The sequence below is a fragment of the Pseudorasbora parva genome, chromosome 5, assembly GCF_024679245.1.
Source record: "Pseudorasbora parva isolate DD20220531a chromosome 5, ASM2467924v1, whole genome shotgun sequence".
NCBI classification, from domain to species: domain Eukaryota; kingdom Metazoa; phylum Chordata; class Actinopteri; order Cypriniformes; family Gobionidae; genus Pseudorasbora; species Pseudorasbora parva.
Genome location: NC_090176.1, coordinates 16,810,690 through 16,864,679, shown reverse-complemented (window position 1 = coordinate 16,864,679; position 53,990 = coordinate 16,810,690). Strand labels below are relative to the sequence as shown.

Genomic DNA, 53,990 nt, shown 5'->3' with positions numbered 1-53,990 from the left:
TAGATTAAAGCGCTCTTCTGTGTGAAGACTGCATGAGCCGCGAGAGAAATCTGCAGCACTGATAACAGCGGCAACGAGCGCCAGATCGCCTCTTATTTAACAAATGAACAAAATGATACTCTTCTAGTTAACCAGAGATTTTTTGTTTGTATTAGTTAGGTTCATCCGTGAAGCAAGATTTTTTAAAAAGTGGTGGGGACATGTCCCACCTGTCCCACCCGTAAATTACGCCTATGCTTGAATGCAATGTAAGTCGCTTTGGATAAAAGCGTTTGCCAAATGTAAATGTAGTCTGCTCATCGTGTTTAATTGCGTTCGTGCAAACTATTCTAACTCAAATTTCTATGAAAAATGCAACCATGTTATAGTTCGTCTACATAACGTTTGTTGATTTTTGAGTAATCCTTCCTCTATTCCTGATTCAGCTATGAACCCCTACTTTCTATCAGTCTATCAAAAAAGGAGTCAACAGTTCCGCACAGTTTCTGTGGCTCAAACAGTAGAGCGTTGCACTTGTTGTAATGCCAAGAAAATGGGTTTGACTCCCAGGGTAAGGGAATGCATTAACATACACATTCAAATGCAAAGTAAATCACTTTGGATAACAGTGTCAGTGTGGAAATTAATACATTCTCTTGCTGCAGTATGTTTCCCAACAGCACTGTGAGCCTAAGATCATAGAAACCACTGGCACCAGTGGTCTCTACAATCTACTTATCTCACAATGATTTTGGGAAACGCAGCCCTGGTGTAGTCACCCTTGTCCGTCACGTCGTTCATGTGAATAACTGACTCACTTCATAACCCATGCTGCCACCTGCACCCATGAACACAATCAGGAGGGCCAGGGGAGGGAAGACATGACAGGAAGGAGGCATCTCACATATGTCAAATGTCTTCGTGAAGCCAGGCCCCTTAAACAAGTGTCAATCAGTTGCTCTAGGAGCCCAGAGGAAGTCGAGTTGTGGAGGTGGGTGTGTGTAGAGCTGGGCCGGGGCTCCTGTCGCTCACTCTAAGACAAGCCCGGCAGGGAATCTGATCCAGACCCTACCCCAACCCAGCAGGCTGGGCAAGCTAGGAACAGGCTCTCGGTGGGTAGGCCAAGCACTAAACAAGCAAACCTCCCAGGACCCTAAGAGAGCAACCCTGTTGCTGTCGAGGACTGAAGCTGGATGGCAAGACAATGCCTGGGTGAATACAGGACAATGGAATTAGCTCCCAATTTGTATCACTTCCCCGAAGGATTGAGATGTCTTATCCTGTTAGGAGCTCCTCTCTGCTGAGCGACACATCCTTGCTTTGAAGCATGAGAGGGATAAGCAGGCTAAAGCCCTTGTTATCCCACTTTTTCCTCAAAGAGATTACAATCTTAGCTGCGGTGCGGCTTTTGGGTGGCGTGCGCGCGTTGACTGGTGCTTCCCACGCTTGACTGACACCGTGCCCCGGGAGGCGTCATCCCTTCAGGACACATCAGCTGTCATGGCGCTTTGAGAGAGCGCAACCCTCTTCAGGTGCCGAGCGCTCTTTGCGACACCCAGGAGCCGGCTCTTTCCGGCAGCTTCCATCCCATTTCTTGCACGACAGCTGGAGACAGGTGTAATAAAGAAGGGCCGAGAGAGATCGGCCCCACTCAAGGAGAGGGTGAATGGAGGGGAATGCACTCTCTTGTGCATCAGGGGGCAGTATGAGTGGAATGTGTGAGTGATAAAGACTCTTGGCGGGTTGGTTCTGTTCGGCTCATGCCACAATGGCGTCTTTGACAGCTGAGAGAACGGCGCTTTTGTGGGGCCCTTCCAGTGACACTACACATTGTTGTGAATGCTCCGCATAGCCGGCATTCTCCATCATGCCTTCCTCTGTGCTCAAGGCTTATCAAGAATTCCTTCTTCTTTCTCTCTCGCACTTCTTTTTGTGAGTCTGTACATTGTGTTGCCAGCTACTGTGGAGGCTGAAGGACTAGCACAGAATGCCAGCTCCTGCTGATGACCTCATTCACACATGAACACTACAGTAAGACTGCAGAATATGCTGATACTATGTCCAACAAAATAATGACACATTTAACAAGTAAAATTTGATCTTAATCAGCTCTAAAGCTCCTCAAGTACTTGACAACAGAAGTGTTTCTTTTAACTGAAATTACTCTTTATATCACTTAGCATTTTCACTGATGTTATTAAAATGGTCATTACAGTGATCCAGTTTTTTTAAGCTAGCTAAATACATACATACAGTACATACATCCGGTACATACATACATACATACATAGATACATACATACACACATAAGCCCTAGACCACAAAATCAGTCATAGGTTGCACGGGTATATTTGTGGCAATAGCCAACAATACATTTGTATGGGTCAAAATTATAGATGTTTCTTTTATGCCAAAAATTATTATGATATTAAGTAAAGATCTTAATGTTCCATTAAGATATTTTGTAAATTTCCTTCTTAAATATATCAAATTTTAATTATTAGTAGTCATTTGCATTGCCAACTTTAAAGGCGATTTAGATCAGCAGCATCTTATCTTATTTATTTATTTAACCCATATTAATCTCTTGACCACCCAAATATTTGAATTACATTTAAATATAAAATGAATGAGCGCATTAAAGCAAAAACAGCAATCTTTCAAAGAGCCCATGTACCCTTGGTTGATAATCACTGCTCGGAAACATCTCCGGATTAAATGTGTTTTTTTTTTAATTCAGATAAACTTAGCTCAGCTACAGATGGAGTGTCCATGCTGCATGCATCTGTGATCCACAGCTGCTGAATGGGAAAAACAGGATGAGTAATAAAAAAGAAGATAGGTTTATACCAGTCTACCAATATAAGCATATAAGCACAACACTGGGAAGTAGCTGAAAACACTTAAGTGTTCTTCTTTTATGATATCTCTGGATGTTTCTGATTAGAAATAGATGCTCAGCGCAGCCGCAAGGGGCAAAGCTAATTGAGTTTCCATCTTATGTCTTTTGAGTGGATTTGATCGATCTCACACACACACACACACACACACACACACAGAGAGAGAGAGAGAGAGAGAGAGAGAGAGAGAGAGAGAGAGAGAGAGAGAGAGAGAGAGAGAGAGAGAGAGAGAGAGAGAGAGAGAGAGAGAGAGAGAGAGAGAGAGAGAGAGAGAGAGAGAGAATATGTATAGTAATGGATTTCCCTGTTTATGGGGTACTGTACAAACTAGCCTCTAACCCTAAACCTACCCATCACACAAAACATTCTGCATTTTTACATTTTCAATAAAGTATGATTTATTTTTACATTTTCAATAAAGTATGATTTATAAGCTGCTCCTGTAAGGTGCAAAAAGTGTCTGATAATAGCATATTTTGGTCCGTATAAGGATACCCACACACAAAGGGGATGTTTTAACATTGGTTCCTAATAATGATAGGAGTAATTATGTCTGTAATGCTTTGTGTACGTAAGTATTTTGTCCATGAGTGTGGTGTTTCTTAAATTTTAAAATATTATTTTTGGAAAGAACATGTTACTAAAAGTATAAATGAATTAAGCCAATACAAAGTAATAGGAATTAAAAGACACACTTTCTCTTATACAGTGATATATTTTAAAGTCTTTATGTTGATTAAAACAAGTCTACTGAAAAATTATACTTTTCCCAATTGATTTATCACAGTAAATTAAGACATTTGTTTTATATTGCAAGTTTTCTGAAATGCTACTTAAATATGCAAATAGTCTATGTACTACTAATTTGCACACACACAAAAAAAAAAAAAAAATTGGATTTTGAAAAGAGGATTTTGGATATTTCATTTTATTTCTCAATGAATTATAAAATACCATTAACAGCCAGAAAAAACAAAAGCGTCCACATATTTTTATAAAATGGTGAATAAGGAAACCTGTAAAAACCTTCATAACATATAAGAATAAACTCTAAAGTTTGGTGTGTGTGTAAGTGCTGAAGCAGATATTTGACTCGGCGCATGAGGAAAAAAACTCATCTTAACAAAACAAGATTTTATTGTATTGAAATGTAAATCTACATATGCAAATAGATGAAGTGTAATAAAATAAACACTTAAATGTTTTTGATGCTTCTTTTTCAACTTGTCTGAAAGAAGACAAAAAGCAAAATTGCCCAAAATCTCAAAACTGACTATAGCGCCTGAAAAAAACAATGGTTGTCCCTGCATAGTGTTTTGCCTTAAAAGAGATTCAAACAAATGTAATCCCACAATAGTCACAGCTTCTCTGATTCTCCTCCTCAGCCTCTGAATACAGTCTAAATGCAAGTTGGTAGTGAACAGACGTGGCCCTGCTCTTTTGAGGAGTCGTGCTGTGCAAATTGAAGCTTTGCCAACAGAGCTGACATTATAGTAGTCTGAACCTTATCCAAAAGGGCATGGTAATGTGGCTGGAATTGGGCCGGCTTCATGTCCTTTCACCATGCGACAAAAAACTAGGGATTTTATGAAGAGAAAACATCGTTCTTTGCCATGTTCTAGGACTCCGCCCTTTCTCATGATGCATAGCTCACAGACTAGAGCCTGTGTATGACACCCACTTGTGTGCTTTCTCTCACTCTGGTGTAGCTACGAGGAAGAGTCATGTTCACAGCAATTCTCTTAATGCGCTTGGAGCAAACGCACCATATTCTCTAAATTAGAAACTAATGAGATTCTGCACATTAGAGAATAAAATACATAAAATGGTGACGGATAATTGACATGATGCTCAGTACACACATAAAGCGCTAACAAGTGTTTTCAAACACATGCACTCACGCTCAAGCCTGGCAAACATACACCTCCAGCTGCTGGAGTTTGACCCCTTTGCCAGCTTGCTGATAGGCGCATTGTTTGATCTTTTCGATTGTGCAGCTGTAAACTGAATCTGCTCTTATTTTGTGTGTTTATGTCTCGTTCACACGCGTTCCCTGGTATATGGCACATATGTGACAGATAAAGAACATCAAAGACTTTGTGCAATGCCTGAAAGAGACACCCGGAATGCCATGTTCTTCCTTTTAAACCTTTCCAAACCAGATCACTTCTGGGGGAATCTAATTAAAAGGTTTAAAAAAAAGTATTCTTTCGAAACAAGATTTTGCATTAAACATGTTGTTACCCTTTGTTCTAAAGATGTGATGTTATAATTGTTAATGGAAATTTATTAATAAATCCATTAGCTATGCAAGGCTGTAGTAGTAGTATTCATAGCATTCTCAATGTTACAGGCTCAGCGGGCACAAATTCAGTATACACCTTATTAATAAAATATACTATGTACAGGCAAGAAAATTAACCCGGAATATGAATGCAATGTACAAAATGTGCCATAAATAATAGTCCAACAGCTTTGGCTGATGGTCTGGGTGAAACCTCAGGACTGACTGACAAAGATGGAGCCGCCCAGGTTGACCCGAAGGCCCAGGGTGAAGGCGCTGGTCTGGAAAGCCTAGGTGAAGCCGTTGGCTCATAGGACTGAGGTGGAGTCAGGGGCTTGAAATACCAGTTCAGCACCAAAGGGAGCGAGGACCAAGGTGGAGCAGGAGGGAAGAGGGAGCAGCGGAGCCAAAGGTATGGAGGAATGAGGCACTCCTGGAGGGACAACGGTGACTGACAGAGACAGAGCCAGAGAGTCGGGAAATCATGAATCCAAGGCAGAATCATGGGCCGAGCTGGTGGTTTAGAAGCCCAAGGCAGAGCAGGAGAGCTGGCAGGGATCAACAGCAAGGGCGGAGCCAAAGAGCCAGCTGAGAGGATGGAAACAGAGGAGGACAAGGAGAGCGTTTGAGGGTGGGGACAAAGGTAGGACCTGGGACTGCGGACCACAAATAAATAAGGATTTTCCTCATGAATGGACCTGGCGGTAGGCTCTGGCCTCAGGATGGTAATGGTGGCAGGCTCTAGCGCAGGGTCCAATTGTTTTTCTATTTTTTAGGTTTACCTCAGAAGCAGTTGGTTGCTTGATAACAGACCTGACAGGTGATTACCGAACTCGATAAAGCGGTTTAAGATTTCCTAACTACAGATACGACAGGATTTTGTAAGATAGACTAAGAATCCTAAATCAAGTTAAAGGGGTACTTCAGCGCTGGGAAGAACTGGGTCATCAATGTAATAGAAATGTGAAATTATTTTTTAATTTGGTGCCTTCTAGACTGAGAAAAGACAGAAAATGTATTTTTGTCTCATGGGGATGAAAGACTACAATTCCCAGAATGCTTCGCTGCCCTTTGAGGCCATTAACAAAGCCACCAACTTGATTACTGTGACTGAGTTGTTGACCACACTACAATTAAAAACTGAACGTGTCTGTTCAATATAATGAGTGAGTCACCGAGCGAGTATCACAGCACTGAGCACTAACTGCAGGAGTCAGATAAATGAGCTGATGAGCTCTCGTGATGAGAGCTGAGGTAATCGCGACTACACTCGCGGCATACATTCACAACGCAAGTTCTGTCTGGCACGTTTCAGTTGATGCCTTTGCAAGCTTAACTTTCATAGAAATTAATTTGAGAAGTTAAAAGACTTACATTGCTCGCCATAGCTCCATTTAAATGAGTGCCTGTAGCTGCGAGCTGAGCTCTGAGTGTGATCTCCATCCCCATGCGCGAGTTCAAAACATGCGGAAATGGCTCCCTCTGCTGGCTGTAGTCTTTAGCCTTTGGCCAAATATTCCTCCAATGATGCAAATATCGTCAATTAGGAGGAATTTTTCCAGAAATAAAATGCATAAATCTCTTGTCTCAGGGGGATATGAGGGGGGAAAGCACAATCATTTGAATATACTCCAGGGTTTCTACTGATACAAAGCCATATGCTAATCGCTGAAGTAACAATTTAAGATTTGCTTTTGTAATATGAAATTTATAAAAAAATCTTAAAGTACCTTATCATATCAAAAGTTAAGACCTCAGATAGAAAGTTTTTGTAACATGCACCCAGAACTCCACTATGATATATGTACAGTCTTAAGTCCTTCATTAGAAACAATCCTGAGCTTTGACGTCAAAGAAGCAGACAGGGAAAATAAGTTTTTTTTTGTGTGTGATTTTAAAAGCCCTCTGAAAAAATTGGGCACTGGTAAACATCTAATATGACATAATGGCTTGAAAAAAGAAATGTGCTTCTTCTACTTTTGAATGACTGATGTAGAAGGCTGCTTTTAGCGGGGGATAACTGGACCACTAATAATTCATATTTTACCCTACTGTAGGTAAGTGGTTTCTTGATGCACATTATTTTTGATGCACAAGCAACAACATGATAAAAAAACATACATTTTCAATAAATAATCACATTCTGGTTAAGTTTATGCGAATTTAAACATGCAGTTTATAGGAGACGTTTAGTAGCCGTGGTTTTTAATTAACATTACCATTAATTAACATTAACATTAACATTAATTAATTTGTGTGCAGCCTACATTATAATAACTGTCCTGGTTGAAGTGCAGCATTAATCATGTCAACCTTTATTTATATAGAGCTTTTTACAATGCCAATTGCCGCTCTGGAGAAAACGGTGATGTTATCCAGCTTATTTCAATAGTGTCAATGCGGGCAGATCAGTAATATAGTTGAAATTTAAGTGTCCCCAACTGAGCAAGCCAAAGACAACGATGGCAACAAAACAAAACTCCTTCAGGGCTAGAATGGAGAAGAAGAAAAAAAACCTGGGAGAAACCAGGCTCAGTCAGGGTGCCAGTTCTCCTCTGGCCGACGAACAAACCATGTATGATTATGATTCTGGCAGCATTACAGAAGTCATATCAGATCAATAGATATTCGTAAGATTATTCGAAAGATTGGAGTCGTCATGCTGGAGACGGGTTTAATGAGGATGTCATGTCGATGTGACATTTACACAGGGGAGTTTAATTGACACAGTCTCTGCAGACACTTCAGGGATGTGTTGGTCATGTCCAGACACAGGTCCACCATCTGGTCTGGATATGGCCCAGATCCGGCTGACTGCAGTAAACCTCGGGATAAACAGAGAGACTAAGATGCCATTTTTCTTATGATGTAATGAGTACATCAGATGTTATGGGAAGTGTTCCTGGTTCGGGGCTTCCGGCTGACCTAATTAATGCAGCCTAACAATCTTCAATGATTTGAATAATATAAATTGATAATGTTCTATGTTTATGCCATAGTAAAGAGATGTGTTTTTAGTCTAGATTTAAACTGACAGAGTGTGTCTGCTTCCTGAATGCTAGGAAGACTAAATAGGTCTAAATAGGAAAAGGATCGACCACCTGCAGTTGATTTAGATATTCTAGGTATTATCAACTGGCCAGAATTTTGAGATCGCAATAGACGTGATGGAGTATAATGTGTTAAGAGCTCGCTTAAGTACTGGGGAGCTAAACCATTTAGTGCTTTGTAAGTAATTAGCACATTTTTATAAATATATCCAATGTTTAATAGGGAGCCAGTGCAGTGTTGATAGAACTGGACTAATATGATCGTACTTCCTGGTTCTAGTAAGAACTCGAGCTGCTGCGTATTGGACCAGTTGGAGTTTGTTTATTAAGCGAGCAGGGCAACCACCTAGTAGAGCATTACAATAATCTAGCCTTGACTGTTCAGAATTGAGCATTGAAAGCATGTGCCGTAATTTACATATACACTCCTGAACAAAATCTTAAGACCAGGGGATTCATTGCAAGTTTTACACATTTCGCACTAATGGATCATAACCGGGATGTAAGTGCTGCTTCAAAATGCCAAAAGAAGAAACAGGAGCAAGAGACAAAAATATAGAGAGTAGGCAATTTATTGAAAACTGCATTTAAACTGAAAAAGGCCATTCATCAGCTGATCAAAAGTTTAAGACCATAGCCCAAAAATAAACGCACAACACTACTAAACGTGTCAAAAAAGGACTCAGTAGTGAGTAGCCCCACCGTTCTTGTTGATCACTTCCAAAACTCGTTTCGGCATGCTTGATGCGACTGTTTCCAGGAGGCTGGTGGGAACGTTGCTCCATGTGGTGAAGATGGCTTCACGAAGGGCATCCACGGCCTAGAACTGACGTCCAGTTTTGTAAACTTCCCTTGCCATCCATCCCTAAATGTTCTCAATGGGATCTAGATTAGGGGAACACGCAGGATGGTCCAAAAGAGCAACGTTATTCTCCTGGAAGAAGTCCTTCGCCAGGCGGGCTTTGTGAATTGCAGCGTTGTCCTGTTGAAAGACCCAGTCATTACCGCACAGACGGGGGCCCTCGGTCAAGAGGGATGCCCGCTGCAACAGATCCACATAGCCAGTCGCCGCTTGACGCCCCTGCACAACCTGAAGCTCCATTTTCCCATTGAAGGAAAAAGCACCCCAGATCATGATGGAGCCTCCTCCACTGTGCTGCGTAGAAAACATCTCAGGTGGGATCTCCTTGTCATGCCAGTAACGTTAGAAGCCATCGGGACCGTCCAGGTTAAAAAATTTCTCGTCAGAGAATAAAACTTTTTTCAACTTTTCAATGTCACATGTTTGGTGCTCCCTTGCAAATTCTAAATGGGCAAGTTTGTGTTGTGGGAGGAGATGTGGCCTTTGAAGACGTTTTTTGTTCTTGAAGCCCTTCTCTAGCAGATGACGTCTTATGGTTATCGGGCTGCAGTCAGCATCAGTAAGGGCCTTAACTTGGGTTGAGGATCGACCTGTGTCTTCACGGACAACCTGTCGGATCCTGCGGCTCAGTGCAGGTGAAATTTTTTTGGGTCTACCACTTTACTTTTTTGTCCCATAACTCTCAGGATTTTTTAAGAAATGTAAAATGACTGTCTTACTGCGTCTAACCTAAGCAGCGATGGCGCGTTGTGAAAGGCCTTGCTTGTGCAGCTCAACAATCCTACCACGTTCAAAGAGAGAAAGCCTTTTTGCCTTTGCTATCAGGAGATCTTGACAGTATGACTCCTTGAAGGAGAATGACATGAAAGCCATATTTTTGTGCAGATTTGACCTTTTTATGGCTATGGTCTTAAACTTTTGATCAGCTGATGAACGGCCTGTTTCAGTTTAAATGCAGTTTTCAATAAATTGCCTACTCTCTATTTTTTTTGTCTCTTGCTCCTGTTTCTTCTTTTGGCATTTTGAAGCAGCACTTACATCCCGGTTATGATCCACAAGTGCGAAATGTGTAAAACTTGCAATGAATCCCCTGGTCTTAAGATTTTGTTCAGGAGTGTATTTTTAAGATGGTCGAATGCAGTTTTACAGATGCTAGAAATGTGGCTTTCAAATGAAAGATTGGTAAAAGAGCACACCCAGGTTCCTCACTGACGACAAGGGCTTGACAGAGCAGTTATCAAGTGTTAGACAGTATTCTAGCTTACTACTTGTGGAGTTTTTTGTCCAATAATTAAAAATGCACTTTTTTTCTGAATTAAAGGGTTAGTTCACCCAACAATGAAAATTATTTCATGAATTACTCACCCTCATCTAATATGATTTCTGACCTGTTAATATGATTTCTGACCTGTAAGGTTGCCAGAATAATAATCATACACTGTGTGTTAATAGGCCAGCGGAGAACTGGCACCCCGACTGAGTCTGGTTTCTCCCAAGGTTTATTTTTCTCCATCATGCCCTGATGGAGTTTTGGTTCCTCACCACTGTCGCCTTTGGCTTGGCTTGCTCAGTTGGGGACATTAAAATTTCGATTAAAGCTATTCAACTAATTATACAAATAAAATTTATGAATTAGGTTTTATTTAATTCTATAAACTAATATGTTTATAAACTAATAATAATACTGATATGCCAACATTGTAGCTATATGATAAATGAAAATAAGCTGATAACATCACTGTTTACTCCAGTACGACTGTACAGCCAAATCTAATTTTGTTGCAATATTATCCTGTTTGACACTGTGAAGCTGCTTTGACACAATCGTGATTGTAAAAGCGCTGTATAAATAAAGTTGATTGATTGATTGATTGATTGATTGATGTTGTTGGACACCTGTAAGACCTTTGTTCATCTTCAGAACACAAATGAAGATATTTTTGTTGAAAGCTGATGACTGAGAAAGGCTTCAGAAAGGCCTCCATTGGCATTCAGTACATTTCAACTGACCCACTCCCATAAAGGCACTAAAGACTTCGTTACAAAGTCCATCTCAATACAGTGGCTGTACAATAATTTTACAATGCGACGAAAATAGTTATTGTGCGCACAAAAATCAAAATAACGATATAATCCACCAAATTATTGACATGAACTCGACGCATGCGCGAGAATGTAACGCAGCTCTGCCGTTCGAATCAAGGGGGTAATCTAGCACTCTAAAAACGTTCCAACCATAGGGGGGGCCATTGCTAACCAAGCCATCATCTGCTGTTAGCATCCCATTGACTCCCATTCATTTTTGAGTCACTTTGACAGTGAATAACTTTACATCTGAGGCGTTTAAAGACTCCATTTGTCCATTATTTATTTATAAAGAAACACGACAATGCATAAAAGGCTCCATTACCTGGTATCTTACACTATCGCCCCGCAGAAGCTGTTTTTGTAAAAATAGGCTAACGATTGCGTCATAACCAACGCGACTCAGTCGCACAGTTGAGAAATTACCCTATAGACAGGAGGAGACGCTCATAAACAATCTTTTACTGTCTATGAGGCAGTCGGGGGGACGTGGAAACATAAAGTCCGATAAAGTCAAGGAAGAAGAATGAGGAGAAGCCCATAGTGAGACAAAAGCAACGGGAGAAAATATTTAAACAACATGATTCAGATTTCACTTTCCACAACTACTAGAAGACTTACAACTGTCAGACAGGAGGCTCACGTCACATCTACGTCGTCAAGCTCAGTCTGAGCCTGCGCAGTTCGCTCAGCCATCAGGAAGTGAGTGCCTCTGATTGGCTTCATTTTTTGCCATTGAAGTCAATGGGATAGCTCTGTCCATTTCTTTTACTGTATATGGTTCAAATCATAGCGAATACATGACCCGGAAGAGGAGGAGCGCCGTTATCGCGTGAGTTCACGTCCGAGACCTACACGGAAGACAATATCTTGGCAGATAAAGTCATTATTTTGATTTTTTTTTGCGCACAAAAACTGTTCTGGCCGCTTGGTAAAATTATTGTACAGCCACTGTAGTGAGATGGACTTTGTAACGAAGTCTTTAGTGCCTTTTATGGGTCTTGTGAGTGGGTCAGTTGAAATGTACTGAATGCCAATGGAGGCCTTTCTGAAGCCTTTCTCAGCCATCAGCTTTCAACAAAAATATCTTCATTTGTGTTCTGAAGATGAACGAAGGTCTTACAGGTGTCCAACAACATGAGGGTGAGTAATTAATGAAATAATTTTCATTTTTGGGTGAACTAACCCTTTAAGTTGCAGGAAATTACTTTATATAAATTAATATATATATATACCCTGTACACTATATTTATGTACACATGTATTATGTATTATATACTATGTATACTATGTATTATGTACACATTTATGTATATATATATATATATATATATATATATATATATATATATATATATATATACACACACACACACACACACATATATATATATATATATATATATATATATATACATATACATATACATATATATATATATATATATATATATATATCCGCTATACATTCCTTTAATCTTGTGAACTGGTAAGTTTTGTCAGGGTGTGAAGAAATATAGAGCCGAGAATCATCAGCATAACAGTGAAAACTAGTATCATGCTTCCTAATGATATCTCCCAGTGGTAGCATATACAGGGTGAAAAGCAACGGTCCTAACACTGAGCCCTGGGGTACTAAATACTGAACTTGTGATTGATCTGATATCTTTTAATTTACTGCTAAAAACTGATAGCAGTCAGATAAGTATGATTTAAACCATGCCAATGCAATACCACTAATGCCAACGTAGTTCTTGAGTCTATTCAAAAGAATGCTGTGGTTGATAGTATTGAATGCAGCGCTAAGATCGAGTAACACTAATAGATAGATACAACCACAATCGGATGATAAGAGTAAATCATTTGAAACTCTGATGAGAGCAGTCTCAGTACTATGATACAGTCTAAATCCTGACTGTAAATCCTCACAGATACCATTTCCTTCTAAAGAGGAGCATAAAAGATACTGTCTTTTCTAGTATTTTTGACAGAAAGGGAATATTTGAGATTGGCCTGTAATTGACCGATTTTCCAGGATCAAGTTACGTTTTAGGTGGTTTAATAATAGCCAACTTAAAAGTTTTCGGTACATATCCTAATGACAAAGATGAATTCATTATATTAAGAAGAGGATCTATGACCTTTGGAAGCATCTCTTTTAATAGCCTAGTCGGTATAGGGCCAAGCATACCTTATTGATTTTAATGAGTTTAGCCTATACTTCTTCTCCTATAACAGTGAATGCGTGTAACTGTTCCTCATGACACTACAATGCATTGTCTGATGCAATATTGTAACAGTGCATTAATGTGATTTGGTCAAATCGATGTTGTTTTGAGCAAATTAATTGTATTCCAGCTGAAAAACAAGCGTTTTTAATTCAAAAATGTTGTCTATAAACAGCATCATGTGCCTTCTTATCAAACCCTTCACACCGATCAACCTCTTCTCCATTTAGCTTGGGAACTTATTTGGTCAGAACCAAAGTTTTCAGGACTATGTTCTCTGGAATCAAGCTGCTTAAATGTCCTAATTGAACTAAGACCAAATCTTGGCTTAGTCTACGCCCTGTCTGTGAAACCAGGCCTTTAAGTTTAATTTTAAATCATTATGTTTGAATAATCTTTTGTTGTGCTTCAAAGAAGTATACTTAATTTTATGTGTTTGACTAACATACTAAAGCAAATGTAACTGTAGCCTACCATTAGACATCCAGAAGTTTATTTCTCTCTTATATCAGTTTAGTGCAGGAATTTATTTTGTTGATTGCAATGCAGTTTTTTTAATGCCCACTACAAACACCCAGCAGCATGTGATCCCTTTAACATCACATCCCCTCAGATTCACTGTGGTGGTGATAATGTGTTAATGTTCCACTCCTTTCTAATCCTCCAATAACTGAATGGTACTTCCCAAAGATAAGATCATGCATGCTCCATTAAACCTTAGGGCTGCCCTGGGAGATTCTGGAATAGTTTCAAGACGACTTTGTTAAATTTATAACCCTGTGCAATGGGAATAAAATAATGAAAGGAATTAACTGTTATTGTCCCCCTGGGATTTGGCTTGTAAGGCAGAGTGTCTGTTTCTGCATGGGTGACTTTTTATTTGCTGTAAGACATGTTAGGCAGTTTACAGAGCAAGGGGAAATGGTCTTCAAATACATGTTTTAAAGAAGGAGATAAAGGAACGAGCTTTACAGCTACCTACAGGGATAGTTCAATTCAGTATTATCATAATATTAATTTCCTTCTTCTGTGGAGCACAAAAGGAGATCTAGAAAAATGTCCAAGCTGCTGATTTCCACAATAATGAATGGGAGCCATGGTTGTCAAACAAGATCAGGAGTGAACAGTATCTTAAATTTTGTTTTCTTTCTTGTATTTGCAGAAGACTTGGAATATGTGGACTACTTTTATTGTACTTTAATGGTGCATAGTGTCTTTTTATGGTCCCCATTGACTTTTATTGTCTGGAAAAAAAAGCAGCTTGGACATTTGGATAAATATCTTTTTAAATATTTGTTTAGAAGTTTACAATATTTTTGTTTGTTTACAGGCTAAATAAAATAAATAAAATGAATTATATAAGTTCATATATCTTTATATGCGTGTGTGTCTGTAGAGGACATTTGTTTTTAATGACCCTTAAACCATCAAAATCTAACATATTTCATATATTTTTTAAAGATGTTAAATAAGAGGGAAGAAAAACACACTAAATCTAGTTAAGGAATTTATCTGACAAAATGATTTGGCAAAAAAAAATAATAATACAAAACAAATGCTTTGTAAAAAAAAAATGGTCAAAGGAAATAGAATACACTATAGGTAGGCCATGTGAAATCACAGAGCGGGGTCAGCACATGCTTAGGCACACACTGTGCAGAAGCTGCCAACTTTCTGCAGTCAATAGCTACAGACCTCCAAACTTTGTGTGGCCTACAGATTAGCTCAAGAACAGTGCGTAGAGAGCTTCATAGAATGGGTTTCCATGGCCGAGCAGCTGCATGCAAGCCTCACATCACCAAGTGCAATGCAAAGCATCAGATGCAGTGGTGTAAAGCACGCCACTACTGGACTCTATAGTGTTCTCTGGAGTGAAGAATCATGCTTTTCTGTCTGGCAATACGATGGATGAGTCATTATGTCACATGTAAAGTTTGTTGGAGGGGGGATTATTTTGGTGTATGGTTGTTTTTTAGGAATTTGGTCATCTCCCCTTAGTTCCAGTATAAAAAACTCTTAATGCTTCAGCATAACAAAACATTTTGGACAATGTCATGCTTCCAACTTTGTGGGAACAGTTTGGGGAGTGACCCTCTTCCAACATGACTGACTGTGCACCAGTGCACAAAGCAAGGCCCATAAAGACCAAGGCCCATGTTTAAGCAAGTTTGGTGTCTTGACTCGCCTGCACAGAGTCCTGACCTCAACCCAAAAGAACACCTTTGGGAGGAATAGAGAGAGAGAGAGAGAGAGAGAGAGAGAGAGAGAGAGAGAGAGAGAGAGAGAGAGAGAGAGAGAGAGAGAGAGAGAGAGAGAGAGAGAGAGAGAGAGAGAGAGAGAAAGAGAGAGATCACGTCATTTCTTCTTTGTCAAATATATTTTGTGTTTCAGAGAAAAAAGAAAATCATCATACAGGTTTTGAGCAACTTGAGGGGAGTAAATGATGACAGAAATATAATTTATGAGTGAATTATTCCTTTCAGATTCCAGTGGGAGTGACTGAAGACTGTATCTCCATTAATGTCAACACTTTGCCAAAGGGCATCACGAAGCACTGGTCCTGCAACATAAACATCAGCAACACTGTCCTCCCTTTAGCAAAGAAAGGAGCTGTCATCAAAATGATGGACTTAAGTGTTTAGATTCACAGTATTGCTCAACTGTGAGAAAGGCTATTCTTAGGTTTTTTGTGGGTTTTTTTCATATTGCATACTCCTCATGACTGTGTAGATGTGGTGGGAGGAGAAGGATGAAAATCAGCTGTACCTGCCTCCTGTCTGTCCGGGTGTCCCTGAGAACCCTGCTATCCGGCCCGGTTGACTCCAAACACAGCACTGGCCCTGAGCCTGCTACACATTCCACAACTTCCAGACAGCTCCAACTTTATTTTCAGGCAAAACGGCATCAGCGCTCTCACATGACATTCCCAAAAAAGGCACTGCGGCCCCAGACTACCCTGATTCTCTATATGACTTAACTATTGAGGAATTAAAACAACATGAGTTATGTCAAAACCAGTAGAGGAGAATGGCCAAAGTCTCCAGATGATACGTTGATGACGTTAATAAACACATTGGGGTCCAAAAGTCTGGGGACACTATTTTGCGCATATATATAGGCCCTATATACTTATTAACCCGCAATTAACGCAGCACGCATTTTCTTTTTGATCTGTGGTGTAGCATAGATAGAGAACTCGAGATGAGCCATAGACGTAACGGATGCACCAGCAAACATTAATAAGGAAAGAAAATGGTTAAGTAACATTTATATTCTTAACCAAAAGTGCAGTTATTGCCTATAAGCTACCATAATTTCTGTTTAACCATATTAGACACCAGGTCGAAAGAAAAGTCTGTTTAAATTGAGCACATTCTCTGCAGTCCGAGCGTGATGCACTGCAAGCTCTCTCTGAGGTAAATCATTAACACCATCACCACTTACAGTACATGTTATATTGAACTAAATACATTACAATCGTCTAAAACGAATGCACAGGTTACTTTTCTGAACAAGAGCGCTCCGCAAGTGTTTCTCACACTGTCCGCGTGAATCGCGACACAGTTCGGCGCGCACTACGCAAAATACCGGCAGTTTAATAGCGCGCATCTGTTAAAGGGGCCACAATATATTCCAAGTCTTAAAGGGGCCACACTATATTCCTACTCCTTGACCTTCTCCAGGTATGGTGTGGTACTGGTGCGCTCAAAGGTCCCCATGACAGCTTTCACATTACTAATTTTTCATAGGAACTGTGCCCTGATCTGAAATAAACTGCCAGTAAAACTCCTTTTATTATTCTTAAAATGAGAGAAATCACTGCCTATTCTGAATTTTTAAGCTTAGGCTTAAGAGACATGAACAAGTTCTTTGATAAACATCTATGACCTTTGATACATATCTAGTCTTCATGCTGTTTTATTGATTATTAGCCTATTGAATAAGTATGGTTTCACTAATAATAAACATATATTTGCATAAAGCATGCATATTAGTCCCCCATGTTGATTAGAGTATTGAAAACTTAATTCAAACTTAATTTAAGATACATTTACAACACATAGAAATGAGCGATTCAATTGCGATTAATATTAATATATAGTAGAATAGTATAATAATAGACCTATTTTTATAGTAATAGGTCATCATTCATTTATTTTTTTAAATAATGAAATTCAATTGTCAGACATATACATTCTGGGAAACTTTAAGCAAAAAAGTAATTAACACTTAAAAAAAAGGTTTCATTAGTTAACATTAGGTAACTATATTAGTTAACATGAACTGTTCCAGGCAGATTTATACTTTTTCAAAAGTTCATATTTGTCTACTATGCAAAAATTAACCTAAAAAAATCCCATTATTTTAAAGTCAAACACTTTTTGCCTCTCTAATGGCACTTAATAATTCTATGATTAAAATCACATTTTCTGACAGACCCTTAGAGCTTAAGGGTATAAACTACACATTAAAATATTCATATTCCAATTAAATACAGTAAAATTACTGCCATAAATTTAACCTGACAGCATACACGAACAGCCAATAAATGGTCAAAGTAAATCTTTGAAACCTTTAATATTTAAAAACTTTAATTTCCCCAAATCTGCATGAGTGTGGCCATTGCTTTCCCCAAAGAGTCAAAAAATTTTGCCGTCTACAGATGAACCGTTGCGTTTTAAGCAGGATATTGACTGGTTATGGGTTTATATGAAGGAGCAAAGGTCTCACGCATTGACTTTTCTCATATGCCCCAGATAAAACTGGAAAGAGGCTCATTTTGATAAATCACTCGGAGTCTGATCCCCAGTTTGAAGACTTTAATTGCACTGGGCATTTATGACCCAATGCATCTCTTTAAGCAGCTCATCTGCATACGCAGCATATCTCTGAGGACACACAACACTGATTGAGGGACAGTCATTTCCAGAACAGAGTGTAAGCATTTTATTGTAATTGAGTCACTGACTGTTGTATAAAAGGGCGACAGATAATTGGTCAGTCAACTGAACATTGGAAGTTGTTGGTAATTTGGGAATTTGATTGCTTTTTCTTGTTATCTCTCAAATGGATGTACAGGTGCCATGAAACAACTGGTACATTGTTAGCTGTTGTATTATGACCAATCACTGCTGCAGGACATTGCAAATCAATTATGTTAAAGTAACCCATCGGATTAAAATGCAGGAGCCGAAACATTATGCTACTTTAAATTAGTCTTCCTTCGCGAAGATCTCATTTAAAGGAAGGTTTTTCTCCAAATATATGTTAAAGATGTTTGTCAGTTTTAAATGGATTAGTTCCAGAGGTAAAATCCTTCATAAAGTGTAAAATGTACCTGTGCTTAGACTCTCTGTAAGTTCAGACAGTAACGTACTACTGCCCTCATCTGGATATCAGTGCATAACTGCACAAGTTCTGCTAGAGCTTTGTCTGTTGCGAACAACATTTACATGGCAATACCTAGTATATAAAACAGAAAAGCGAGTGTTTCATACAAAATAAGTTCCGTTTACTTTATCTATATCCCCAGGGAAAATGAAATCGGTTGCAAATGGCTTCATTTTGCCCAGGCACTAATTAGACAAAAGAGGCAACATTAATCATCTGTCTGTGCTCAAAAGCCCCCTAAGCACAGTTTTCAGCATAAGATTAGATTGTGTTTACCCTAGTTCATAAATTGTTTCAGTGTTACAGGGGTGGTTGATGATCAACATTAATTAGTTGGAGGCTGAGGGTGTATGGGACAGACTCTCCATTAAGTATAGGCTAACCTTACAGCGGCGCCATCTTTGTTTTTTTTATTTTTTTTAACGGGAATTGAAGTGAGGCTTTTTACTATGATTATTTAAATAATGTGTTCTGTTGACGAAACACTGCAAAAATAAATTTCCATTTCAGTATACAAAAAAACTCCAGGCAACATGAGCTGTGGAAAATTAAGAGTGATGGCTTTTTCTTTTTACAGCGGATGACAAAATAAACACGGTAAGATAGTAGGCTATCCCTCAAAGCCTCGCTTTCATCCCTGTCACAGCGTCTATTGTCATAATGTTGAATGAACGTTTGGCTTGTTGAATAGCGCCGCCTAGTGAGAGAGCACAGACCAGACTTCTAAACCTAAAAACATTCTCAGCATTGCTTTAATCTATTGAGAATGTGATATTTACTGCTTTAAGATTTACAAAGCAACACAGTGGCTAGTCTTTCTGCATGGTTTTTGATCAAATGTATAGGCTAGTTTAAAAAATATGTAAAACTGGCAATGGCCTGTGTCTGAGATTGATACATAGATTAGACAGCTAATAGATAACTTGGTTTTATGTATTTTCTGAGTATTCCTCAGTAGGAAATGTCTGTTGTGTCTGACAACTGAATATGCTGAAAGATTTTTTTTTTTTTTTAAAGCCTCCCAACATGTGCATGGTGATGTATGGGGTTGTTTGAAATGTTTTTTTTTTTGTTTTTTTTTAAGGCTTTCTGACCCCAAGACTCAACTGATCTCTGCAATGTTCCATCTGTGATCCTTGGAGAGTCTTTGTCCACTCAGACTCTCCCTTCTCAGTGAGCATTAGGACAATACACACATCCTTTTCCAGGCAGTTCCCTCACGTCTTTAGTTGATTGGAACTTCTTCATCATTGTCCTGATGCTGGAAATGGGAATTTTCAATGCTTTAGCAATTTCTTACAGCCACTTTCTATTTTGTGAAGCTCAACAATTTTTGTCGCACATCAGAACTGTATTCTTTGGTTTTATTCATTCCGAATGATTAATGGAATTTGGCTTTTGTGTTTCTTCATATTTACTCCTGAACAGGAAGTCTAGACAATTTCATGTTCCTAGTTATCCTGTAGTGCTAAAACGTAAAAATGAATGGGAAAATACTTCAGAGATATACTCATAAAAAATTATCGGGGTGCTTATAATTGTGGCCAACGTGTTTTGGAGAAAAGCATGTTTTATAATGTGAGATTTCCCCCTACAATTGTTTTACTTCAATGAAAGGCTGTTGTTTTTCGTTTTTCTTTGCAATTTTTTTTAAAATAATAGATCAAGGATAAACAATGCAGATTTCTTTTAACAGCCATATTTGATCATATTCACCAGGGGTGCTAATAAGTCTGACCACACCTGTACTACTATTTTTTTTAATCAATATTTTGAATTTGTTTTTATTTTTATTTTATGTTTTAATTTTAGTAGTTTGTGTATATATATATATATATATATATATATATATATATATATATATATATATATATATATATATATATATATATATATCATTTATTAATCTTAGTTAATGTTAATTGCAACATTTACAAATGCATTTTTAAAATCAAAAGTTATAGTTTGTTAATATTAATGCTGTAAACTAACATAATTATAAATATTTTTATTAACTAATGTTAACAAACGTTAATAAATGCTGTAAAATATATATTTCTTAGTTAGTTTATGTTCACTAATGTATTAACTAATTAACTTATAATGAGACCTTATTGTAAAGTGTTAGCGCATATCTTTACTGTTTTTATTCATTAGCTTTAGTTTTATTTTAATACATCTGTATCAACTCTGTAGCAAAAAATGTAATTACGTATTACATTAATATTATTATTGTAATAAAATGTTCATAATGTAACAATTTTCTCAAAATGTAATAAAATGTAGTTCATAATGTAATCATTTTTTACATTAAAAACTCACAAAAAACATGTCATATTTGTATTATTGTAACATAAAAAATGTGTATTATTAAAACATTAAAAAAATATTATTATTCCCTTACAGTACTTTTTTTATTATTATTCTGAAACCAGTCTACCTGCGAAATGCTACCTTTGAATGTTTGTATCCATAGTATCTAGTGGATTTTGTAGGTAGTTTAAGACTGGATTTTAAGATTTAGATTTCTTTTTTATTTACTGTAAAAAAAAATGATAATGTTTTGTTTAATAACAAAATAATAATAGCATGAATATGCATTTTTCAGGTAGTTTATGATTTATATTTTCAAAATTACAATAATAAAAATGACATGTTTTGGTGAATATAATGTATTGTTTAACAAAATTTATTACAGTTTTAAAAAGATTTTATTACAATTTGAGAAAATGATTATGTTATGAACATTTTATTACAATAATAATGTAATACTTCCATTATATGTGCAGTTATTAGGCTACATTATGAGGTGCTACATATTAAACTAAATGAGAAATGTTGGCAATTCTGAATTAATTTTATTTCAAGTGACAGTTTTCTTCATGGCTTATAATTTAGTATAGTGTAAGTTTATAATGTCCTGTAGAGGGCGTACACGTCCAGGCGATGGGCGGAGAGTTGCGAGTGATGCACTTCCTGCCGCTTTTAAACCCCGGCGCAGTGAGCCTTCACCCCCTTTCCGAAGAAGTACCAGAAGAAGCAGAGGCGGCTGAAGCGGCGCAGTCTCGAGTCGTATAATATCAGTAACCGACATTACAGTCCGCTACAATGACTCACCAAGACGTCACAGGTAATGTAAACTTGAACAACAATCTTAAATGCACATCGCTTTTGGAGGTGGTCTAGACACTATTGGTGATTCATATTGTTCAGGCTCAGTGTTGGCCTACGAAACACGTGCTCACCACGCCTCGCCCAACATCAACAACTTGGTTCTTTTTATGATAAACGTTATTCTACTCTTCAGACACATGTTATGCATTATTTACATTTAAATGTATAAGCTGAAATCTGATTTCTGAAAAATATTAGGTTAAATTGAATCAGCCTTATTAGTTTTAATGAAATTCATGCAGTTCAGTTTACCCTTTTTAAATATCCACTGTGTTTAATATCTCCGTGCTCATAGTTTTGGTCTACATAAGATTGTATCGCGTTGACCCAGGGTGCACGTGACAAGTTTTTAGAAATGTAATCGATTTAATTGGATTCATTGTTGCAAAATGTATAAAACATTTTCTGTACATAACCGTTGAAATGCACTAAAACACATTCCTTGCACGTGCGTACAGTATTATCAAATTTTTAGTTTTTTTTTGTCACCTGATAGTAGCCTCGTAGAGCAGATTCATCACGTTTTGTTTATTTATTTATATATATATATATATATATATATATATATATATATATATATATATATATATATAATAATTTAAAACTCTAATATTGACAAGTTTCACTTCCCTTAAGCATGTCTTTGAGTGATTTATTCATTTGAGAGTAGATTATGGGGAATAACTGATTGAATGACTGGAGTTATGAAATGATTAATTGACCCTCCACCTCTTTTCCTCGCTAGATGGGCTGCAGGACATGGGATATGGAGCGCTCTCTCTCAGGCTCTGGGCATCAGTCGAGAGCAGAGGGAAGGTGCCCATTAAATGAAAATGCATTTAACATGCAGGAGGCCATCAGGTAGTGCATTAGCATACGAGTGCTCACTATGTCAAGAGCCCTTCTGCTTTATGAATATGCATTAAAAACTGATATTATACCTGTGTGGCTTGAAGGATGGTGAATGAGCTTAATGCTGTTTTTTTCCCTCTTCCGTTTACAGCCTTAAAGCCAAGATGAAGTCAAACTGAATGGCACACAAACAAAGATAAAAATATTAAATGCTGCAAAGGATTGTAAGGTATGATGTTTCAAACTATCTTAGTTTAGCAACATGGACTAAAATGAATGGCATTAACATAGTGAAGATGTGCAATGATGACTAGAAATTGCTGAGGTCATGACCAGTGAAACTACATAATAGCATGTATTAGCTGAGCACATGTTTTGCTGGTTTGTGTTTAAAGGTCTGAGGGCTCTATTTTTGACTTCTCCTCTTTTGCCAGTTTTTCCACAGACAAAACTATTAATCCAGATGGCATGGTGGATTCGCCCAAGCTGAAGAAAAATAACAGTGGAGGGCCGAAAGGCTGAGAAAACAAAAATGTATGAAGGTGGTGACAGAATAAGATTTTCACACCTACAGTACCTACCACACTTGACACTCACACATCAGATAGGGCTTGAAGAGAATGCACAGATGAACACAAATGGAAATGTAGTATTAAAGATATTAGGTAATGTTCTTGTCTAATGCGTTCCACTATATTCCTGTTTCATAATAAACATACAATGGGCATTCAAACACAGCATGCTGCAGTTGTTTGGTGCTCATTGTAATGATAAAAGTGTCTCTGCCTTTCATTTTAAGTGTAGCTCACTGTTGAATGTTTAAAAAGTGCATTATATATTTTGTTGTCTTGTGTAATTTTTCAAATGTCAATTTAAAATGAACTGTCATTTAGCAACAGAAGTCATCCAGCATCTTTTAATATATTGTGATGTTGATCTAGCTTAAATGCAGTGTCTACAAAGTCTTTAGTGATGTTTAAAAAAAAAAGTGGACATGGAAAGTATAGTGTGCATACACTTAGATACGCTGTCAGACTAAACATAAAAATGCTAAACTGTGTTCCGAAGATGAACTGAGGTCTTGTGTGTGTGGACCGACGATTAGGGTCAAGTCATTTTTGGGTGAATTAACCCTTTTATACATGAGCTCGCGAACGTGAAAGTCTCCGCCTTATTGCTCTTCATTGGCTGTGGAGGTGAAGATGACAACTCCCATGATTCCATGGTCATTGACTGCGTCAAGCTCCGCCTTTGAATAAACGCCCTCTAGTGGCAAAACTTGCGTCTTGTGCCTTTAAAGAGTTTTTTTTTTTTTTTTAAGAATCAATACTTGCAAGACATTTAATATGATCAAAACATTACAGTAAAATGATCTGTTTAAAAATAACTTTTTCAAATTACTTGTTCTGTGTAAAAAAAATCCTGAATAAAATGTATGACTGTCGCACTGTACCCCAAAAATATGAAGCACCACAAATGTCTTTAATGTTGAGTATCAAATCATAAAAATGATTTCTGAAGGATCATGGGACACTGAAGCCTGCTGAAAATTCAGCTTTGCCATAGGAAGAAATATTACTATTGAAATTGTAATATTACTGTATTTGTAATCAAATAAATGCAGTGTTTATGAGCATAAGTGATTTAAAAAAGTAATTATACAGCAAGAGGAAACTTGTACATTCAGTGGGTGAAATTTTTATATTTTGCTTTTGGAAAATTAAATGTTTATTTTCACAACATATCTCCAACCCCAAATAAAAAGTATGTGTAATGACCGTATTGGTTGTTGCCTTCATGGAAAGAGATTGATTTAATACTATTTTGAGAATATTGGTAATTACAGAAGCTCTAAAAGGCATTACAATAATGAAGTTTGGGAGCTTTGTGCTTAGTTATAAAAGATGGCAATCAGAGCAAAGTAATGAAGTATACGGAATGATTTTAAACTGCTAGGTGCACGATCATTTCTCTTTAAACTTAATTTAAACTTGTCCTGAGAAAATATTTCCCACGAGATCAATGATGCACACTTTCGTTCAGTGGTAGAACGATGTTTGAAAAGGTCAGAAGACAATACTGTCCAATCACTGCTGCACGGAGGTGTGATGTTGATGTCATGTTCAGGCAGACAGTATCCTAATGATAACTCGGGATCTTCCCAAACACGGAGAAAAATACAATTACATTTGAAGGATAGAATTTAAAGGAAACTAAGATTTTTTTTTTTTACTTTGTCAGTGGCATTCTAAGATGATTATATGTTCACTGCAAAAAATAAATAAATGCCTATCACTTTTCATGCAAATATATTATATAAACATCCTAAAACACATGTTTACATGAAAATTACATACATTTGATTTGTTTAAAACAATAATATTTGGTTTAGGGTCTAATTCTCACTATTAACTAATTGCTTATTACCATGCGTATTACTACATTGGCTGTTTAATAGTGTTTATAAAGTAGTAAAGCACATATTAATGCCTTATTCTGCATGACCATATTCTACATCTCTTAATACCTAAACTTTACAACTACCTAACTAACTATTAATAAGCAGGTTTTCTATTAAGAAGCTAGTTTATTGAGGCAAAAGTCATAGTTAATCGTTAGTTAATGGAGAAATTTGGCCCCAAATCGAAAGAGTGACCAAAAGAATGACAATAATTTTTTCTCTGAAAAGTACGCAATTATTGCTTTTAAGGATATTTTGATAGCCTATATTTATTCTACAACAAGACAAGAATACTAAATGATATTTAGCAATGTAATGTAACTGCACAAATGGCATTTAGAGTTATTTTTCTCATTCCTCGTCTTGTACAAGGTATCTTGGGGATGGGAATATGCATATGGAAATGATATGCATAGTAAACAGTGTTGGGGAAGCTACTCTGAAACTATCTTGCCAAGCTACTCCATGATTTACTCAGCCTCAAGTCATCCTAGCTGTATATGACTTTCTTCTTTCAGACAAAAGCCCCTTTCACACTGCGATTCCGGCAAATACACGGATAATGCGACCCGGCATTTGTTCCCGGATCGCTAGATTTGGTCCATTCACACTGCCAGCGATATACCGTAATATGTGCGCTTTCACACACAACGCTTAACGGTCCCGGGTCGAGTTGACACGTGACATCCTGATGTGACGTATAATGGCGAGCGATCTCTACTATCCGCTTCAGCGCGGATAGTAAGGAGCTCTGTGGTCTCGACTTGTGTCCAGTTTGCGCTCATTTCTGCTTGTTTAATTTTAGTTTCTTTTGTATATGAATACTCTCTGCGTTTAAAACACCGACTACCTCTTCTGGCACTGCAGGGTTGTATTATTGAAAAAACAAGCTCTAGGAGTCGCACGATAACTACGCACACGTTGCGGCATTAGTTTCGGCTTTTGTTCACACAGCGCTCGTCCAGGGTCCAATACCGCAATATTACTAGGTCCCCGACCCGGGTCGAATTCGGTAATCAATCCCGGGACGTGGTTGCTTTCACACAGAAGGCGACCCGGCAATGTTCCGGGAATATTGCGGGTCCGACGTGCAGTGTGAAAGGGGCTAAATACAATCTGTTATATTAATAAATGTCCTGGCTCTTCCAAGCTTTAAGTAGAAAAATATCCGTATTTAACATATTTAAAAGAAAAAAATATATACCTTCCGGTGGACAGTCTTCCGTATTCAGTTTACAAAGAAAATGCTATTCAACCTACCATTCAAAACGCTTACGCTACGTCCGACAGAAGGCAGTCTGGCGCGAAAGCTAGATATTATAAAGCTTGGAAGAGCCTGTACATTTTTAATATAACTCCAATTGTATTCATCTAAAAGAAGAATGTCATGTACAACTAGGATGGCTTGAGGGTGAGTAAATCATGAGATTTTCATTTTTGGGTGAACTATCCCTTTAAGAGACAGTCAAGCTAGCTCCATTGTAAGTCCGCTGGGCTTGGTCTTGTGCAATTTAGTTGCATGTGTTTACTCCTGCCCAGTAGGACACATCTATTTATTTGCTCAGCTTCTAAAGTGTCACTGATGAGAGTTATGTAAATGATTCAACTAATGGGGAAAGAGTGTCTGCGTTTTCATTAACGTTATTAATATGCTCCTGAAACCATAAAACACAAGTGCTCTTAACTTGTAAGAGTCATATGCAAATTGAAGCATTCATTTCATAATGCTCTTAGAGAAACACTTTATGTAACCCAAGAAAAAATAAGTATATATTCGTTTCTTTTCTACTGACATCCATATTCCACCTGAGAGTGAATGAGGTCTACAAACAAGAGACCAAAACAAATCTGGCACAGAATGAAACAACAAGTTACATGAAACAAAACAGACCCCCAAGCTTATGTAAACCAGATTACTCCATTTTTTCCTCCTCCTCCTCCTCCTGTCCTTCCTCATAGTGGCGATACTCTGGTTTCAGCTCCCAGGTGCTTTTATGAGGCCCTTTGGAATTGTACACGCCGATCTCCCTGAGAATCTCCTTCAGGTAAATCTAGAGGAAAAGTAGATCAACAGGTTTAGCACATGCTGCCAAAAAAAATCCAATCATACTTGCAAAAAGAGGCCTAAAAATAACACTCACCGAGCACCAGATGAGAGTAAAATTCAGTGTTGGTGAGTATGTGAAATGGTGTCAATCACCAGTTGGCTGATAATATTTTTATGAATTTTAGCAATGCAATGTTGTGAGAATGTGAACAACACTTAGGACAGTTGACAGGCCAATGCTGCATCATCATGGACGTTTTAAATCTTGCCAATTGAATAAAGCGCAAGAAGAAACAAAAAGGAACTTTCTTGAAAGTTCTGTATGCAATAATCCGAAGTACACGCCCTGAAATCCCTTTGTGGTTTGAAGTTTGTTTCTTAAGCATATAATTAACTATGCTCTGAAGCAAGGGGGTCATGAAGCCATGAGTAGCCATGCCGGTATATTCTTTTGATTGATAATTGATACTTAATTTTGGTGATCAAGGATGAGTTTTAAGGGATAAAATGATTGACTACAAGGGGGACTTTTTTCACTGATATCAAACATTTTTGTCATAACTGTCAGTTTTCATGGTTGGTAAAAAGATAGGTTTAGACACTGCATGCCACTCTCAATCAAGTCTCTCAGACAACTTTGTGAAAAGTACTCAATTCTTTATTTAGCCTCACTAGTGTAATCTATTCACTAAATGGCAATGTGGGAAGTCATTTTCTTACTCAGTTTAGTTTCTTTTTAGTTATGACTCATCTAACTTCAATCACATTTATATTTCTCCAATCCTTCAGGGAGACAGAGGCAGTAGTCAAGTGGCATTTATTCAGAGGGGCTCACTTATCTATGATAATATAATCAAGACAAAGTCCATGTTAAATATTTGTGATTTCTTGTTACTTGGTTCAATTTCACTCATGTATGATGTTTGATAAAACAGCTAAACAAATGAGATTTACCATTATCATCATTAATATTATCAGAAAAAAAGCCTTGAAAAAGTAGTGTGGTTAATTAAATTGAATGTACACCTGTAGTGTAATTACCTCAAAGCATATTTTAAAAAAATACTTGTAGACTTAAAGGGATAGTTTACCCCAAAGAAATTAATCACCCCATGATACACTCACCGCCAAACCATCTTGGGTGTATGACATTTTTCATTCAGACGAATAGAATCAGAGTTATAATAAAAAATATCTTGGCTCTTCCAAGCTTTATAATGGCAGTGAATAGACCCTTTTACTGTTTGTATACAATGATGACGTAGTAACGTATGTGCGCGCATTTTGGCAACAAACTGTGGCGAGAATCAGCAGCATGTCAAGCTACGTGAGCGGATTCAGCAACACAAACCGAGAAAGTTATTTTAAAAAGTTGACTTTATCAAATGGTATTTAGCTACCAGATCCGTGTACTATAGTGGAGTGTATAGAAGATGTTAGCAGATGGCCAGATATAACTTAGTGGTCGGATATACGTATTTAGTTGAGAAACAGAGCGTGTACACCGGAGACAAGCATATAAATCACTGGATGCTTATGAATATGTTGTCTGTGGGCATGTACAGAATGCCCAATACAATTTTCTACATTTATTCTTATTCTTCACACAGACATACATATCCTTTTCCTTACATTTTATGTTGTTATTGATTCGTATGTGTCGACACACTTCTGTTTAAAGTTTAATTTTGTAATGCTATAGTACTTTAATAGCAACTATGTTGCTTGCATACATTTCTCAGATGGTTATTTTGCAATTAAACTATTAATAAAATCATTACAAATGAAATTGATAAGTACTGTGATTATTGATATGATAATCTGGGGGTGGGGGTACATTATACACACCAGTGGCAGCCAATGTTGGGAGGTTTATTATAAATAATTAAGTTTCAAGGGCAGTAAATGTTTTACAAATGAATTTCTTTTATGCGAGCATTTTTATGTCCTCGTTCCAATCAATGCATTTAATCGCCTGCAGCTACAGGTACCACCGGTTCTTCTGAAACGGCCGTGATCCTGTCGGAATCCTATAAAACTTAAGCCCATTGGTGGAATAGCGATTAGTGCAACCAAAAACGCAACAGCCAGACATTTTGATGCTGGGAAACCGTTTTGATAAACTTTCGGAGTTGCTAAAACGTTAGAACCACTAGGGAACAACACCACTTCCGTTGCCAAAATGCGCGCGCAACTCTTTGATCACGTGGGCTGTAAAAGGGTCTATAGCAGCCCAAAAAAGTGCATTCATCCATTATAAAAGTGGTCCACATGGCTCTGGGGGGTTAATCAAGCTCTTCTGAAGCTAATTGATGGGTTTGTGTAAGAAAAATATCCATATTTAACACATTATAAAGTCAAATATCTAGCTTCTGGTGGACCGTCTTCCGTATTTAACTTACGAAAAAGCATAACTAGTGCGATGATGACGTTAGACGTAGCGTTTTTAAATATGAAAAGAAAGAAAAAAATTCACAAACCCATCGCTTCACTTCAGAAGGCCTTTATTTATCCCGCAGAGCTGTGTGGATTACTTTTATAATGCATGGATGCACTTTTTGGGGTTCAAATTTTGGGCTGCCATTCACTGCCATTTTTCGTCTGAAAGAATAATGCCATATACACCTTGGATGGGGTGAGTAAATCATGGGGTAATTTTCTTTTTTTTGGTGAACCCTTTAACAAGAGCTTGACAGTTTCTTAACACACTTATGCACACTTTTAAAAGGTACACTTTGTTTGCAACAACAAAAAAAAGTACGAATATTATACTATAATTTTTCTATTTTTACTATTAAATACCATTGGGTAAATTGGCAGATCACGTAGGCCAATACAAAATCAGACTGACTGGCACAGAACGCATTAGCATTTGAAAACATACACGGCTCTGTGAAATATTTGATTCTGATTGGTCAATTGCACATTCCAACAGTATGTTTTTCCCAGATAACACACCGCTCATCCAGGCACTACGAGCTATCTTGACCGGTACTCCTGATCACTCTGTCTGGGTTTATTCTGCGATAACAACCGACTGGGTGTACATTATCCCTTACTTTGCATTTTAGTATAGTCTTTTAAAGCATATCATTTTATTAAAGGTGTACTTCCTTTTCAAAAGAAGAGGCACAAGCTCCTGTTCCTCTTGCACAGTGTTTGCATGTTCAATCTTCTTGAGCTACACAACTCACCACCGGTTGCTTTGTGATGTCCACCAGGTCTCTGATGTTGTAGTACTGGTGCTTCTCAAAGGCAGAGAAGAGCATTTCCAGAACCTTCTGTTTGTCAGCTCTGGCACGCTTGCCTTCCTCTTTCTTTTTCTTCTCATATTCCACCTGAACAGAAGCATAAGCAAAACAGAGCATTTGTGAATTTGCTCAAGTTATGATATATTTCTCTCTCACACAAACACATTCTTATACATGTATCTTAGTGAGGAAACAATGAAATCTCTAGCTCCTTACCTTAAATTTACCCATCATGAGTAAGTGCCTTACTAGAATCCTTACCCCAAACCAACCCTTAACTTAACTATAACCTCATCCTTAAAACCAAGTATTGACCTTCAAACAGGCTTTAAAATGGTTCTCAGAAAGTGAGCACCATCTAAAATGTCCTCACTTCCCTCTTTTTGTCCTTCAGTGGTTCCAATGGTCTGAAACTCAAACTGATCCAAACTAAAATAGTTGTACAAGTACACACACACACACACACACACACACACACACACACACACACACACACACACACACACACACACACACACACACACACGTTGTTGTTGTTGTTCCTCATAGGGAGATAACTCCTCCACAAGGTAAGAAAATTACTGGTATTACTATACTAATGGGGAATTTTTCTCTCCATAATGTCGGAATTACCAGAACCACACTTAGTATGATTTATAAGCAGTTACCAAAAAATGTCCCTTACAAGGTCAAAGATTTTTGGTATTGCCATCCTTGTAGGGAATACCTGAGCCACACACACACACTTACATTATGGCTGTGGTTGGACACAGGTTTGTAATTTGTTGTGATGGCTTTCTCTAGCTTCTGAGAAAAACGAAGAGGTTTGGTGGATTCTTCAATCTGCAGCCTGTGAATACAACGCATCTCCCGATGATCAGCTCAAATGCATTAGACAGGGTTAAAGTATTCTGAACAGCTTTGACTTACTTCTTTAATTTCATGTAGCTCTCACTGACTGCAGGTCTGCATTCAGCTCGCTGCACAACCATGCCTTCAAGAGCCAGCTTGTCTTAAAAACAAGAACAGTCGACTTGGTATTAAAGAATAGTTCACCATTCACCATTTGTGAGGATTTTTTCCCCTTTTTTAACAAGGAAAATGGTCAGGAAATCACTGTGGCATCAAACTAGTCCAAGTAAGGTGCATAGACAAAGTTCAAATGCGAGATAATAATCCTCTACTGAAAAAAGGGCAAATATTTTGGTCAAATGTGACCTTTGTCAGTGCCAAGCTTAACATTGACAAAGGTCACATGCGACCGAAACGGTCAGCCCTTTTTTTTAGTGTGCAGACTCTTGAAATATTGAAATGTTTTCCTTTTTTAACATCATGCATTACACTCTCATACAATGGGCAAAGGTATAGTCCCCCCCCCCCCCCAAACATTTTTTTTGCAGACCCAGTGAACAAATGATACTCGTTTTTTGACAAATAATTCCTTTTTTAATGTTCATACAACATGTGTCACACATTACACACTTGTACAAAGGATAAGCAAATGCTTGACAACTAATGCTTGTACTTTGTACTAAAACATTAACACACTTCAATAGCAAGCGTGCTTTAATAAAGCGTTGGCACAAAACCCCTCTTTTAAGGTGACAATTGAAATACTGTGATTCAACCAGGTGGTTTTTACGGCACTATTCTGAAGTGTTTGACTCTTGTATGAAAAACAATGTGGTCAACCAGCCATGAGTGATGATTTTAATCAGACCCCGATGAGCCTCCCTCCTGCGGAACATCAATGTGTTGCACCGCTCTCATTCGCTGGCGCACCATGAAGCCAGTCTAATGGTTCAGCTTGCTTCTATTGATTGTATTAATTGTACAGCTGTGCCTGTAATACCTTGTGGTTATTGTCCCACAGGCCTTTTTAAAGGGCAGAAATATTTCACTCAGAAAATCCATCAGAGCACCACTAATGCGCACAATTATTGGCAATTATTGCCAGATGAGTGTTCGAGCACTTGTTGGAGTAACTCCATAAAAACGCCCACTTGTGTTTCACAACTTCAACAAAGCATCCATTTTCCTCGCAATTACCCGGAGGCTATGAAGAGGGGTCAGGGCAAACCAAGACCTCAAGGTTCGCATCTCCTCTGCGCAGTCCCTCCCCAAACATCACGTGACTCGCGCATCTTACGAGGCCAGTAATGTTACATAAGGATTTCCACACAGGAATCAAATTTAAATCAGCCAAAGATGCATTAACGCTGGCTCTGAATGGAGTAGGACTGTGTTTGGGGGTGGCGTGAGTTGCTCAACCCGATGGTGGGCTGTAGATCCGATGCCGAGATGATAGCGAGGTCGGCCTTCCACCTCCTCGCAAGATCCCACCAGTTTGACTTCCTCAGAGACACCGAACAAGAGCAATAACATCCCGAGCCCTCAGCAGGACACAGCCTCTCTACCTCCACTCACACACCCACCTCCAGGCATATCTTCAATCCCCGCATGTCTCTTCATCAGCATTCAGCAGCAGAGAAAGAAGCCTTTCAAACGCCTCAAGGTCTCTTAAACTCATCACTCACTCAGTGCCTGTTGATTTTAAAATGCGTCTAGCATTGTGCACGTCCAAGCACTCAATTTTATGACACTGTAGCATTTAATATATGCGTTTTAATTCTGATTTTTCATATGGTATCACTTGCTGACGGACTCTCAGCCTTGTTCTTTTCAGCACTGAAATTTGGGAAGTGCCATAACACTGAGAAGATTTGCCAAAGCACACTAACATCTTTTTAAAGGACTCTGAGGGAGTGGATGGAGATATTTTGGAACAAGATATGACAGTAAAATAATAATAAGGCTCTTAATCATATGCCTCAGAGGCTTTTTTAAATAATTTTTCTACAGCTCCATCTCTGCTGGCTCTATTTTCACCTCTGTTTTGAAATACTGTGCACTTAATAATTTAGTGTCCGCAAGCAAAATGCAGACATGGGAAACATCAATCAAGTGTGTACTTTCTGTACAATAGCATGTATGGTAGCCTCAAATGTACTTAGACACTTAAGTCACAATTAAAAATGCATGAATTTCATTGCATTCTTTATAAAAGCTTCCGTTTTCACAACTGGTCCCAAGGTGATGATTCTAATATTACTTAATATAACATGATTCTAATATTCGTAGGGCAGCTCATTAGAAGCGAGTGCAGGGCATTAATTAGTCTCCTATGTGGCCATTTGGAACAGCCATACGTCACTGCTTCTTTATTTTGAATCGGAACGTTTCCATGACAACAACATAAAAGCAAAATTCAGCTGTTGAGACTCTAGTTAGAAAACACAAACATAGAAAATTAATAAATAAGTAAGGAATATATTTTACATTGCTTCAATTTACAAGGTAACTTGACAAATAAATGACCTCAGTGTTCAAAATGAATTGTAAGGATGTGCCATAAATCCTAAACAATAAAATTGCTTCCTTGAAACACCTTATAGAGGTACCCTTCCTGAAGGGATTTGCTTGCTCCCTTTCTTTTTGGAATGACTAAGTCCCGTCCTTTACCTGCAGTTCCCTGCATGGGTGAGAAAGAGCAATGTGCTTTTAGTTTACGTACTGTATGGAGTTCAGTGGTTAATATTCACACAGGCCCTGTTTACACCTGGTATTAAAGGATTAGTTCATTTTAAAATGAAAATTACTCCATGAGTTACACACCCCAGCCATCATAGGTGTTTATAAGACATTCTTCTTTCTTATTAACACAATCGGAGTGCATCCATCCATCATAAACGTACTCCACATGGCTCTAGGGTTTAAAAAATGTCCACATAAAATAAAATATCTAGCTTAAACCAAACTGCCTTCTATTTTAAATTGTAATTTTAAGTTTCATTTTAAAGTGAACTAATCCTTTAATATGCGTTTTGGTCGATTGGATCAAGTAGATGAGGAGGACAAATACCCATTTACACCTGGTGTTTTAATCTGTCTCTTTTGTCCACTTTTAACCACTTCTGTCCTCATTTCTTTGAGAAGAGGGTATAAAGGTGGGTAAATGTATTAGTTTTTTTCAGATCTTTCGATCTAATGGATGAAATGAGCTCGCACAATTTACAGATGAACACGACAGGAGAAAGCATTAGCTTTCGTTTTTGCTCTGACAGCCGCAAGACCACGGCAAACGTGGTGAGTGCATGTTAGAATTTAGGAATGGTTAAAGAACATTGTGCTTGTTATATTTTGTCTTCAAACCAAACTTGGGTCTCTAGCCAACAAAGTCTAAATCCCGTCTGGCCATCGTGCTTCCCACACTTCCCTTTTTTTTGCGTGTTAGGTCAGCAGGCAGAGAGTAGGATCTTTTGTGGCCGTTTAAACATTCGATCACATAAGCATTTACACTACAAAAGCAATCCGGTCTAATGTGTTTTCAAATACCTCTGGAAGTGGTCGAATGACAAGCTGAAAACATTTTAGAACCCACTTACACCTGAATTTAGCGTTGTCCACTTTTGGTGATACGATTGTCCAAAACGCACCTTAATACCAGGTGTAAAAAGGGCCAAAGAACAACCACAGGTTAGTTCAGCACATTAACTATTAACATGCAAATATCTGACAACCACATACGTGATATTTTTATCTTAATTTTTAACCGTATTACAGCGTTCCACATATGAAATATGGGCACAAAAAAAAAAGAGTGTTGCCACAAATTTACAATTACTTCCCATGACTTATTACTTTGTTCCCTTGTTGTAGGTAAATCGCTGTACTCATTTGGTCAAACCAGTGTCATCGTTTAGGTAAACCGGAAATAATTCATATAACATGGTCATGATTTAACTAAAATGAGAGAACAAATGAATACAACATGGCCCTAAATACATTTTTTGGAACGAATGTTTCATTTCTTTTGCATGTCATGCGCTCCATACAGTTTATACTGTCATTTTTTGTAAAATATTTGCTTTCAAACATGTGCTTGAGCTATCTTTTTTTAAATACATTGCCATTTAATTTTGTAATGCATGAGTTGGATATTCAAATAGTTTTGGCTACAGTACTTTCATGAATACGCATAACTAATTATGAATCTGGCCAAAAAGCACAGCATTTTCTTTGCTGTCCTTCATCGTTTCTGTGTTTGACAAGACTACATATTCCTCTGCACGGTTTAAATAGAATATGTCCTATTCAAGTGCTCTGATCTACATTTTCCTGCTTCTACCAAACTGATAGACGAAAATCAATTTAGTTGAATAAACAAGTGCACTAATTAAAACAAAAAGATGGAAGAGAAAAAGCAGGTCAGCCACCCACTATTTTCTCTGGCATAGTTAAGCCCTGTTTGCAATTCAAATGCAGATGAATAAATCTAGTAAAATCACATGATGATTAAACCATGACCCAGCCATTGTCTATAACAACTATAATCAGTCATATAAGACCATAAAGACCACTGAAGCTGTAATCAGATGGCTATGTGCATGGGCGGCACGGTTTAAAAAAGTAATGAAGACTGTGCCGGCCGTGCCGGGGGTTGCACAAACGTCCCACACGTGTGACATCACAACACAGTGAAGGCTCAGCTGCTGAATATTAATTGGGTGATGCAAAGAATTTAATATAATCTTATACAGTCTTAACAAATGTGACTTTTGACATGAATCTAGAGATCTAGTTAGCTATAACAATTTGACACGACCCTTTAACTATGCCATTCTTTAAATCTCATCCAGGAATCACTGTCATAGCAGTGATTCACGGTCTTAAGTGATTTAATAAACCACAATACCAGCTGTCAATGGAGGCATTTCTGAAGCAAGGACAAATTTGTCTGTGAAATGTAAATTAGATTTTAAAATATTCCTGCAGTGGACAAAATGAAGAGTATGTGTGAAAACATCCAATATAAATGAATATGTAAAAAGCCAAATATGACCCCAGCACCCGGGCAGTGAATTAGCCTCCACCCCGCCTCAGCTGCTAATGACGTACATGGCACAAAATGCGTCTCAGAAGGGTCCATCTCCCCTGTCCTGGGGCTACAGCAGAGGTGCCACCATTCAAAAATGATTGACAGGCTGTCGTCGTTTAGGGACATCACTGAGAAAGATGTCAGTGATCCTGCTGCTGTTTAAGGGCATGTCTTCTTTGAGACAAACGAAGGTTTGAGCTCTTTTTTAGCGACAGCCCACGTTTAGAAAGAATTATACTAGGAATATTGATTTCCGGTTCTCTTCTCTGAGTGGTTTATATGGTGACACAGCACGATACATCTTTGTTGCATGTACAACACCCTTAAAGACGGCTTGGGGCCAATTACGGGCTCAGACCCCATGACTTCAAGAGAAGACATAGGCTTCCTTATCAAAGGCTTTTTCTTGGCTTCGCTAATAACTGGGTCATGGCAAGTGCCTCAAAGCGAACCCATCCTCTCAGAAAGAGTGACAAGGCTTCAATGCATTCATCCCTTTTGAAGGCTAACAAATAATTTACATAACTACACCTACACTGTACTCGATATGGCTCGTTTGGCGATAAAGCTGCCAGTTGTCGGCACATCACACAGACGGATTTTTCAAAGCAACGACTTAACACGACAGACGTGAAAGCATTAACATCTCGCTCTTCACGCATTTATTTTGGAGGGAGTTCATTATGTGGGATCCCTGTGATTTGGCCCTCTCGGTGAGTTCACGTGCCGCCACCCAACCGAGGACTCCTTTCATCAGAGGGCAGCGACGCTAATTGCCGAGCCAGAGAAGCGCTGAAGTGGAAAGGTGATTAAATTCAGCCTTTATAGCAGAGAGCAGCGAGCAAAGCACTCGCTCTTTCCGAGCCCACACCACTGACGCAGTAGAGCCCACCCTTAACACCCCTCCTCCCACAGCGAGTGTATGCGTGCACACATATATGTGTTTGCGTGGCTGTGAAAGGCTCAGACACTGCTGGCAGCGCGCACTGCTCCCGCGCTTCATGCCAGCGCCGCTCAGCTGCGCTCCTATTTGTCCGCCCGCCCGCTTACGCGCACGCTCCCCACACACGCCGCCAGACTGGGTGTGAGGAACGGAATGGAATGGAATCTCAGAAGGATGGAGAGCGAACTGAGACAGATCAATCCTGACTTGCTGCAGCCCAGCAAGAGCTTTAAGAAACCTTCCTCCGGCACCATCACCATCAACGTGGGGGGCTACCTGTACGCCGCACAGCGCCATACCCTGGCCAAGCACCCTGGCTCCCTGCTGGAGGAGATGGTGACTGGGAAGAAGCCTGTGGTGCACGTGGACTCCATGGGCAACACCTTCATCGACCGCGACGGGCCCATCTTCAGGCACGTGTTGAACTTCTTGCGCATGGGCGAGCTGGTGCTGCCCGGTGACTTCAAGGAAGCCGAGCTGCTCCGCCGCGAGGCCGACTTCTATCGTTTGAGCGAGCTGGCTAAAGCCCTGCAGGACTGGGAGCAGCGGCAGGCCACGCATCACGAGCCCGCCTTCCTGGAGGTGACGGACAGCCACGAGCGCTCGCAGGGTCTGAAGGTCTACTGCAGCGACAACAGCTTCATCGAGAAGGTGAAAAGCCGCCTAGTGCAGATCTCAAAAAGCCGCTTGGACGGCTTCCCGGAGGAATTCGAGGTGTCGTCCAACGTCATCCAGTTCCGGCATTTCATTAAGTCGGAGCAGGGCTCTCGGCTTGTGCTGAAGCAGGACAGCACATTTTTGTGTACACTGGAGTGTCTGAAGCTGGAGACGGTGATGCTGGCACTCAAAGGAGGTTTTCGGCTGCTCACCAGCCTAGACAGCAGTCGCGGATCAGTAGTTCAATGCGAGGCTCTGCATTTTGTCAAGTGACCCGAGCAGAACTGTCACCACTAACCACATGACCTGCTGAAAACCATCTTGCATTAACAAACACCAGCGCCCTCAACCGAAAACCTGTTCTGGAATACTCTGCTAGTCTGCTTCTATGTGACACACTCAACGGACAGCCTGGAGAATCAACAGATGATATGTACTGTATTGTGGGGTTTTGTTTGGCTTGTGTATGTAGTTGTCTTCTGTTTACAGTAGTTTTTACAGGAAGAGCAAGGTTTTGTGCTGTAGATGATGATAATGATAAAGAATCTGAATTGCAGAGTGGTGTGGAATCAAAAGGCTGAGTGTGATGATCATTACATTTGTGAGCAAGTTTTGTGATTTCTGGTAATGTGAAGACATGTAGTAAACAACAGGTTGTAATTTTGACTCTGTGAATGTTTTGCACAATAAAGCCGCACTATAATTTATTCAAAGTATTGTTGAAATGTTTATGAATGAGACTGTGGTTCATCTTCTAGGAGAAAATATCCACTGGCAAACGCTGCGTATGGTTTTGTCTGTGAACTGTGGAACGTACGCTGACAAATTACAGTGGGCTGTATAAATAGAGCTTTATTTTTTTCTTATTTGCAGTTGAGTATGCTTGTAAGAAAGATACTCTGCCCTAAATTGAAAGTTTGTGATATTATGCAGCAAAATGTGACCTAAAATTAAATTTCCTCCAGCATTGATCCAAATTCAAATGGGTGTGATCATTTTTAGACCACATGGCATACATACACAGATATTCAGTATGTGCGCACTGATTCATAAACAACATCTGATGCAATTCCCAGAAAACCAAGCAAACTCATTTAGCACAGCAGAAAAAAAAACTTGGTATTCAAATGTTGCAGTAGCATTAGTCAGAGCCAAGAACATTACCGTGGGAAATTAATAAGATCAAAATAGATCAATCACCCTGTGAATCTTGAAACAAAATCCATTAAGAGAACGCTGAGTAATTCTCAAAAACAGCTCTGCTCGACACAGCTAAATTCAGTTACAGTCTAAGTCGGCTTTTTCGAAGAAAGGCAAAGGCAGACATATGGTTACACTCACTTTGGATTAGCCGACAACTCCACACACTAGTATCCATCTGTTTTCCATCAAATCTGTCATGTGCAATCTTTAAAATGAGTCAGGAGCACATTTCTGACACGGGGGGAAAAGAAGCAACTTCAATCTCCACAATCTGTCATATGGACATCAAAAAAGGGTTCTTTTTAATTGCAGATATCAGTCATTCATATTTGATGAGACACGGCAGGGCTTATTAGCCATCGTCACCGGCTGATGTGTTTCTAAACCGCTGCCAGCAGGGGACTGGAAACCTGCGGGAGGGTGCTGGTAAGCGGGAGCATTTATTTCAAATGGAAACCCATTAACGGCTGAAATATTCATGGATTAGTCTCACATCCAATTGTTGCCAGGCAAATAAGACTCCTACATAACAAAAAAAGAAGCCAAAGATTCTCATCGTGTGCTCCCAAGGAGGCATGACTAATGGCTCCCTCTCAATTTGATCAAAAGTAATGGTCAGGCGAACATGTGACTTCAAGGACTCATATATGCCCTTAAGAGACCAATTTCTCAACCGCACAGAGAGAGAATAGCGCGAGAGCAAATAATAAAATTCCTGCTAATGTCCTTTTCAAAGTGTGAGCTTGAATCCCTTGCCATATTAGAACGACGTGAAATGGGCAATAGTCAAGGCCATCTGTAAAAGAAAATCATGATTGGAACAAATCAAAGTTGGAATAAGAAAAATGAAAGTTTCAAAAGCTGAGAGAAACAAAGCCTGCATATCTTCACTTTTGATATTCAACAAGTATTTTTCAAACCATCTATTATTACTAATGCTCAGATTGAGAAACTGCAGGGTTTAAAATAAAACATCAGTAACCAAGAATGTGCCAGCTAAATGCAATAAAAATTACACTAATCATATCTAGAAAAAGCTACTTTCTCAACCCCCAACATTTAGCCTTGATTAACAGTCACATGACTCCTTTGTGCAAGCTGAAAAGCTCTTTGTAGTCTTTGTTGTGCACGTGTGCGCAAGTGTCCAACTCTTTACTCTGAGTCTAACTTTAACATGGCAACAGGCTTTAAGTGCCCGTGTCAATCAGTTCAAACTGCCTATTCAACCTATCGTTGTGAAGGACTTAAGGAAAAAAAAAGTTAGACCCTGACAGCTTATCAAAGTCTCAGCATCTCCTCCACACACCGCTGCACCTGGTCCTTACTGTACGCTGTTGCTTTCTGACAGATTGACTGCTCACAAAAGAGCACGCTCTGAAAAGCTTTTTCAGAAGTCTTTCTCTCAAAATGAGAGGGTATATACCATTTCATATTTACCAATGATAACCCAAACTCTGCCGATACATTTCTGTGCATACTATGTGCATCTTAAAGGCATCTTAAATCATGGGAGGATGGATCCATGGAAAGGAATCCGATGGGCAGAAATCATGTTCATTAACACGAATGTATTAAAGTTTTATTAATGTTACGGTAGTATGAAGCTGGATGTGCCGAGAGCCCATGGAAGCAAATGCTAATGAGAGAGACCTGTGCAAAATTAGTTTATGCTTATGCAACAGCTGCTGCTTCCGCACTTTTCATTGTGTATGTGTGTAACACAGTGCTGTTTAACATGGTTACCAGAATAACAAATATTCTAAATACATTTAAGTGTGTTGCAAGGTAAAATCTTGGGTTATTTTTCTACCAAAATCCTGGATTGAGCCTTTTGGGTTATTTATACCTGGATCAGACGTAACAACCCAGTGTTAGGGTAGTTTTTGTGTTACCCAGATCCTGGATCAGACGTAACAACCCAGAGTTGGGTAGTTTTTGTGTAACACAGATCCTGGATCAGACGTAACAACCCAGAGTTGGGTAGTTTTTGTGTAACACAGATCCTGGATTGTGGGGTATTCCATAAAGCAGGTTATGTGACATACCCAGGTATGTTTAAGAGCAAGTTAGCGGATATCCTCATCTGTCGGTTCCAGAAATGGAGGTCATTTTCAGGGTATGTAAGTAACCATAGCAACTCACTCTCTGAACAGAGCTGGTTATGTTCCAGGGTTAGTTTGCTTAAAGGGGGAGTGAAATGCTGTTTCATGCTTACTGAGCTTTTTACACTGTTAAAGACTTGGATTCCCATCCTAAACATAGACAAAGTTTCAAAAACTAATGTTGGATGTTTGATGGAGTAAAAATACTGTGTTAAAAATACTCCTTCCGGTTTCTCACAAGCTTCGGAGAGTTTTTTTCGAGTATGGGTCTACTTGACGTTAATAGATCGGAAGGTCCTTGTATGGGCCGTACAGGCTCTTCTCCCGGTAGGGTGCGCACGCGTGACTAGAGCGAGTCGTGAGAGAGGAAATGCACGGCCATAAACACTGCTCAGGTGCAGATCCAGTCGATCCAGGCGCCGCGTTCAACTTTATTCCTATGGGTGACTTCAACGCTTCAGCACAGCATTCCAGGAAGGCAGCGCTGCATTTGACCCGATTTGAACGCAGAAATGACGGGAAGCTTCACAACATCGCTTCAGTCTGGACGCAAAAGTGGATCTCCACCGTTCACTGCTGTCAGGACTTCACCAAATCATACCAAAGAAGTGTTTTTTTGAAGGAGCGGTCGCAGCGATAAAGGTTCGGTCCTGCTTTGGAAGCAGCCGGTGAGTAAAACTACTTCAAATGTCTATGCTGTTGTCGCGTGAGTAAACATCAGCAAACGACACGATCACCTGCTTCGTCATTCAAATGCGCTAACGGACTCTACTGTTGTTCTATGTACACTAGTCTGACGTGCAAAACCGTTTTGCTTGCTACTGCTAAGGTTTAGTTGCATACAATAGTCCATAAACCGAATCATGTCCTCATAAACTGCGCGTAAACACACACAAATATTGACAGGCCACTAAATACAGTACATACCATAGAGACAGATGTCCTGCTGTTGCTGTTTCTCCTGTTCAATTTATTTTAGCCTCCGAATGATTCTGGAGCATTATCTATTAGCTGAGATAGCCATGAGTTTCTCCACGCTTGAGGACGTCACCGCTTTGCGCGCTTGTCATTCTTTAGCTCCGCCCACACGATACGCCTCCAGGCGCTCGTTTTTTTCCGGAAAGACTCGGTACAGCCTATACTTCTTTTATAAATATAATAAAACTAAAGACTTTTCGGAGATATGAAGGATGCAATACTACTCTATAGGTACTCAAGATTGACATGAGATTGACTGAAACTGAGTGTTTCACCCCCCCCCCCCCCCTTTAAGAGGTATTCCGATTTGTTTTATATAATTAAGAGCTATTAATGTAATCAAATTTGTTTCAGTTATATAATACACAATATTATATATTAATTCTAAAGAATTAGAATAAAAAAACAAATTAAAAACAAGTTTAAAATGTTAATGCAATTCAAAATATATGTACTATTTATTTTAGTCATCTCACACATGGATCTGCATTCAATTAATTTGCATCAAACAAACAATATAATCCTTATTCTCAGTGAATAAATATTACTTATTACATTAAAAAATTATTGCATAACCACCAAATAGGTGGCGATGTGCACTAAGTAGGTTATGTAAATCGCCATTAAACAAAAGAAGAAGAGGAAGTAGAATGGCGCGCTTCTTCTAGCGTCTGTTTCTATGGTGAATCATTGATTCGTCGCTCTGTTGAGAATGTCTTGTAAGTTAACCAGGAACATGCGTCTGGGTTGTATGAACTTACTCCCCGACTCATTTTTGGAACCAGCACACCTCAAGTAAGCAAAGTTTGGGTTAATCAACCGAGAGTTCAAGGTATATGTGACGGTAAATTAACCTTGCTTTCTGGAATACAACCCAGACATAACAACTCAGTGTTTGGGTAGTTTTTGTGTTACCCAGATCCTGAGGGGTTTTCCAGAAAGCAGAAAGTATGATACCTATCGCCATATATACCTTGAACTCTTGGTTGATTAATTACCACCCCAAAAATGCGCGTCTTAAACCAGACACTAACAGGTAGATTGTGTTGGTCATTATGGAATTGATCCGGCCGCGTCTGTTAATTAATTTGTGCTTCACCTGTAGATCACACGCAGAACTTTCCACTCCCATCAGCACATTTATGGAATTGTGCTCTCAGGCATATTTGTAATAGTAAATCTGGACCTAAGTCATGTATGAAGTAACAAAAAAGAGAAAAGAAATAATTACAAAAAAGAAAAAAAGAAAAGCTAGTATTATAGTACAGCATTTCAACATTTTATGCTGGGTTAAATGAAATGAACAACAAAACGTGTGTTCGCTCGTGGCTTGTATGAAAGATTGATATTGGAATATCGTTAATAAAAACAGGATGAATGTATAAACATTACTTGTGGTGAATCAAGAAAACAAGCTTGTGCTGTACAACAATGAGTTGTTTTCTGTTGATGAATGTATACAAACAATTGTATCTAACTGTCTAAAAATAAAATACTATATTAAAGTGTCTTTGACATTTCCATGGTTTCTGTGGAAATCAAGAGTAAAAATCGTACATATTGCGCCTTTTAAAGGGTTAATTCGCCAACATTTTTGAATTCTGTCATCACTTACTCTTCTGTCATTTCAAACCTATAAGACTTGGTAAATTGGACTGCATTTATATAGCGCTTTTATCCAAAGCGCTTTACATTTTTGCCTCACATTCACCCATTCATACACCGACGGCGATGTCAGCCATGTAAGGCGCCATCCAGCTCGTTGGGAGCAGCTGGGGTTAGGTGTCTTGCTCATGGACACTTCGACACTTGGTCAGGTGGAACCGGGGATTGAACCACCAACCTTCTGGTTTGTAGACAACCTACATGAACCACTGAGCCACTGCCGCCCCTAGACTTTTCTGAGCGAAATCACTAAAAACAGATCACTCGGACTAAAAATCTCAACTGTACAACTGTGCCTGATGTGAGAGAGAACATTGTTTGAGCTTGCATTTATTGAATTTGCGTTATGTACATTCACAAGCCTAAATTAAATCTATTCATCACATAAAGCGACCGTGTGTCTCTTCAGAAGACTTGTAGTAAACAGCCCCATTCATATGGATTTTACAATCTTTTTATGAATGTTTTGAACCAGTTTTGGGTGAAATGATTTTCAATGGAGGGACAAAAGGGCTTTCAGATTTCATTAAAAAGATCTTCATTTACGTTTTGAAGATGAACAAAAGTCTTACATGTTTGGAAAGACATGAAGGTGAGTAAACTATCATTTTTGGACGAACTATCTATTTATATGAGTGCGCTTAAAGTCAAGGACACGTGTCCGAATAGCATGCATTAAACCTAGGGTCACTACTTTTACACAAAACGCATAGATGTGCAGTTCAAATCAGTTTCAATTTTGTCCCTAATGACAGAGAATTAACAAATGTATCTTTCTGCTACCTGATTGCACAATCATGTATGACCTCCATCCTTCAAATAGCCCTCTATGTCCTCTTCAACACCAAAAAAGAAACTAATACCAAAGAAGAGTGTTTATGCTTTGCATTAGCCAATAGAGAGCTTTTCATACCCTGAACCATTTCAATTCATAACTTACTGAGAAAAAGACACTGTTACCCTTCCACCCCCAGAAAAGCTTTTAACTGTACAAATAGAGCCTCTATTCATTGCCAACTTCTGTGGCCAACCTGTTGCTTAGCAACCACTTAATCAATACCTGGGGCTTGAGAGCGCCAAGCAGACAACTGAAAAAAAAAATCATAAGTGAACAAAAGCGCACAACACAATGATTGCAATTCTGCACTTAGCCTTGTGTGATTTTCAGTAAGACTGCAATTATTAAGATGTGCATATGAGCTGCAGTGTTATGCAGCGATCTTCAGAGCTGTAACTTATTGAAGATCTTTATCTGTCATCTTGCAAAGAAAAGTAAGAGAATTACTATATCCAGAAGTTTATACAGTGTACAATGATTCCAGCTTCCAAGGAGTTTGTCTGTCCATAATCAACGATAAAATGATGCACTGCATGATAGTCGCAATCAAATACAATTAAAACAGTAAAATTGTGAAATATTACTACAATTAATATATATATAAATAATTTATCACAGCAAAGCTGAATTTTCAGCATCATTACTCCAGTCTTCAGTGTCACATGATCCTTCAGAAATCATTACAATACTGATTTAGAGCTCAAAAAACATTTATTATTATAATAAATGTTGAAAACAGTTGTGATACATTTCTTAGGATTCTTTAATGAATAGAAAGTAATAAAACTTTAAAGATATGATTATATTTTATAATTAATTATAAAATATAATAATAATAATTATTATTATTATCAATTTAATGAATACAATTTTAAAACAAAATTTTCTTTGTTGAATAAAAAAATGATTCATTTAAAAAAAAAAAAGAATGATTTTTATCATTTGTTGCATCCTGTTATGATAAACCCAGTGTAAGGCTCCGAAAACTCCTACAGTTCTATATAAATCAGTTGTTGCTAACTGTGAGGGTTTTTTTGTGCTTTTTTTTTTTTTTTTGGCTGATGCTGATATTAATATCTACTAGAGAACAGCAGGATGTCAGTATATACAATAAAATTAATTATAGCTATAATACAAACAAAAACAAACTGCTAAATCGATTAAGAAAGCAAATGTGTCAAATAAAAACTTGTTTTGCATATTAAAAAAATATATTTTAATAAGATCCTTTAACAAGTTTGGGTTTAGATTGTTAAACTATCAATGGATGATTAGAAATACAGTATAAAAATGTCCTTTTCCGATTAGTCCCGCTCATATGCAGGGTCAGCTTCATTCAAGTCATCCGCAAACACACATTGGATTTGGCACAGGTATTAAGCCGGATGCCCTTCCTGACGGAGAGTGCTGGAGCACTCACACTCCTACAATCCACCTAACCTGCATGTCTTTGGACTGTGTGGGGTAACCGGAGCACTCGGAGGAAACGCACGCTGACTTCATGCAAACTCCACACAGGAAGGATTGAGCCGGGGACATACTTGTTGTGAGGCGACAGTGCTACCCACTGAGCCACTGTGCCACCCTCATTAGGTGGATGATTAATTCTGTTAATCTGCCAAGCGGGCACAGTTATTGGTTGACGCCGATAATCTCAACATAGCCAAATATCATCCAATTATTTGGACTGGCTGATGTAATGGCTTACTCTGGACAGAAACACTTCAGACTTATGTGCTTCAGACTTATGGCTGGATATAAATAATTCAGACTTGTATGCCCTCCATCCAGAAGCTTGCGTTCAAGTGAACAGCGCCTTGAGGTGCCATACCAGAGAGGCACAAAAAAAGGATTGAAGGAATGAAAATCTTTTTCATTACTACTTGACCCATTATTACTAACACTTACTATCCATTAAAAAAAAAAAAACCTTGGTACGTGTACTGTGATTTTACCTTTTACCTTAGCTTTTACTGTGCTAAAACCAGTGCTTTTTAAACCTGTCATGGTCCAATTCAAAATAAGTACCAACTTAAGCCTGTGCCTGTGTCCGAATTTGCCCCCATACCCTTAAAAAGGGCACTATTTGAGGGGACAGGCATTTGTAGTGGTGTTTAAAACTATAGTGGACATTATAAAGTGCACACATTCAATCCCATAATGCATAGCAATAACGAGTGTACAACCATAGACAGTAAAAGAAATGGACACAGCGACCCCATAGACTTCAAAGGAAAAAAGTGAAGTCAATTAGAAGCACTGACTTCCTGATGGCTGAGCGTACTGTGCAGCCTCAGACTGAGCTTCACGACGTAGACGTGACATGAGCAACCTGTCTGACAGTTGTAAGTTTTCTAGAAGTTGTGCAAAGGGAAATCTGAATCACAGAATCTTGCAGAGATGAGATATTTTGTCCCATTGCTTTTGGCTCTCTATGGGCTTCTCCCGGTGGTTCTCTCTTGACTTTATGTCTCCACGTCTCACTGATTACCTCATATACAGTAAAAGATTGCCTGTGATCTTCTCCTCCTGTCTATACGGTAATTTATCTACTGCGCGACAGAGAGCCGCGTGGTTATGACGCAAAAATTGCGTCATAACGCTTATTTACAAAAAGCGGCAACTACGGCACAATAGTGTAAGATAAAAGTTTATGGAGCCTTTTATACAATGTTGTGCTTCTTTAGAAATAAACAATGGACAAATGGAGTCTTTAAACCCCTCAGATGTAAAGTTATTTGCTGTCAAAGTTACGCCAAAATGAATGGGAGTCAATGGAATACTAACAACAGGTGATGGCTTGGTTAGCAATGGCCGCCCTTATGGAAGGTACGCTTTCCGGGTGCTGGATTACCCCCTTTTGTAAAACTGAAGCTCACTGGCTTCAGAACATCCATAATGCACTGTGAGAGTCGTACGGCAAATTAATCCCGTGTCTTGCCAGAAGATGGCCCCCGCAGCTGAATCATCCAAACAGCTGGTCCAGTGTGGGTCCAAGGTAATATCATACTTGTATAAATTCCTTTTAATTGATTATTAAATTGTTTAGTTAAGGTTTATACATGACAGAGTTCAAGATAAATCTTTTCATTACTACTGGAGCTGCCAAGTTTCATATGATTATTAAACAGCAAGAACAAACTATGCAAAAGCTGCAGCCCTTCCGGCTCACTCAGTGAGTGTGTTTACATGCACATTCTTAGCACGATCATGTAAACGTGTTAACCCATTTTCCTTTAATGGTCATAAGGTCAAAGACGGCTTAAGCACAAACCGATCGTCACAGCTAGATTTTTGCCCCTTACACCGATTTCGTCCAGAATGTGAATGCATTAACCTGATATCAGCTTATTGAAGTGTGCATGTGTGATATGTGACATGAACACATCCTTACTGTGGATTTAAGCGCATCCAGACAGAGCAAGCATTTTGCAGCAAGGGAGAAGTATAATATATCGCAAAGGTTTGAGAAGCACTGCTATTAACTGGGACTTGTCACAGCACAGCACTTACTTGTTGGTTTGACTGTTTCTATTGTTCTCCTGATTTAAAAGTGGATGAAAGCATCTGCTAAATGATTAAATATAATAATGTAGGCCTTTATAATGAAGAATTGGCTGCAACTCTCACGTAACTGTTTATGTTGATCTTGGACAGAAAGGTGAAAGTTTCCTGAACCAATTATTCCTCACAGTATCAGAGGCCATCGTTACACTGACCTGAACCCTCAGTAAAGACAGCGAGGCTCTGACCTCCCACCGTCTGCATGGTGAAGGGATGTTCTCTCGGGCTGCGCACGGAAGAAACCTTCTCCCCAGAGCACTCCACAACTGTCAGATCCTCATTCAGATTGAAAGACACCTGAGGAAACAATCCATCAGTGTCTACACATCAGCAACAGCATCACCATCAAATGTTCTCTCCAGCCCAAGGTCTAATCAGATCATAGTAATTATTCAAATAAACGGAGACATCTGAATAAAAGATTAGGAGCAAACTCTACCCCCCTTCACAGAGCATGTATTTAAAAACATTAATAAAACTTACCACAGTCTTTCCTTGAGCTCTAGAAGACAGAAAAAAAGCATTAGCGGAACAATTTCAAACCACAATTTCCATTTTGAATGGGGTTTTAAAATATAGCATACTTCCCGATTTTAAGTTTCCCAATTTCTCCTCGCCCAGATGCTTTTGCCCATTGCTGAGAAAGATATTTGGGAACCTAAAAGAAAAGTGATTTCCTCATTTGTCTGAGAATAACTAAATTTTGCCATTGTTTATTAATTCAACTATATATATATATATATATATATATATATATATATATATATATATATATATATATATATATATATATATATATATATGTTTTTAATGTAAATGTTAGTGAAAACCTGTTGCTACCATGATGATACATGTAGTGTGAGATTGCCATGGCATTGCTGTGCTGTCGCTAAGGTGGTTCTTAGCACATTGCTATGGTTTTCAGGGATGTTTCTAGCTGGTCATTTACCAACAAGTAAAAAAAGAAAAGAAAAAAAAGACCACAAAGTCTCAATGATTCTGATCCTTGGATACAAATTGGCTTCATCCTTCAATGGTTTAAGACATCTGATTACTAGCATGCCTCTCTTTAAAACGCCTACCATTTTTCGAGCTTTAACATCAATTTAAATAATAAGACAAGAGCAAAAGAGTATCACAAAAAAAATCACTGTTGACTCTGTATTTAATTAAAAACTATTAACAAAACAAAACATAATTGTGTTAAGTCTATTGTGTTTAACTTGTTAACGTAGGTTTTATGTATTTTTCACAAACTTGTTTACTTGTAGCCTATTGTTTACTTTTTGAATTTAAAATGCTTAAAACCAAATGGGTGTAAATTGCGGATTTTATAAAAATATTTTCGAACTATTAAATCTGATTAACATAATTTAAACTGACGTCAATGTTTCTCTCAAACCTGTTTACATCTCTCACCTGACTGACAAACTTCGGTTTTGGGGGCAGATTTAAACAAAAGCACTGCCTGTAAATTACTTTATATTCATTTACATTCTTTAAGGATTCGTTGAAGACTTAGACCCCCAAACATTTCATCAGTAGCCCATCAAATTGGAGAAAACATCAAAGTTTGAGATGAATGCGCGAAGATATCACTCACGAAGAGTCAGTAACGTGCCATAGTTCAATATTCCAGGGTTTGCTCAAATGTTCAGCACCTGAAACCCGGAAAGCAACTTCTGACAAACAAATCACCAACCTTCACTAGCCAGACTCCTGTGTTTTGTTTGGCTCTAGTTAAATCGACGTCTTGTCCTTTGTCTGACATGACTGAAGGGCTTTGTATTATGAACAAAAAAGCTATTACCTACTAACAAAAGAAATATCTCGTTGGTTTGGGAAAGGCAAATCGCAGTGCAAATTGACACCTCAGAGACTTATATAAATTTATCTCCATCTAGTGGCCATGTGAAGAAATTGTTTTTTTTATTACTTTACAATTATTACAATCTGAAAATAATAACAAAACCAGACTTTTTGAGCGAGCCAGTGATTACCCTGCCTGCCCTACCCCGTAGATTACACTCAAGTTTAATACACAGTGAAATGAACTGAACTATAGACTAGCACACAGTACAATATAGGACTAAGTATGTTTAACCTTACGTTTCACTAACATTATACGCTGCATAGGGGTGCAAAGCTAATATGAATATCACACATTTTCAAAAACCCCCAAAACTTTTTTTTCTGTTAGACTTTTCAAAGCAACCAATGTGTTAAAATTAATTTTCACATTCTGATATTTTTCCACACTGTCAAATGACTCTTGAATATACTAAATCTACTTATAGTTTCTGCAGAAATCTGTTCCAAAACAGCTCAAATTGTTTGTAACTGGGGTTTCAGCTGCGAACTGTTAAAGAAAATCTCATGAAAATGTGAAATCTCATAAAGTCACCACTAGATGAAGCAGTTTGGCCCTCTTCTAAAAGCACGAGATCAATGCTGCAAACTGAATTTAGCATGTATTGGTCCATTCAGAATACCAAGTGAAGACTTAGTAATTCGAAAGTGTTAATAGTGACTATATTTGTATCATCTGATTGGCCCATAACTACAAAAGAATTGTTAGATAAAATGAATGAGTTCGGATGCAAAAGCCCCTGAAGGTCACTTCTGACAAAAATGAGATAACAATACTGAGGGAATGCTCTCCGCATATGGTATACGTTCATAAAATACTTTCTCTGTCAAACCCATTAAATCCCAGCCTCAGCCCATTTAGAAGTACTTAGGTAGAAACCTATAATAGAAGCCTGACAAAAATGGCCAATTTACATGTTTACACCAAACACTTATTAATTAATAATATGCAATGTCAAATGTCTTATTTAAAAAAAATCAAATCAATCTTTGTGGCTTGAGAAAGTAGAGTTTACCTTCTTGGACACAGGTGGTTTATACACAAAGTACATCTTTCATAAGCCAAAATGCTTTCCTTTCACCACATGTTCATATTTCATGTGAATTCAAAACTTTTATGAACAAGTAGCTTTGCAAAGATTATTCACATATTACAGAGTGCTGAAATGCAGGGAGCGCCGTCCTTGCTGTCACTGTCAAGGACACATCTCATGAGACAGAGACTGAAATCAGATACATTCGTTTATCCATATATGAAAGTTCACAGACTCAGCATTTATGATCACTTGATCATTTATGATCAAGGATATGATTAAAACACTAAATTATACAAAAATGATGATGCATGTTACTACCCGGCAGACCTCACAGAGAAGAGGTATTCATCAGGTTTACAAAGCAAACCGGATAATGGTATTTAATGCCTCTAATCCTTCACTTGCCTATCCTATTCACGTGCTCTATAAATAAACCAGCTCAAGTCATTAAACTTGTAAAACCAGCTAGAATATGTTGCATATTTATCACCAACTTCCCATGCAATTAACAAACAAGTTAGATGATTGTTTATAAGAGACCTTTTTTGTTGTTGCTGCTCCGTTTGCTTATGCTTCCTTTAATATTTCAGTTTCCTGAGCCTCTAAGAATTGAATAGCATCCTGTTGCGGGTTTATGTCAGTTGTATTGTGTGTATTGGATGCTTTGTCTTTAAAGTTCCTGAAGAAATGTATTAAAGTACTTTAAAACAGTTGCATTTCCTCATAGAAGAATAAAGGAGGTCCAGGTCAAACCCTCATGATTAATTTGTAACAGGAAGAGAAATGTGCTTAACATACAGCATTGTCAAATACTGTAAAGTCAGCTATAAGCATTTCCTCTTAACAGCATAATGCATTACTGTAGTATTATAAACGGACACGTCAGGTGCTCCATGGCAGCCGAGCAGGGGGGTTCATTTAGATTCACAAATCATAAAAATGAAAATGACTGTTGCGAATAAATATCAGTTATGACATTACTTCAATTTCAGCTAAAGCAGCTCTATAGCAGTTCAATGTTGATTCAGTTCAGTTCAATAAAAATGTTGCAAAGGTTAGTTCCTTAACTAATTTAATTCAGCTAAAGCATCTCCATAGAAGACATTGGTGTCATTTTTCAGCATTATTCAATAATTGCCAATGTTGCAAAGTTCATTAATTATGAAATTAATGCAATTCGGCTATAAAACAGAAGACGGCAGTATCATTATTCAGCTCAAGTCAGTTCAGTGTTGTTTCAATTTAGTTCAATAACGCTGTCAATGTTGCAAAGTTAATCAATTATGAAACTACGCAGCTCTACAGAAGACTAGTATTATAATTTTTCAGCTCAAGTAAGTCTCGATGTTGCAAAGTTACGTTTTAAAACAACCTTAATTCAGCTATAAAGCAGATTTACAGAAGACAATAGAGTCAGCTCAAGCAAGTCAGCCCCATGTTGATCCAGTTCTGTTCAATATAGTGTCATTTTTGCAAGGTTTATCAATTATGAAATTAATTCTAATGCAATTCTAATGAAGCAGCTCTACAGAAAAAAATATCATTATTCAGCTCAAGTCAGTTCAATGTTGATTCAGTTCAGTCAGCTCAATAAAAATGTTGCAAAGGTTAGTTCCTTAACCAATTGAATTCCTCTAAAGCAGGAGGACAAAAGTGCAATTATTAAGCTCAATTTACTTTAATGTTGATTCAGTTCAGTTCAATAACATTGTCAGTGTTGCAAAGCTCATAAATTATGAAATTTTCAATTTAGCTCAACAAAAGATTATTATAATTTTCAGCATAAGACTCTTCAATATTGATTCAGTTCTGTTCAATAAAAGTATCAATGTTGCACAGTTCAATTTTGAAACAAATTCTATTTAGCTATAAAGCAGCTCTACAGAAGACAACAGTATCATTATTCAGTTCAATTTAGTTCAATGTTGATTCAGTTCAGTTCAATAACAGTGTTAATGTTGCAAAGTTCATCTATTATGAAACTAAGCAGCTCTACAGAAGACTATTATAATTTTTCAGCTCAAGTCGGTTGATTCGGTTCAATTCAATGAAACTGTCGATATTGCTATGTTCAGTTTTAAAATAAACTCGATTTACAATATAGTGTCATTATTTAGCTCAAGCAAGTCAGTCCCATGTTGATTAAATTCTGTTCAGTAGCAGTGTCAATGTCGCAAACTTCAAAGCAGCTAAACAGAAGACAGTTCGAGTTTTTTTTAATCATCTGACAGTGTTGGTGTCGATAATATTACTGAATATTAACTGTATTTTAAACCCCAAGTGCCAAAGCCAACATTGACAAGCAACGGAAACTCCATCAGGTGAAATTGGTGGAGAAAACCTTGGCAGAAACCCCAGCATATCTAATTATGTTTAAAAAGTTCATATCATGATTTCATTTTTTTTAAAGATCAGTTATTTTACCCTTCATTAAATGTGTATGTAAACACAGAGCTTTGGATTGCTCTCAGTTCCAGTAGCTATAATTTATAACTTTTCTATCGTTCATAACTTTCTGTAAAGCCTGCATTACATTAGTTCAGATATAAAAAACAAACAATCCCAGTTCAAATGTGCCGCACAAACGGTTGAGATCGGACTGAAGCGATCAGCAGCCTTGTTAGAGTAAAC

General features: G+C 38.2%; 2 protein-coding genes and 1 long non-coding RNA gene across 3 annotated transcripts; 2 read left to right on the top strand and 1 right to left on the bottom strand.

Moving 5' to 3' along the window:
* The first annotated feature begins 21,753 nt into the window (after positions 1 to 21,753).
* LOC137075993 (uncharacterized) lies at positions 21,754 to 23,582 on the top strand. Its single transcript, XR_010905148.1, has 4 exons — positions 21,754 to 21,910; positions 22,700 to 22,815; positions 22,958 to 23,035; positions 23,241 to 23,582. It is a non-coding gene; the product is annotated as an uncharacterized lncRNA (long non-coding RNA).
* Positions 23,583 to 25,213: 1,631 nt separating this feature from the next.
* Positions 25,214 to 50,299, bottom strand: gtf2f2b (general transcription factor IIF, polypeptide 2b). The gene is made up of 8 exons (XM_067443364.1): positions 50,156 to 50,299; positions 49,038 to 49,111; positions 48,937 to 48,955; positions 48,609 to 48,750; positions 31,496 to 31,577; positions 31,316 to 31,415; positions 30,509 to 30,652; positions 25,214 to 27,318 (listed from the first exon to the last, which is right to left on the bottom strand). The coding sequence occupies exons 1-8, from the start codon at positions 50,222 to 50,224 to the stop codon at positions 27,181 to 27,183; spliced, it is 768 nt and encodes a 255-aa protein (XP_067299465.1). The 5' UTR covers positions 50,225 to 50,299; the 3' UTR covers positions 25,214 to 27,180.
* Positions 37,195 to 38,810, top strand: kctd4 (potassium channel tetramerization domain containing 4). Its single transcript, XM_067443363.1, has one exon. It carries the CDS (start codon positions 37,600 to 37,602, stop codon positions 38,374 to 38,376), a length of 777 nt encoding a protein of 258 aa, XP_067299464.1. The 5' UTR covers positions 37,195 to 37,599; the 3' UTR covers positions 38,377 to 38,810.
* Positions 50,300 to 53,990: the final 3,691 nt, after the last annotated feature.

What these genes read in the sequence shown, in the direction of transcription:
- kctd4 (XM_067443363.1), top strand. Translation starts at nt 37,600, where the DNA reads ATGGAATGGAATCTCAGAAGGATGGAGAGCGAACTGAGACAGATCAAT.
- gtf2f2b (XM_067443364.1), bottom strand. Translation starts at nt 50,224, where the DNA reads ATGTCAGACAAAGGACAAGACGTCGATTTAACTAGAGCCAAACAAAAC. An exon ending in CAGGAGTCTGGCTAGTGAAG is followed by an intron (nt 49,112 to 50,155) that starts GTTGGTGATTTG and finishes CTTTTCTTTTAG; the next exon opens with GTTCCCAAATATCTTTCTCA. An exon ending in ACATCACAAAGCAACCGGTG is followed by an intron (nt 27,319 to 30,508) that starts GTGAGTTGTGTA and finishes CTTTTCCTCTAG; the next exon opens with ATTTACCTGAAGGAGATTCT.